Source organism: Globicephala melas, chromosome 15 (assembly GCF_963455315.2).
Source record: "Globicephala melas chromosome 15, mGloMel1.2, whole genome shotgun sequence".
NCBI classification, from domain to species: Eukaryota; Metazoa; Chordata; class Mammalia; order Artiodactyla; family Delphinidae; genus Globicephala; species Globicephala melas.
In genome coordinates this window covers 79,919,264-79,991,352 of record NC_083328.1, presented here as the reverse complement: position 1 = coordinate 79,991,352, position 72,089 = coordinate 79,919,264, and the positions used below count along the sequence as shown (strand labels likewise).

Genomic DNA, 72,089 nt, shown 5'->3' with positions numbered 1-72,089 from the left:
TTAATCTGGGATGATTTAAGTCTGGAGCCACTGGGAACCACAGAATGAACTTGAGGATGAAAGCAGTGCAGTGGAAGGCAGAGCTGACAGGGAGAGAGCAACCAAATCCTGCTGACATCATCGGAGTCCTTGACACAGCCATGCCTGCAGCTGCCACAGGATTGTTCAGTTACGTAATAAACTGTCTTTTCTGCTTAAGCCAGTTTTGAACTGGGGTTTCTGTCACTTACAATTAATAGCAATGCTGAATTCTCTAAGCAAAGAGGGACAGCTTTGTAAAAGTCATATCCTGGAAAATCATTCCAGTATCACTTCATCTTAGATTTGCACTCTCTGCTGAGTTCCCAGGTATTTTCGTTAAGTTCATCAGCCCTGTGGTGTCCCTTGTCAGGAGGTCAAACTGAAAAAGATGCAGAAATCCAATCCAGTAAAATCCACACTAGATAGTTTTTTAACTTGCTGGCAATTCTCTGTGGATCGTTAAATTCCCCAGATAAGAGACTTCTTCACTGATATGTGGATCATGTAAACTAGCCTTGAATACAATTGCTATTTCTGTGGTCTCCAGGCCCCTGCGGCCTCAAGCAGAATTTGTGCTGGTCACGGTAATTACTCTGTTTCTACCTTTGGCTTAACTCCTTAGCACTGGGTGGTCTACCGCACTAAATGCTTTCCGTACAACTGTGTGTGTATGCGCATGCAGATATGCACATATTTTGTTTTCCCTTTTTTCCTTTCCGGACTGACTTGGTGGCAGTCAGAAAGTGTTTTGCCACAGTTGTCAGCACCAGAGTCGGCATTGCTATTCCATTAGTTTGCTCAGGAGGGTCCCTCATTTACAGACGTCTTTGCTGTTTGGGGTCTTGGCAAAACCTAAAAGATAGATGATAAAGATGAATTGCTTTTGTACTGACTTGGGAAATTGTATCATGTTCCAGTACCTATAGAGAGCCACAAGGAAGGTGGGTAGGACTATGCCTTACGTCTGCCTCAAAAGCGGTACCATTTTAGACCAGGAGTTATAGCAGTTGTACGAAACGCTGTGTCCCAGCACAAGCCTGCATTCCTCCTCCATTTTACGTCTCCATATTATGCGGTTGGAAATGATGATCAGGCAAGATGGGATAAATCCTCTTCAGCGCATCTCACACTCCTAACTCTGTTCCCTCCGATCCTTTTGTCGTTTCTTGGTATCTTGTGAGACCTTGTCCATCAGCACTGTGGCAACTTTCTCATGTTTTCATCAGCCCAGCGCGTGTTTTGGCAACAGCATCTCAGTAGACCGCTCTTCCCACACCCCGTCCACGTGGTCCCTGGATGACCCTGTCCCACTACGCTTTAGGGGTGGTCACATGATCAAGTCCTGGCCAATCAGCATATTTGATCCCCCTGGCCATGGTGATTGTTTTAAGGATAGGTGCATGTCCAGAATCGGTCCACTGGAGGTAAATCCAGGACGTCTCTTGAAACCATTGGAAAGGGAATTTACATTTTGATAGCAATGTAGGCGTAGAGTTCCTGTGGGCTGTCTTGCTACCATCAGAAGACACCTGAGAATTAAGCCAGTGCAAAGGGAAGCAGAACTGAGAGATAGAGAGTCTAGGTCCTACTGGCATTGTTCCCTGGGTCTAGCTGTTCCTGAAGTCAGATCATCACCCTAGATTTCTCAGGTAGGTGAGTCAATAAATAACATTTTTTCCCTTAAACTAGTCTGAATTGGATTTCTGTCACTTGTGGCAAAAAGAGCCCTGAGTTATACAAACAATCAGAGAACCGAGCTGTATTTGCTAGGGTCTCTCACCTGTGTCCAGCATCAGTAAGTCAGCAAATGAATTACTCAGGATTACATAGCAGGAACTAGAGGAAATGTGAAAAGCAATTTAACACAACAGGGGTGGGATTATTCCATGAAGGTGGCGCCATTCAATAGGGAAGGCAATTCGGGCAGAGTGCTTTGAATCGCTTGCTTCTAGAGCAGCTGGGATTCTAAGAATAACTGCGGACCTCCGCGTATGCACAGATTCTTCCCAAAGACACCCTAACGCTCAGATTCTCATTGCAAAGCTAGGTAAGTGGATGCCTCATTGATGGGGCTTTCCAGTTCTTTCAGAGTAATTAGAGTGATTTTGTCTGTTGGAGGTATATCTCAAATTGTCCTCAAACAGCCTCCACCAGGGGACTGGGGGCTTGTCTAAGGTAGGGACCACACCTCACTCAACTTTGCCTGCCAGCTGTATTCTCAAGACCATTTACTAATGATTAAGAGCAAGAGCTTGAGAGCTGTAAGAGCCGAGTTCAAGTCCCTCCTTTGTCACTTGTGGGCCATGAAATCTTAGGTAAGTTAGTAAATCGGAGCCTCACTTTCCTTCTCTGTGAGGTGCAGGTGGTATTAGTACCTTCTTCCTGGGTCATGGCAATGACTAAATGCGATGATTTACTCCTTCAGCTGTAGGAGTGATGCATGTAAAGTCCTCAAGCCCTGACTTGCCCCGAGGATGCTCAGTAAATGAACAGAAGAACCTTATTTGATGGCTTTTGGGATCTCACCCACATCTTTGACTTCACCTCTGGCATCTTTTCCATTTTGTCTCAATCTTTTTAGATAATAATAATAATTAATATTAGCATAATAATATGCATTATGATTGGGGGGTGGCTTCTCTTTATTGAATTCCTACTCTTTTCCAGACACTGCAGGGCGATCTTATGGGTTCTGTCTTATCAGGCAAATTGGATAACTGAGAAAACGGAGGCTCAGAGAAGTTAAAGGTTGCTCAAGGTCGTACAGCCAAGCAGTGGCAGAGGTGGGGTTCAATCCCAAGTGGGTCTGATTTGAAAGCCTGTGACTTTTCCATGATGTAAGCTTTATATTCAAAATGTAACCCATCACCTGCAAAATTGTTAGGAATGTATAATAAAATTTTAGGCTCCAACCCAGACCTACTGAATTAGAGTTTGCATTTTAACAAATTTCCTCCCCTTTCCCACAGGGGATTCCTGTGCATGCTAATTTTGTGAAGCACTTTGCTACCCGACCTTTCAACTCTGTGCCAAAATACCAACAAAACATAGAGCATGTCAGTATTGCTTTTCACCATGACATGGGAGTTTGTTGACAATTCCCGATTATTTTCAAATGGCAGTGGGACCACGCTTAAAAACGTGTTTAAAGGCATGGATTTGATGGTTCATCTCCTGTGGGCAACATTTCTTGATCCCCCAAAGCTTCTCTTCTAATTGTTTTCATAAATGAGTTGAGTTACTCTGCGGGGTACTTGTCAAGTACTGTCTGGTTGATGAAGTGGATTGAAAAATGAGATTTTTGACCCATTCCGTGGCTGATCCAGTTCCAACATAGACACGTGGTTTATGGGTGAGAATTCTTAACAGGTTCAGAATTACTTTAATAATGTGAAATTTGAGGCTATCGATTGACTCTAAATCCCCCACATACATAAAAGCTTGTTGTTTGGAAAACTCCATGCCAATTGGAAATGCTCAGATGAAGCAGGGGGAAAAAACCCCTTGATTTATGGGAACTGTTGCTCTTTCCTACTCTCCTATTATTTTTTACTGTTGTAAGTTTTAAAGAGTATTCATGGCTTAAAGCCTCCTTGCACTGCACAGTCTGTCCCTCGAGCTTTTTAGGTGAAAAAAAGAAAAACGATAAATAAAAAGTCACCGTGAAGTATTGCATCTTAACAAAAGCTTCAGTCTGTTAAGGACAAAGCAGTCTTGGTAAAAGGGGGTGAATTTTATATCAAGCTGCCGGGGCGTGACCCCTAGTTCTTCTTACCAGCTCTGTGAACTTAGACAGATGACTTCTCCTTTCCACACCTCTGTCTCCCTAAAAGTAAAAGGAGCCTAATAATATCTCCTGCCTCTTAGGGTTGATGGGAGACCAGAAACTTTATGACATGTGTAAGCACTGAGAGAAGCACTACGTAAGGAGTCAACCTCACGGCTCATCTCACGTTGCCTCACTGTGCATCAGCCTTCTGGATCTGTCTGCTTTCTCTTCCTGCACTTATACATTCCTGAAAGATGACTGTGTCGAATCTCAGGGACTGAAAACCGGTAGCAGCTCCCAAATGTGCCAGCAACATTACAGAGCAGATAGGAGCACTTTAGGTCAGACTGCCTGGGTTCAAATCCGGTCTCTACCACTTATCAGCATGTTTTCCAGCCTCTTGTGCCTGTTCTCTTCGTCTGTACGGGAGAATAACAGTGCTGTGTGATAGGATTGCTGTAAGGATGATCTGAAAACGCATCTGAAGCACGTATAACGCTGCCGTGCATGTAGTCTTCACGCGTTAAATGTCAGCTATCATCCTCATTGCCGGTTTTGTTATTAATTACATCCTTTTGTGAAATTTTGATCACAGCCAGACTCATACCCCTACACTCCATCAATTCTCACTGAATGCAAAGTTAAAACAAACGCCAAAAAAAGTTTACTGGCAAGGACATAAAGATGATAAATGAAAAACAAGGCTTAGGGAACATATCCACATTTTAATATTTTTGTGGATTAATTTTTAGTTAACTTTGTCTGGGGTGGAAAATGGTGCTGATAGCAATAAAAGAAGAAACAGAAAATAATAAATAAATGTCTACCAATCAAAAAGAATGCAATGAAATGTTCCACAAGGTGGTGATGGTGACGGTGCTCACAACACCTTCAAATTGGCATCTTCTGTTACCTGCCTAAACCATATCAGCTGGTACCTGGGAAAACGTCACATAGAAAGAAACACAAAAAGATGGGGGGAAAACCCAATAGCTACAAAATTAAGTCATGTGAAGCCAGTCAACATTATATCTGAAATTCTAAAATTTTAGGAAACAGTTGAACTCAAGATGTATTGCATAATGTAGCGTACTGACAGGTAGCCATAAGCGCTATGACAAAACATAAAACAGGGCAGAAGAATAGACAGTGGTCGGGAAAGAAAGAGTTTTGAATTGAGTGCTCAGGAATAGCCTCTCTGAAAAAATGATATTGAAAGGTAGATGACAAGAAGAAGTGAGGGTATAGATAGCTGGGGAAGATGACCTTCTAGGCACAAGGAATAGCAAGTGCAGGGACTCCCTTGGCGGTCCAGTGGTTAAGACTCGGCGCTTCCACTGCAGGCAGCTCGGCTTCGATCCCTGGTTGGGGAACTAAGATCCCGCATGCCTTGTGACATGACCAAAAGAAAAAAAAAAAAAAGAGCAAGGACAAAGGTCCTGGGGTAGGCTGATGCTTCAAGTGTCTGATGGACATTCTGGAGGCCAGGGTAGCAGCAACAGAGTGAGTGATGGAGTGAGTGTGGGAGAGTGGAAAGAGCATGAACAGTCCAGTAAGTTTTCTTGGAAGCTGCTTTTTCATTAGCAAAATGGGGACAGTGTCACTAGCATGATTCTTACGAGTGATGAAGAGACAGTTTGTGGAGCATGCCCGGTAAAGTTCCTGCAGGGTAGTAGGCACCCCCCAAATTATACCTGAAAACCAAAACAAAATCGAAAAGCCACAGATTCAGCAAGGCCAAGTAGCCAAACCAGTCTCACCATTCAGTTCCTTTGTGTGTATTTCATATTTACTTTGTGCAAAGTGTGTGGTCACAGAGGTGAGTTCATGAGCGCCTTTGTCCTCGAGGAGCTCTCTGTCTAGTGAAGGTGACAGATGGATAGGGGCTTGCCTGGGATAATAAGATTTGGGGTCCATGTGAGGACTGCAAACTTACTGAGGGTCCTCTTTGTTTCACGGGATCCCTTTAATTTCTGGACAGGCCAGTCTTGCAGAAGTTGCCATTGTCATAGGAAACTGAATTCAGGTCTGAATACAATTTGTATTGATTGTTTGATGATTTGATAAATAACCTTTTCATTTTCCTACAAGCAAAGTGGGGAAGGAGCATCTCCCCATACTTCTTTTTCCCAGGTCTATCATGGAATTAGGTAGGAAATTGAGAGGCATTGTAATACGACTCGGTGAATAAACAGGACATTTGAGTGACACCGGAGGAGGTGTCCCTCCTCAAACCAGAGGAGGGAGTGAGCAAAAGACATTCTGCAAAGCAATATTTAGTATTCATGAATTTCTCCAGTGATTGGTTGATGCTCTTAAAAAAACCCAGCACGTGTTACTGAGGCTAGGAAATACATTCAGTTCTTTAAAATAGCATTGCCTGGGAACACACAAGAGATGAAAATGTGCTTTGAAAATAAACATTCTCAGAAGGTGTAAGCATAGAAACCATGTCGTCTCCAGTGTTCTTGAATGTGTAGCCATTGTGGGGATAAGATGAGACCACAAAGCAGTATGGCTGATTTTAAACAAACATCCCAACATTCATACAGGAAAACAAAATGTTTTGTCTACCAGGGTAATCTTTGGGAAAATGGGACATCTACTCTTTGCCTCTCCCATAGGGTGGTGACTGCATTTGGAGAAGAGATGAGCTCTTGGCTCAGGGTGAATGAAACTATCACTTTTAAGTGCATTTTCTGAAGGAAAAGTCTGTAAGTTTTCTAAATTATCAAGGATAATTTTTAAATATGAAGAACCACTAATTTAGAAGCTGACGATTGCCAATGGTGGAATTTTTTTTTTTCCTGTGGATTTGATGTTTGAAAAGATCTGGAAGCCACTTAGGATCTTGTCTGATGACCTGAGTGCCTGGCAGGTATCCCAAACTCCCACATCCCAATGGAATTCTGACCCTCCCAGCCTCACTTGTTCCTCATCTCCATAAAGGGGGAGCCCCATCTTTAGCCCAGTGGTTAAATCTCAAAGTTGAAAACAGGTAAATAGAGTTTTGGGGGGTCTGAGGCTTGTGTAATCTGAGGACACTCCATTTAAAAAAGTATACATATATTTTACTTTTGAGAATGTTAACAGCAAAATGATCACATGCATTTATTGCTAAGACCTCCCCGCCCCCGCCCCCCTCCCTGCCCCAAAGCCTTGGATGTGTCTCTCTGTAAGGAGGGAACTGAGGCTTCATCTCCATGGCTTCATGACAAGTCCACCTCTGCCTGGCCGTGACCCTGGATACTCTCTTTTCTATTCCTAACCCTCAACATCCAATTCTGCCATTCCTATTTCACAAATATCCCTCAAAGGCGTACCCTTCTCTCTGTAGCTACTAGTAAGGTTCTTCTCGTCCAAACTAGGATCATCTCTTGCCTGGATATCCATCAAAGGCTCCTCGCTGGTTTCCTCACGCACATGGCTGTGCTTTGGTTATTTTTCTACAGAGCAGCCAGAGTGCCTGTTTGAAAATGTGAATCCAAGTTTGTCACTCCTCAGCATAAAACTAGTCATTTCTCTGTGCATTTAAGAGATCTTCTTTCACTGCAGTCTAAGTAGGAGCATCCCCAACACTTACTCTCAGCATTGCTGTGTCAGGTTAATTTTCTTTGTAGCATTTGTCACAATGTATAATTCTATATTTATCTAGTTTTTTGCTTGATTACTTATTTACTGTTTGTCTCTCTACTATGTTGTAAGTGTCAAAATGTCAGGGACCGTATCTGTTTTCTTTGAACACATTCTCAATTGAGCATAGCTCTTCACACATAGTAAGTGTTCAATTAAATATGAGTTGACTAAAGGGACTTAACAAGCTGAGTGTGGCCATATTGGTCAAAACCAAGGGATGCCTACAAAAAGAGAGATTTTCCTGGGTGAATGGTTGAACTGAATTGAACTGGACAAACTTTCAAGAATGATTTGACAAATGGTCCCACCATTTGGAGGAAGTGTGCAGCCTTCTACATATGACTGAATGGAAGAAGAAATAACCCAACACACATGCTGATGGGTAGGCAGGTTTTGGTGTGGGTTAAAAGTCAGTTTCACATCTCCACAATCACACCATTCATCATTTGAAGGGTTTTGGAAAGGGATGTAAAACAAGAAACCTGAGACAGGGCCTGTGTGGTGGAATAGGGGAGGGTTTGTGGGGCATGCTGAATTGCAGTTGCGATAAGAATAATATGTAGTGTTTTTGAATGCTAACGATATGATGGGTCCTGGTAAGAGATGGAGCCAGAATTTGACCTGTAACTTCCCATAAATACTTCACTTCCTATAAAGAAATTTACATCAGCTAAGTTAAAAAAATCTCAAGAAATAAGAAGCATGGTTTATTTCGGCTCCTTTCAATTTTTTGAGAAGTTCAGACAAATCTCTCTCCCCAGGGAGGATAGGAACATGTGGCCAATGAACCTAATTTCTAAAGCCTGCAATTTCCCAGTTATCTTCTTGGCACCTTATTACTAACATAAAAATATCATGCTCACCAAAATACTGCTGCTGTCTTATTTCCAATGCGGTTAACAAGAAAAATTGCTGCTATTTTAAGAATTTTCTTATAGTATTTTCAAGAATTGCTGCCTTCCTCTTCAACATACAATTTTCTCGTTATAAACATTCTTTGATTTTTCTTTCTTTCAGACTTTCTTTTTTCTGCTCTTGGAATGACACATCATTGATGGTGATGGTAATGACATAAGCAGATTGTGTCATTGCTTCCAGAAAAAGCACAAAAGGCTAAAACTAAATCAGATATATCCAGGTATACATTAACTTCATAAACTTTGTCAGGGAATAGGGGTCATCTTAACTTAGGATTCGCCATGTGGCCACATCTGCATTCATGCCATTGATCCAAGAAGTCCATGGGCTCTGAAGCATTTTGAGTTTCTTCTAAGATTCTTTTTTTATAAGTGATAGCCTTGTGATTTGGATACAGCTTGATTTTTCATTTGGCTCTCTGAATTGAAAAACTCAAATGGCAACAAGAAAAAAGACAACAAAACAAAAGATCCCTTTTTATTCTGGAACTCCCATTGTTAGAGTTCCCTTATCAAAAGAGAATGAATTTTTTATTTTTGTTCAACTGTAGTAGGTGTCAAGGAAGCCTCAACCCGATAGTCTGGCTTATAGAAAAGTCATGTCAGTTCAATTAACACCTCAAGAGGTTCTCTCAAGAGTATTGTCTCTGTGTTTGTTTTATTGAGGGTCATGGCTAAAGATTGTGTTTAAGGCCATGGGCTGGTTGTGCTAAGTACATACCATAACTTCTGTAGTAAGACTGGCCATCCAACCTAACTTTGATTGGTACTTCTTAGTCATTTTAAGAATTGCCTTTGCTCCTTTATAATTGGCTGATTATACTAATGTGGGTCTGTTTCTGGGTACTCTATTCTGCTTCATTGATCTATGTGTCTGTTTTTTCACCAATAAGACACTCTCTTGATTACTGTAGCTTTGTAGTAAGTCTTGAAATCAGTTAGTATGATTCTTCCAAATTTGTTTTTCATCTTCAGCATTGAATTGGCTAAACTTTTGTCCTTCCATATAAACCTTAGAATCAGTTTTTTTATTATCTATAAAATAGCTGGCTGGGATTTTTATTGGAATTACATTAAGTCTGTAGATCAGGTTGTGGAGAAGTAACATCTTAACAATATTGAATCTTCTAATCTATGAGCATGGCATGTATCTCCATTTGTTTCATTTTTCTTTGACTTTTCACCAGAATTTTGTAATGTTTTACATTTAGATCCTGTTTATATTTGGTTACATGTATCCCTAAGTATTTCATTTATTTTGGGTGCCACTGTAAATGGCATTGTTTTTGTAATTTTAAATTTCAGTTGTTAATTGTTGATATATAAAAAAGAAATTGACCTCTGTGTATTAACCTTGTGACAGGAAGCCTGCTATTTCTGTACTTGCTTATTAGTTCCAGTTTTATTTTTGTGTGTGTGTGTCAATCCTTTCAGATTTTCTACATAGATAAACGTGTAGTTTGTGAATAAAGACAATTTTATTTATTTATTTTCAATCTGTATACCTTGTAGTTCTTTTCTTGCCTTATTGCACTGGCTAGGACTTGTAGTATGATATTGAATAAAAGTGGCAAGAGAGGCCAAATTTGCTTTGTTCTCAATTTTAGGGGACATGCCCACTTTTTCACCATTAAGTATGATTTTAGCATCAGGTGTTTTGTAGCTGTTCTTTAATTTGAATTGAGAAATTGAGACATATCTTCTCTATCCTTAGTTTGCCGAGAGTTTTTATCATGAGTGGTTTGTTGGATTTTGTCAAGTGCTTTCATGGTATCAATATATATGATTTTGTGAGTTTTCTTCTTTAGCCTATTGATGTGGTGGATTGTACTGATTGATTTTCAAATGTTAACCAGCCTTATATATCTTTAATAAACCTCAGTTGTGGGATTCCTTTTATACGTTGTTGAATGTGATTTGCTAATATTTGTTGAGGATTTTGCGTCTATGTACACGAGAGGTATTGCGTCTATGTACACGAGAGGTATTGGTCTATAGTTTTCCTTTCTTATAATTTATTCATCTAGTTTTTATATTAGGTAATTCTGTTCTCATAGAATGAGGTAGGAAATGTTCCCTCTGCTTCTGTTTTCTTGGATAGATTGTGAAGACTTGGTGTCATTTCTCCCTTCATTGTTTACTAGAATTCACCAGTGAAACCATCTGGGCCTGGTGCGTGCTTTCTTAGAATGTTATTAATTTTTTACTCAATTAATAGATGTAGGGTTATTCAGTTTATTGATTTCTCCTTGTGTTAGTATTGGTAGCTTGTACCTTTTAAGGATTTGGTCCATTTTATCTAAATTAACAAATTTGTGGGCAGTTTACAGTTGTTTACAATAGGAAATCATATTTTTACCACATTTAATTTTAGGTTAATGTTCAAATGTGTTTTCTAGTCTATATGCATACCTTTTGTTTTTGAATTTTTACTTCAACTAGTCATCTTGAAAAAGAATATGACTTGAATAAACCCTGATACAGTAGTAGAAGATGAAGAAACTATTCAGCAAAGATACTCAAAATCCAAAGTGGTATGAGTTTGATAAAGAAAATCTCTATTAATATAAAACCCTATATTTGGAAATTAGCTTTTGCCCATAATCTTCTCTGACTTTGTTGTTCTCAGTTAAGATAGAGTAATTCCCCTTCATTTAGAACATTTTTGAAAGAAAAGGCCGTAGAGAAAGTGTTCTGTTAATAACCTAGTTGTTCGACAAGCTGTAAATATAGATTCGATTAGCTACTGTTCTGTATTAATACAGAATACCAATGAAAAATGCAAATAAAGCCAAATGTAAAAGCAGTGCCTTTACTTTCAAATCATCTAGCTTTCGTTTTTGACATCTTTGTAGTTGCACTTTGAACTTTTGTCTTTTCCTTCTTGGGTAACCATTTGTGAAGTTCTCATTTTCGCATAAAATAACTTATCTACTCATCAAAAGATAGCTTAGGCCAGAGAGAATTGGACTTGGTGAAATGTAATATAAAGGCATCTGTTCCTCACTTCTGAGTGCACTGTCATCTCCTGTTCATCCATGCCCAACCCCACTCATGGATCTATAAAGAAAGTTTTAATATACACATGAGGAAGTTTACAAATAATATCAATAAGAAATAATAGTACTTGTTGAATATGTTCAGATGTTGTGACATGCACTATATGTTGCCTTATTTAATACTTACAACAATGTTGAGGTAGGTTTTATATTATTATCTATTTTATAAATTGAGAGAATGAGGACCAGATAGGGTAATTAAATTAGTCATGGTCACACAGCTAGCCAGTTGTTGAATAGAATGATTATTAGTCTTCATAGTTGTGATAGATTACACAAATGACTGTAAACATTCTCCTTCTGTATCCATGACCCTTGCATTGTGACTTTGAAGCTCCTCCCATCATGGAAGCTCCTCCCTGATCTCTGAATCAGAGTTTGCTCTGGGACTTGCGTTGGCTAATAGAATGTGAGGGATTTGGCTACATGCCAGTTTAAGCTTAGGCCTCAAGAGGAATTAAATACTTCCAACTCAGGCTTTTGGACCCCAGCCTCTGCCATGAGAACAAGCCCAAGTTAGCCTGCTGGAAGATAAATATCCATATGGAGAAGAGTCCAGTGGTTCCAGTTAAGGTCATCCTAGACTAGATATGGGTGAGATAGCCCAGCAAAGCAGTGCCATCTACCTAAAGTCCAGCTGATCTCAGAAGTATGAGTGAGCATGGCAGACAGAGACCAGACAAACTTCTCAGCTGATCCTTTGACCAATAGTAAATGCTTGTTTTAAGGCACTGAGATTTGGGGTGGTTTGTTATGCAGCAGTAGCTAACTGATACAACAGGTTTCTTAAGATAATGTTATTAATTAATGGGGAATAAAGGTAAAACAGATCTTATTTCTCAAGATACTTTGACAACTCATCAACAGATAGATGGTTCTATAATGACAATATCCCTGATTGTGCTTTAAAATTTTTTTTACCATCCCCAAATCTTGCATTATATGGTCTTTAGGAAATAAATTATGTGAATGCTATTAGAGCCATGCTTTTGGTAAAATAAAGCCCTTAAGTTGCTTGACTTAATTTTAAGAGTTGTTTTCATTTTAATCAGACCCTTAGGTTTTATATACCTTTTTCAGTTTCTACTTGTTAAATTGAAATAAAACTAAAAGCACTCTTTAAATGAACAGTGAATGTACTTTCTAATCTTTGAATTGCATTCTCAAACCATGGAAGTTTTAATTTCCACTATTTCTTCTAAATTCCTTACAACCAATAGGTAGAAAATCCTACAGACACTCAGAGAATGTTTAGTTGCAAGGAACAGAAGCCCAATCAGATAAGTTTATGGAAAGATGAGTTATTTTAAAGACACAGAGGATACTTACAGAAACCAATTTTAGGGAAGAGCTGGGAAAACAGGCAGTATGTCTGTCTCTCTGTCTTTGCTTTTCTCTCTCACTTGAGATACATGGGCTCCTACCTTTACCATGATCTGCTTAATTCTTCTGTGTCTGCAAACTCCCCTTAGGCCTTTTAAACAGATCCTGTTGTGGACAGGGTGGTGCATCACCCAGACCCCCGCTTCAGGACTGAGGCATTCTTTCTCCAGCAACTGGGAGTGTCTGTGGTTGATGGATCTCAGATGAGTTGCTCTCTGTGTTTCCTTTAGCTAGAGAGAGCATCTTTGCCCTGTTTTTTTGTTTTTGTTTTTTGTTTGTCCTGTTGTCAAGGAGGTGTAAAGATTTGGCTCCCTTTTCTCAAGGTGGGACACTGAATGGGCATCATAACTTCACAGCTTCCAGCAGTGAGTAAGCCTAGAGCAGAAAAAGGCTCTGCAGAGGTCCAGGCTGCAGGACAATTTTCCTGCTGCTTGGGCTACTTGACCTGACAGCCCATATGGCTTTGGAAGCATCTGTGGTGGGGAAAGATGCAAAGTGGAGTTTATAGCAACCTCCAGTAGGAAAATAATAATGCAGAGCCCTAGGTTTCTGGAGCATAGCCATGCTATCTGCAGCAGAGAATTATACACAATTAAAAAAAAAATAGCTCTTGGAATGCTACTGCCCCCGGTAGAGATAGAGTCCCTGACCATGGGATATCAAGTGGTCATGTGGCCAAGGCTACTCATGGTGATCTAGGATCTGTCAGGCCCAGCAGCAACGCATCGTGCAGTGCACGTGGCATATCTGGACTTGGGAAGGAGCAAGGCCAAAGGGCACAAGTAAACTCCATGAGCAGGTGGCCCAGTCCCCCACATCATTCACCAGGGTTGTACCATTGGTTATCCATCAGTTCAGACCTGTGGCCACATGAAGGTTCTCCTGTGACTAGCTGATAAAGGACAAAAGGGACCAGATTTGTTGCATGGACGAGTTAGCTGAGCATGTCGGAGTAGGCTGCTGCACACTCAGGGACGACCCAGAAAGCAGCAGTGAAATCTTCCCAATGGCAGAGCTCTGGACAGTGTGCCCAGATGTACACTGTGGGGAAAGAGATGGGCCCTAAGGATAGAATATGGACTCTTGGGTGGTGAATAATGGTTTAGATGGTTGGCTGGGAGCCCAGAAGCAGAAAGATTGGAAGAATGGGATCAATATGGTTTGGGGAAAGGGCATGTGGGTGAACCGTTGGAGTGGGTGCAAAGTGTGAAGACCCTTGCATTTCATGTTAATGTCCACCAGACAGCAACCACCAGAGGAGAAGCACCAAATAATCACGGAGACAGAATAACTCGGCTGGTTGATGTCAGCCAACATCTGTCATCAACCTCCCGGTGCTGCCACAGTGCATGATGGGATGGTTATGTTGGCAGGGTTGGAAAATATACATGGGCCCAACAGCAAGCTTGGATCATCAAGACTGATGTAGCAGCCACTGCTGCCGGGTGTCTAATCTGCCAGCAACAAAGTGTGTGCTGAGGGAGCACCTGATAAAATGCCTTTCCACGACGAGTCTATCCAGCCATTTGGTGGTCAGTTGATTACATCAGTCCCTTTCCTTCATGGAAGGCACAACATTTCATTTTCACTGGTGTCAACACCTAATCCAGGTATGGCCTTTCCTCTCCTGCTCACAGAGCCTCTGCCAGCAGCACGTCCCAAGGTTTTACAGTATCTGAATACTGTATTCAAGTACAGGATCTTGTATAACATGATGGTGGACCACGTTACAGTAAAGGAGGGCATGGCCAGGGTCACACTGGTCCCATTGCTTTCTGCAGCCCTCAGAGCTGCCTGATAGAGTAAGGAATGGCCTTTTGAAGAAGCAACTGAGCTTGGAGATAACCTGAGAGGATGGGGTGCCATCATCCGGTCTCGGCACATGCCCTGAGTCAAGTCCGTTACATGATGTTTTGTTCCCAATAGGTAGGAAACATGGGTTTTAGAACCAAAGGGTAGAAACATGAGTGGCCCCACTTACCACCGTTCCCAATGACCCACCCCATCCCAGCTACTTTGGGTTCTTCCTGAGAGTGAGTGCCTCCTTGAATTTGGCATTCGGGGCACTTCATTTGCCCCATCCTAGCCCCAGCTCTCCTCCACATATTCACCTCGCTCATATTTTTACTGTCAACTGATTCATGCTCTGTTTTCTAATTCTAAATTCCCAAGATGGTAGGATTGAGGGAGTATAATGTAGCAGCTGTTAGGAGTGAGACACCGGGCTTCCAATCTGAACTTTTCCAGGTACAGATTGTCTGATCTTGGACTTGTTACGTAGCTCTCTAGACCATAGTTAATTTTCTCTAAAATGAAAATAACTGTCTTGCTACTCTCACAGGTTTGCTAAGGGAGGTTCAATGTGGTAGTAAACGTAACGGACTTATCACATTGCCAGGCACAACAAGTACTCAGACATTGTTAGGAATTGTTTTTATTGTTATCGTTATACCACTACAACAATTACTTCTATTTCCAGGAGGATTTCATGAGATTATGTGTACTTGGTACTCAATGGGTGCTTGATAAGTGGTAGTTATTAATTAAACATAGATGCCACTAGAGAGGGTGGCACATTAAACTTATTGGCAATATTGTGTGTTTTACAAAGTTGCTGAGTCAAGGAGCTTCACACACAGATCTGTAGTGTGTCTGCCTCTGTTCCTCTGTCATCGTCATCAAGATAGCTGATATTGTTTGACACATATAAAGTGTGTCAAGCACTTCTCACGTAATTATCTCATTTAATCCTCATGCTGACTCTGGAGGTAGGTACAATGATTATCCCCATTTTACAGATGAGGAAACTGAGGTCACATCTAAAACCTAAGCAGTCTTCCTCCGGTGCCTGTGCGTGTAACCCCTGTGCTATGCTGTCTGTGTTGTCACCGTTGTGAACTCATCACCGTGGATCACTTATTAAGCATTTACCCCAGGCAAAGAGGAGGGGAGGGCCTTTGCATGGCTAGGGCAATATAGAAAGAAGGATAATTTTAAACTAGGTCCAGAGGATGACTATGATGTATCTATATTCTGAATCTTGACAGGAGGCAATTAACCTAGTATTGTGTACAAGACCTTTGCCAAGTTTACATTCATTATAAACTTTCAATCTCAATGTAAACCCTCCATCATTCCACTTTTTATGCAATTTATTTTACAATTTGGCCAAATGAACCTTTCTGTACTTTTGGTGTGGTTTACTTTGTTCTGAAAGAAGAGTGTGTGATGAGAAAGCCACAAAAGTTATTACCAAAAGTAATAAGAAGTAAAAGATAATTATAACTTTATATTAAATCTCTCTGATCCATATTTTATTAGTTGCTAGGTTGCATGAATCAGAGGTGCAGTGATTACCAAGAGTGTTTCTCGTGTTTTGAGGTCCCAGATTTTGACTTTCAATCTGAAAAGCTTTCCAAGCCCGGCGAAGTATAAGTGGTCACCCCAGTGAATTGCTTCAGTCGTCACATGTGGATTGTATAGATTTTGTGTGCCTTAATGAAGTGGCAGAAATGTGCTCTGATAAAATTTCAGAGCGTATTTGGTCTTTGACATATAAATTACTGTTATTTTCTGAAATGCTTTAGGAAAAGTCATTGTGGAGACAAAATGGTTTCAAGTCATAATCTAGAATTTTTCACCTAGTGCCACGTTTCCGTAATTTCCTATTTAGATGTGATCTACAAAGTGCTTAAGCTTGAAGGGACCCATAGACTTTGTAGATAAATTGAGGCTTAGAAATGTGCAGTCCATTTCTGTAATCGTGCAGTCACAGCATCGCATCGATTGATTGATTCACAAATGTTATCGTCTGCTCTACGCCAGGCGCTTGTACTAGGCTGTAGGGTTCAATGTGGAATAAAACAGACCCAACATATTTGACTTCATTGAAATTGCTGACAAGTGGGGGAAATTGAAGCTAAACAAATAATCATACTAATAAGACATGGAATTTCTGTGGGAAATTCCATGATTAAAAAGTACAAGGTTAACATACATATCTACCTAAAGTTGGAGGGTAATGCAAGACATTTTCACTTGAATTTCCCCCAACTGAATTCTAGAGCTGCACTATCCAGTATGGTAGCCACTGGCCACATGTGGCTATTTACATTTAAATTAATTAAAGTGGAATGAAATTTAAAATTCAGTTCCTCAGTTGCGTTAGTCACATTTCAGGTACTCAGCAGCCACTGCTGCCTATAGGACAGTGCAGACCTAGAACATCCCCATCATGGGAGAAAGTTCTCTTGGACAGTGGTGCTTGGAAAATGAATGTGATTTAACCAAGTGATGAGGGAGGTGGTCGTTCTAGGATTAGAGACTATTTTCTGGGAAGTTCCTGTGGTGAGAACGAGTGAGGTCCACTCGGGGACCTGCGGGAAGGCTGTGTATTTCCGCGCAAGGATGGGGAGGGGGTGGGTGTCAGAACCTGCAAAGCCTTTCAGTGGTGGGGAGTCTTTCTTCTACAAACAATAGGAACCGTTGCATGGTTCTAAGCACGAGAGTATTTGGGTTTTAAAACAATCACTTTGTTATACCTGTAACTTATATAATTTTGTACATCAACTATATCTCAATAAAAAAATCACTGTGTTTGTAGTGAGGAGAATGGATTGGAGGCTGCAAGAGTGCAGAGCACATGTGGTACCTGATAGTTGTTAATAAGTATGGGATGGATGTTGACTACATGTCATTTAATGAATAGATGCTCTGATACGAATTATATGGGCTCCAAACCATTCACATCACTGTTTTAATCAGCATTATCAATCAGATTCAATTATGATCAGTATTAATTATAAGTAATATAATCAGCATCATCAGTTGGATTTAATTATCAAATCCCTGAGCTCATCCTTTTCATTCACCACGTTGTCCAGCAACATAGGAGCAACCAACCAATGTTATTATTTTCCTTAGTTTTCCAAAAATTTTAGAAATTATCATATACAGAATCACTTAGCTCCTTACTTCTTATGAGTGGTTGACTAGGATTATCCAAAGCAGGTATTTTGCATATCTCCATTAGTAGTTCACACCATGGAAAATAGGTGCTCTTTTTACTAGTGGAAATAGAATCTTTGATCATATTAGAGAGCCAATTCCAGAAACACTAGAACCAAATCAGAAAACTCATCTTTATACATGCACCCCTATGTTCATAGCAGCACTATTCACAATAACTAAGACGTGGAAACAACCTAAATGGCCATCAACAGATAAAGAAGATGTGGTACATGTATACAATGGAATATTACTCAGCCATAAAAAAGAATGAAGTAATTTTTGCAACAACATGGATGCAACTAGAGGTTATTATACTAAGTGAGGTAAGTCAGAAAGAGAAAGACAAATACCATATGATATCACTTATATGTGGAATCTAAAATATGACACAAATGAACCTGTCTATGAAACAGAAACAGAATCACAGGCATAGAGAACAGACCGGTGGTTGCCAAGGTGGAGGGGAGTGGGCGAGGGATGGAGTGGGAAGTTGGTGTCAGCAGATGTAAGCTATTAAACGTGGAATGGATAAACAAGGTCCTACTGTATAGCACAGAGGACTATATTCAATATCCTATGATAAAACATAATGGAAAAGAATATATATAAAAAACCAATGTATATATATATGTATAACTGAATCACTTTCCTGTACAGCAGTAATTAACACTGTAAATCAACTATACGTCAGTAAATAAATAGATAAATAAATAAGAAAACTCATCTTTAAAATTCTGTTCCTCTAGAACCACTCCTGGTATCAAAATCTCTTACTAGTAGCCAGGGTTCTCCTGAGAATCAGAAAAAAAATATCTATCTATCTATCTATCTGTTTATCTATAGAGAGAGATTGATTTACTGTAAGAATTGGCTCGTGTGGTTATGGAGGCCGAGAAGTCCCATGATCTACCGTGTGCAGCTGGAGCCCCAGGAAAGCAGATGGTGTAATTCAGTCTGAGTCCAGAGGCCTGAGAACCAGTGGGGCAGATGGTGCAAGTCCTGGTCTGATTCCAAAGACCCGACAGTCAGGAGCACCAATGTCCGAAGCAGTTGAAGATCCACGTTCCAGCTCAAGCAGAGAGAAAATTCATCTTTCCTCAGCCTTTTTGCTCCATTCAGGCTCCCAATAGATTGGCTGATGCCCACTGCATTGGTGAGGGAGATTCTCTTTGCTCAGTCCACCAATTCACATGCTAATCTCTTCCAGAAACGTCCTCACAGACACACCCAGAGTGTTTTATAAGCTATCTGGGCATCCCTTAGCCCAGTCAAGTTGGTACATAAAATTAACCATCACAATGCTCTAAAGTGAATTATGTGGGCCCTACACCATTCACACACTTTAATCAGCATTATGATTTGATCATCATTCAAGCATTAATGTTTATTATGTGCCCACCATAATGAGAATACCTCCAGAACATTAATATCATATCTAATCGAGTACCTGGTGGAGGTGAGATTTTACTTCTTTATGAAGTTGGAGAACCAGTTATTAAAAAGGGAGGTGTACTCTTTTTCTAGTGGTGGAGGCCTCACTTCACCTTGGGTCACCCTTTGTATTTTGAGAAACAGTAGAATTGATTCTTTCATTACACGAATGAAAAGCAAGCACTGGGCCATTGTTCTGAGGTGAGGGTTTTATGAAACACATGGATTTCGATTATGTTGGTATCACAGTGTGGAGGTTTACGGGGGAGGTGTTACAGCAATGGGCGTAAGACCACAGGGGCATCTTAAGAGGATGCTGGTGAAGAATTTGACCCCTTTCCTTGTGGTTCAACATTATTGAAACATTTCCCATAAAATCGTGTGGTCTTGAGCCTGGGTGTCAGATGAGGAAGAAAAGCCTCATAAACTCATCATTAGGGAGGAGGGAGTTTGAAACAGTGACCTTGACCAAACCAAAGCCTGAGCTATTGGAGAGGAGGGCAGTGTTTGCAGACAGTATGTGGATGATGCTGAAATTCTTTTTCTCCCTGTGTCTTGGAGGAAATAGCTCTTTGTATCCAAACAGAAGGAACGGATGAATAAAAAGTTAAATTTGGGGGCTTAAACCATTTTCGGCAAGGATTATCCATGGCCACACAAAGAACTATAAGAAAGGAACCCCTTCCTTCACACCTGAAAAATCACCATGAGGATCGACCACAGTGACACCAGCAGCAAGGGATGGAGCAGCGTTTCATCACAGAAGTGGTTCTAGTTACAGAGGCCACAGCCTTGGGCTTTCAGCTATTCAGACTGTCCAGCCCTGGAAGATAGTGAGGGCTATTAAGATGGCCCCTTTTAACTGGACAAGTCCTCCTGGGATTCTTGAACATACCATCAATGAGCTTCCAAGGGAGAGAGAGAAAGACTAGACTTCTTTCTCATCTCAGAATGTGGGAGTTTGAATATTAAATAATATGCAGCCTTGGGACATACAGGTAATGCATATACAATTTACGAAATTATTTGTACACAATTTATCTTATACAGCCCTTACAACAGCTCAGTGAAGTAGGTGGGAGAGATCACGATTCTGTTTTCCATGTGTCAAACGCTGTGCTTCTCCTTGTGGCAGGGAGGGGATACAGACATGAATCAGACGGCCTCACGCATTCCTGGGCCAGCCAAGAAGCCCAAGGGCAAGTCTAACCCAAGTCAGAACGTGCTGAGTGCAGTGAAGGGTGCATGCAGGTTGCTCTCTGTCTTTGGAGGAGGAGAGACGAGCTCTGGCCGAAGGAATCAGGGAAACCACAGGGAGTAAGTCTAGCCCAATATGGCTCCTCTGAGCCAGCACTCAGGTCCCTAAAGCATGTTCTGGGAAGTAAGTGAATGTTGTGCCCCAGTGTGAATTTTCCACTCCTGGGTTTAGTTCTGATCCTCTTGTCACAAAGCTCTTCTCCGCTTGCTGAGGGACTAAATGTGCTGCTCCTTTTCCCATATCGTGCCTGACCTTGTATTGGGGTTGTGCCCTGGGATGCTTCTGCTGTGACCTTGACTGCCTTTGTCAAGGTTGAGTCTGCTTCGAGCTGACTTGCCTCACATCTGTCCTGAGGTGGTCCCTGGAACCTTACACTCTCAGTTCTTTTTTTAAAAAAAAATTGTATTGGAGTGTAGTTGATTTACAATGTTGTATTAGTTCCTGTTGTACAGCAGTGAATCAGTTATACATATACATACATCCCCTCTTTTTAAGATTCTATTCCCATATAGGTCCTTACAGAGTATTGAGTGGAGTTCCCTGTGCTGTACAGTAGGTTCTTATTAGTTATCTATTTTATAGATAGTAGTGTGTATATGTTAATCCCAATCTCCCAATTTATCCCTGCCCCCGCCTTTCCCCCTTGGTAACCATAAGATTGTTTTCTACATCTGTGACTCTATTTCTGTTTTGTAAATAGGTTCATTTGTACCGTTTTTTTAGATTCCACATATAAGCAATATCATATGACATTTGTCTTTCTCTGTCTGACTTCACTCTCAGTTCTTAAGTCCATCTCCAAAGATAACTTTTCCTCCTTGTTTATTCCCTGCCCCTCCTCTCCCCTGCCCCCATCTTGAGGGCAGAGGTCTGGATAATATTAAGTTGGGACCTAATGGACACTTGCATTTTGGAGAAGCAGAGATCTGGCTCAGGCCACTTTTTGTCATGCAGATTTATACCTGGACACTGAACAGCAGCGGGCTGAAGCACCACGGAGTTATCCCTTAAGGGATTTGCAGCTAAAGCGTCAATTTCCAGACTCTATTAGTTAATTCACTCATTCATTCAACACAAAATTATTGAATTCCTCCTGAGCGCTAGGCAATGTGCAGGGTATAGGAATTATCATTCTGAACAAGACAGATCTGATCATAGGTCTTAGGGAGTTTATAAACTATCAGAAAGTAAAACGATTAGTGGTAATTGTGACAATCAACAAGAAAACCAAACCTAGCATGTCTGGGAGGTGAGGGCATTCCGGGACCAGACAAGGGGAGGGGCCCCATAGGAAGTGGCATTTAAGCAATATTGAGGAAATGTAGCAGTGACCCCAGTGTAGGGGTCGAGGTGGGCAAAGGGATCTGTGTGCACATAGGCCCGAGATGGGAAGGGTCATGGTTGGATGTGAAGGGTTACACTCAGCTTCTGTGGCTGGACTTGGAAAGTAGAGAGTCTGGCGGGGCGGTGAGTGGACATCACAGCAAAGGTGAGGACATTGGGTTTTATCTTCCAGGTAATGGGAAGCAAATGAAACATTTTCATCAGGGGAATGATATGGTCAAACTTCAGTTTTTAAAATCTCTCTGGTATCATTTGGGGGGAATGGAAGAGGAGGAACACCCTGGATTCAGGGTCACCAGTCAGAAAGCCTTTCAATACCGAGGTGGGAGATGCTGGTAGCTTAACCAGAGTGATGGCGGTGAAGATGGAGCAAAGGTGGAGGCCTGTTTTCTAGAAGAAATTCTAGGGGACCCTTAGAAGGGTCCCACTCCCACTTCTAGAAAAGGTGAATATTCCATTTCTGCCCACTTTTCATCATAGAATTAGATACTCTGTTGTGGAACTGTAATACGGATGCCTTGTCTAGTTCCGACAAAGGTACAATTTCAGAACTTTCTGACGAAAAGAGAAAAAAGAAAAGGGGACTTCAAGCGCTTGAGAGGGAGTGGTGTTCAAGGTAGGGAAGCGAGTATTGAAAACCCAGGAAGGGGACTGGGGGGGGGTTCCTTCCTGAAAGAGCAAAGAAAGCTTTATGGCACCTTTCTCCTCCGTGTTTCATCTATCAAACAGGAACCCCTTCCCCTGGACCAAAGCAGCTGACTTCTGTACATCCTCTTTATGAAGATATTTTCAACCATTTCCCTTTGGAAAAGGCTATTTCATGTAAATCTGCAGTCCAGAGGATGAGCGTATGCAGGTTTCTTCCAGGACGTGTGGTGTGTGTGTGTGTGTGCGCGCACGTGCGTGCACACAAATGCACACCTGCACACATGCTTGCACACGTTCTCACACAGTACAGATTCAACAGTTTGTGTAGAACTTGAGAATAACTCCTGTGGGTTTTTTTTTCTGTTTGATGTGAGAGTGTTTCCATAGCAATGTGAATAATGAGAACTTGAGTTTTTGAGAGGCTATTTGATGGGGCTTCGGCAAGCCATGTAAAATCACTAATTGCACACGAGTCTGTCTTCTTTGGCATCTGCTTGTTGTAAAGGAAGCTCTTGGGAGGCTGGGTTGACATCTTTGTGTCTCATGTGCGTCTGGAAGCAGAGTTCTTCCTTCCCTTCACCATCTGTGGCTCACCTTCCTCTCTCTGCTGCCCGTGCTGGCCACAGAACAACTGGAGGTTTGGGAAGCAAGAATTTTCTCCTTTGGTCAAAGATTTGGGAAATAAGTGTTCTTTCAGGGCTTGTTATTGATTCCATCTCATCATTTTAATTGTCTTTGTTAAGGATGGTTTTTTCCCAGCTCATTTGGGCTAAAGTCCTCACTTGGTTGTCCTCAAAAGGTCTTGGACCCACACAGCTCTTTCTTGTCACTGCACCAAGTCAGATTGGTTTCTCTGTTAATACTTTTCTTGTAAACTTAAGTGAAGCATCTTCCTGCATAGAGCTGAGAATAGTAAAACGTTAGCAGGGAAATGTTCGTTTCATGTTGATTACCAAAAAGTGTAGAAAATTCATTTGCCCCCATATCCTTTTACTGTTTTCTATTGAAAGCAAAAGACAACTGTGCTACTTTGGAGGTTTTGGTTGGAAGAGGCAGAAGTTCACCCTCATCTACTTTAAATATAAGAAGGATGTATTGGCTCTGTCGAGTGAGTGGCATCTGTGGCCTGTCACCAGGAGCAGAAGTCTGAGCACTTCCGCCCGCTGCATCTTGGTACTGGCTGGAGCAACAGTTTCTTCATGAGAGAGGGACAGAGAAAGATCAGCTTCTGTAATAGCCATCGGGTCCCCCACAGCAGTGGATGCAGGGTCATTGGCTTATACGTACCCTTGTTGTCCTGCAGCAGAAGGACGCTGTCCCCTCCCTGCAGGGAACAGAGGTAGCAGTGGGGTTGGTCCTGTGCCATATGCCACACCCTTAAAGCAGAACAAAAGAGCACATGAGCCTGAAACAGGAAACGATATTCCCACCCAAGACGATAAGCCCAGCACAGGCTGGGAGGACTCCTTATCTCTTGGGAAGGAAGTGTTCCAGGCCCATCCTCATGTGGCCGAGAGAGGGTTCAAAGGCTGTGCACAAGAGATTGCCTTTCCCAGTGGACTCCACTTGGGCCAAGTCCTGATATGGGCGAGGGGGAGGCTTAAGTATGAGTGGGCAGACATTTCATCTGCAGAAAATTTTCATCTCCATCTCTGCTTCTTGCCTAAGCTTCCTTATTTTGGCATCATTCTCTAACACTGCTGTTAAAGAAAACAGCCATCGGCTGGCCTTGATTCCTGCCCACCCAGGTTCCTGACTCAGAAGGCAAGGGCAGGGTCCTTTCTCTTCCGCTTCCAGATATAAAATCCTCATGGAACAACTCTGATTGGTTCTGCTTGGGTGACATGCTCATCTCTGGCTCAACCAGCATGGCCAAGAGCATGGGGCATTATGATTCGCTGGGCCAGGGTCCCAGGCCCACTCCTGGAGAAGGAGAAGGGTATTATGATCAGCATTGGCCCTGTCGGTCGTGACACTGAAGTGGAGGAGTAGCAGCTTTCCAGTGGAGAGGCACGTGCCTGCATGTCAAAACAAGATGCCCACCATGCTAGGCAACCTCACTTTAATCCGAGTGAGGATTAATTCTGCCACCTTCAAAATCAAAAGATACCCATACCAGGCTGAACATTAAACCACTGAGGAAGCCTTAAAATACAGATTCCCAGGACCCCATCCTTACAGTATTTAATTCAATGGGTCTGGGCTTGCCCTCTGTATTGATAACATTTTTAATGCTTTCTTGGTTATCCTGATAAAGATCCTGCTTTGGCAAACACTGGTGAGTACAATTGTAGTAAGATGACAAAGTGTAGACGCTTCAGTGAAAGGTTAAATTGAACCAAGTGTACTTGCAGAAGGCTGTATTTGATTGCACTTAAATTCTCTAAATATCACAGTCTATATTGGTAGATATCATCTGATTCTTTCTACGCTGATGGGGAGGCAGGAGGGGAATCAGGCTTGAGGATGAAGACCAGAACCCTGGCTGAAGGAGGGTACTGTGAAGAAGAGCCCAGAAGTGCAAGGCGCTGGGAGTTAGTGAACATGGGCAGTACATTTTGGCCACCAGCACCTAAACCCCTTTCAGTGTCTGGGGAATTTTACATTCTTTTGAGTCTTGGTGAGAGGATTACCTTGCACTTTAGTAGCTGAAAATGCCAGGAGGATATTGTCCAGCCTCCCTTGCAGCTTAGATGTAGGTCCTACCAATGAGCTATGCCATCCTGAGACTTTGTCTTGTGAGGTTGTGACAATAAACAGCAAGGCCTGTGGTCAAGGTGAGAGCAAGGCATCCTAGTTGGAGTAGGAACATCAGGAGATGATTGGATGCTTCTCCGAGACAGAGGCAATATCTGAGGCTGGAGATGTTGCATGATTCAAACATTTTGATTGGCTGGGTGGGTTTGATCAGGGCCGTATGGGCAGCTGTGGTAGTTTGGAATTAGTATGTGTTATTTCCCATTCAGACCACCCTAGTCCCCAACAATTTTCTGTCTAAATCTATGAGTTAGCTGATTTCCTGTAAAATGTAGAGTTCAAATGGGAAATAAAAACGTTATGGGACTTCCCTGGTGGTCCAGTGGTTAGGACTCCACACTTTCACTGCCAAGGGCGTGGGTTCAGTCCCTGGTCGGGGAACTAAGATCCTGCAAGCCATGTGGCGTGGCCAAAAATAATAATTAAGAAAAAAAAAGCACCACACTTCAAAAAAAAAAAACCACACACAAAACGTTACTATAAAGAAGCCTCTCTGTCACAGGTATCCTGAAATGCTTCTTAAAAGTAAAAACAGAACAAAACCAGACATAATACAAAAACAAAAAAACACCACACACACACACACACAAACAACAAAAATTAAAAAGTAAAGAGGATGCAGGCTGGCAGTTCTGGAGCTATTCGTAGCTTACAGTCATGTTTGGGTAGCCCCCAAACATTTTTGAACTAGTTGCTAGTATCTAAAAGTGGGAGTTTCACCAGAAAATCTGAATTTATCTTTCTACTGAAAAATCAAATATCTGGCATTGTACCGGGTTTACTAGCAGCTGCCTGCTGGAGATGAGGTGTAGATGATCTACCTTTTCAGAGTTACCTCCTGCTGATGTCACCCATTTATGGTCCCTGATTAGCCCCGGTGTCCATCTGGACTCACAGTTGCAAGCAACCAAAGCTGACTGGCTGATTTCAGTAGAAAAGGAATTTATTAAAGTGCATTCAGTGGTTCACAGAATATCTTAGAGAACTGGAGAACTGGGTTGGATCTGATGCAGCCAGGAGTGACACCCTGGCTCATAACTTCTGCTACTGAACTGAGGCCACTGAGACAGGACAGCCATGGCCCCTGAGCACAGACCCTGAGGCACGCTGCACCCGTATCCCCTGCTCTAGGTACGTGATGCTGGCTCTGTTCCAGAACTGCGGCACCAGCAGCCACTTTCCCTAGAAGGGGTTCTGCCAGCTCCCTGCTCCCTCTCACAGACTTCAGATTCAGCGTCTGGGGTGGGTGTGTCTGATTTGCAGAGTTTGGGTCACATGCTTGCACCCTAGCTGCAAGGGAAGCTGAACATGAGTATTTGGTGCTTTCAGCTTCTGTGGTGGGAGACGGACTCTGCTTCATAAGGAGGAAGGGTCCTCAGACAGAGGAAGAGGTTTCTGATGTTGAGTAACCAAAGAGAACAGCAAGTGTCGCCCCCCAGCCCCCCAAAAGCACTTGAGTTTGCTACCATCACCTAGTCCACTCTAAGCCCTAATTATATATTGGTTGAAGGGAGTATAAGACTAAGAACTTGAGACAAAAAATGTAGGAAGAGGGTTAGAAAAGAAGAAAAGCAGAGGATGCATGGAAAGGCGAGAGGGAGAGAGAATGAGATACAGCCACAAGGGGAAAATTCAGAGTGACTCATGCCTTACAAAGCTGCACTCTAAAGTACAGCCCATCTATTTCCTCATTCACTTTGCTGTTCTTATCTCTTTTGCTTTATAAAGACTCTCCAAAGCTCATTCGAAGCCCTGTGAAATTCATTTTTTATGTGTGGTCAGGAAATATTGGACCCGGCCCAGAAGTTGTTCAGCTCAGTCAGTCGCCAAAACGCCAGCTGCCTAATTGATGAGTTGGTCTATCCAAGAGGTAGTTATTTAGCCAACAGACAGATGGCCAAGAAAGTCAAGTTAGTCGGTGTATTGTTTGTCATTCGGGATGCTCACAGCCAGCCGAAATGGCCGGAAGCCAACGGATTCAGAAGCCATAGCCTCTCACTTTGGATTTGTTCCTAGAATCCTGCAGGTACCCAATTAGCAGGCAAAGGGCAGATTTTGCTTCACTGAGCCCACAACCTAGCAAAGAAGAGGCATCATCGTAACCCCAGTGGTGGATAAGAAAATGGCCGAGCTGGTAGCATGGCCAAAAGTGAAGATACAACCCAGCATGAGGAACAGAAAACAAGGCACAGCTGTTGGGTGTCCGGGGAACAGAAGAGCTACGTAACAACACTTTCCCCAGAAACATATCAAATTCCCTGGTACAGAAGGATGGCTTATTACACAGCACGAAGGGTGCATGAGCTTCTTAGAGAAAACATGAGTTAATTTTTGAAACTGTCTAGTGTTGTAGTTGGAAGTACACTCAGAGAAGGTAGCCAGAGTTAGAATCTATGCCACACCGCTTTATTCATTAACTTCAGCAAACATCTAACACTCCTGGACTGTGTGCCGGGAACTGTTGTGGGGAATCAGTTATGATGCGCAAATAGCAGCCCACTTCTGCCCTCATGGAACTTACAGCACAGTAGGGAAGACAGTTTGAGTCACATGACAAGACAATGAATGTAAAATTGCAACTCTGGTGAGCACTGTAAGTGAAAAGCACATAAAGCTATGAGAAGGTCATAAGATGATCTAACCACGTATCTAATTGCATATATATAAACCATATATATTATTTAGTTTATTATATATTTTAATATATATACACATATGTATATATGTGTGTATATATATATCACATATATTACTCCACCTTGAGTTTGTGGTCAATAGCTTTTATAAAAAATTCTGTGATTTGAAATCTGTCTTCTTATGCCATAAGTTTCACTCCTGCTTGCTCTCTACTGATATTAATAATTCTAGGAATACTGTCAGTTTCTCTTCTGAATTTGGTTCAACTGACAAAAAATAGTTCTGAGCGTACCAGAAGCCGTTCACGTTTTTGTTTCAACCTTCTTGTGTGGTCTTAGGGGGGAAAGACCTTTGGACGAGAAGACAGGTGTCCTGCAATCAAATCCATCCCTTTGGCAGCAGCTTCTCAGGCCCTCTCTTTCCTCATCTGTGAAATGGGGGTAATAAGATCCATCTCTCAGAGGAGCGGTGGCAATTAAATGGGAGAAGTTACCAGCAATTGAGGTTTTTCCCTAAACAAAGGAAAAAACCAATGGAGTTGCATTGTATTCCAGGGTTAGATTCTAAAGTTAGTGCACAAGGGAAACATTGCTTAGGATCAAACATACCCTTGAAAATCCTCTTGGAATTCTCACCGTGGTGGCTGACACAGCAGCTGTCAGGGAGCCACCATAGGTAGCTTTTCCTTTAGAGTCAAAACAGATTGCCTGTTCTTCAGCTGAGAGCCAGATGAAGTGGTTGGCTTGCTTTTAGTGGCCATGTTGTAGGAAAATACTTCTCTTTAAACACTAGACTCGCACTCAGCCACGCAATATGCTCATCTGAGAGAGACAGTGGGAGCCGAGACTCTCAGCTGCCTCAGCTGATTCACGCCTCCCATCCCACACTCACTCCGGGCAGGTGCCGTGGAGGGTGATGGAGAGAAGGGTTACCTTGTGGATTAAAGCTGTTTCTCTCTCTCTCCCGCAAATGCACGGTTAAACTCAGGGAAATTAAAAGTGTCTGGGACCCGCCAACTGCCACATAAATAGTTGGACTACCGGCTCCTCAAGAGACCTCTGTCTGGCTCAGGTGTCTTCCCCCCATCCCCACAGGGCTTTCTGGTTGCTCTGTTGCTGTAGTGACTGTTTCTGGCCACCCGTTCTTCACTTTCTGTTACTCTTCAGTTGGGAGAATTGATTTCTGCTAAATGTGTCTTTCAGATCCTCAGTGATGAGATCCAGTGATTAAGGGAATGGGGAAGAAAGAAATAAAATGAAAACCAGCCTCTTTGTCCATTCTCGCAGGAAGCTCACAAACCTGCCTGGTGCCCTAGCTTCACGTAAGAGCCTTTAACCAGGCAGAATTATCGCAGATTAACTCACTTCAGCCTCATCACTCTAGAACTCAGGCACTCACCTGACGGCGATGGCTTGCCCGCAGACTTGGCCTTGCTTATTGTCTCTGCACTGGGTTTCTGGACCTTCGGTCTCTCCCACACTGGGGGAAGCTGCTTTCTCCCTCATTATGACGTCTGTGAGGTTAAGTGGCTGGTGCTCGCAAACAATTGATGGGCCTTGGTCCAGGGTGCTGTGGTGCCCTCTCGCCTTTAGTCGTGGATAGATTCCCAAAATTAATGATAATAGTCGCTACCTTTAATTAATCGCCTCCTGGGTGCCTGATACTGTGCTAAGCGCCCTGTTTACGTTTCCCTGTTCACGTTTCCCTGTTCAATCCCCACCAAGACTCTGGGCTGAGTATTATTTTTATGATTGCAATTTTCCCGCTGAAGGAAGGTCTGTAACTTCTCCCATGGTCGTAAAGCTAGTAGGAGGTGAAGCTGATTCTAAATGCCCTATTTTCAGCCAAAGGGATAATGAACCTGACCGCAGATGGACCCTTGGGGGATGCACCCCACCAGTGGCATCTACAAAGTCAAAGCACCGTCTGCTTCAGATTCACCCAGGTGCTAGTTAAGAAACAGATTCCCAGTTCGTGGGCAGAGCCGTCCTCTCAGATGAGGGCCAGAGAATCTGCATTGGTAATAAGCCTCCCAGCAGATTTTTAAAAAAATTATTTTATTTAATTATTTTATTTTTGGCTGTGTTGGGTCTTCGTTGCTGCGCGTGGGCTTTCTCTAGTTGGCGGCGAGCGGGGGCTACTCTTCATTGCGGTGCACGGGCCTCTCATTGCGGTGGCTTCTCGTGTTGCGGAGCACGGGCTCTAGGCGTACGGGCTTCAGTAGTTGTGGTGGCTCACAGGTTAGTTGCTCCGAGGCATGTGGGATCTTCCCGAACCAGGGCTCGAACCCATGTCCCCTGCATCGGCAGGTGGATTCTCAACCACTGTGCCACCAGGGAAGCCCTCCCAGCAGATTCTTAAGAGTAGAAGCTATTGGTTTGGACTCTACATTCAGATCCTCCTTATGTGTGCAACTGAAACTAACATGGCCAGGCACATACCATGCTGAGTTGAATCTAAAATGTAATCAGCTATTTTGATATGACTCATGAGCTTAACCAGTTGCAATGTAATTTTTTTTCTTAAATGTAGACTGGGAGGCTTTATATGTCTGGGCATCTTCCTAGACGTTGAGTGAGTGATTTTTTAGAGTTGTATCAATATAACAAAAGAAAGGAAATTGCTCTTCAACCAGTGCTGCTTATGAGAAGGAATGTTAGTTCCTTTTCTCTCCAAACTTTAAGTTTAAATTATGAAAAAAAGTCAATGTAGTAGATTTCTATTGGATGGTCTTCCCAGCACCCTCTTCCTTTAAAAAACTGTATTAAATGTGAATCACAAGGTAATACATGATTACTGTGGCCATCCAAATCATAAACAGCTGAAGTAAAATTAACAGTTTCTTTTCCTTTTATTCTGTTTCTCTGCTCTTAACAATTTGCTGTCTAGCTTTTCATAGTTTTCCTTTGCTTTTTCAAACATATCCATATCTCTATACAGTTACAGTCTGTTAACACGGAATCACACATTACAGATGAATCTGTATCTTGTTCCTTTTCACTTCACCACACGTTACTTGTAGCATTTTTTAGGAATTGTACTCTCCTCTGGACCCTGCTCCAATTTTCCACATACCCAGTTGTGGGAATCACTGTGGGTGCACTGCAAGGGGCGGACATGTGATCCCAGATGGGGCAGTGAGTCTCTTCCCTGGGATTTGGGGGCATCCTCTGGGTGGATGGATCTGTTATGTGTAAAATTTGGGAGTGTCAGTTGCCACCGTCTGTCACGTAGGCTTCAGAGAAGGCTAGATTGCAGTGAGCAAAAGAATAATGCAGATATGCCAAAGAGAGAGAAAGATAGAGAGATGGAGATAGATAGATAGAGGAAAGGCAACATTTTGAGTTATCCACAAGGCTTCATTACATTCCCAAAGGTTAGTTTTGCCCTTGGACTCTGTGAGATATGGTCCTTCCAGTAAATCCCCATTGCCTCATTGGCCTCCCTTTCTTGGACCTAAGCATGGATGAAACATTTCACTCCCCCTATCAAAAATAACAAACAACTTAATCAAAAGATGGGCAGAAGACCTAAATAGATATTTCTACAAAGAAGACAAGCAGATGGGCAATAGGCACATGAATAGATGCTCAACATCGCTAATTATTAGAGAAAAGCAAATCAAAACTCCAATGAGGTATCACTGCACACCAGTCAGAAAGGCCATCGTCAAAAAGTCTACAAATAATAAATGCTGGCGAGGATATGGAGAAAAGGGAACCCTCCTACACTGTTGGTGGGAATGTAAATTGGTGCATGCACTATGGAAAGCAGTATGGAGGTTCCTTAAAAAACTAAAAATAAAGTTACCATACGATCCAGCAATCTCACTTCTGGACATATATCTGGAAAAGATGAAAACTCTAATTCGAAAAGATACATGCACCCCAAAGTTCATAGGGCTACTGTTCACAATAGCCAAGACATGGAAGCAGCCTAAACGTCCGTGAGTGGATGGATGAATGGGTAAAGACGAGGTATGTAAATACAATGGAATGTTACTGACCACAGGAGTATTGCTTTCCTATGCAAGACCAGTTCAGATTTTAATTTACTTCTACTAACTTACTTTATGTTGAGCACAAGCACAGAGAAATGAAATTGCTAAAGGTCTAGCAACAAAACTCCTAGCATCAAATGCAATCTGGGAATCTCAGGAAAGTGAAACATTTGGGTCACAATCACAACTAGGTTTTTAAAATAGTACATCTTCAAAAAGAAAGAAAGAAAGAGAGAGAAAGGAAGAAGGAAAGAAAGAGAGACAGAGAGAGAGAGGGAGGGAGGAGGAAGGAAGGAAGGGAGGGAGGGAGAGAGATCTGTGTTGTGGCTGGTATGAAACTTGGACTTGATCCTGTTTCTTTCCTCCTGGGGATGCTGGGCTGGAGTAGGGCTGGGGAGCAGGTGATGCTTCCGTTCCCAAAATGTTAGGAAAACATTTCCCACAGGCAGGGCACTGGATTTGTTAATGTCTTTTGGCAGGAGATGCATGGGCTTATGTGGTATGATTTCTGGGACATTGTTCTAACGAGGATTCTGGATGGCAAGGAACAGTAGTCGGTTCCTAAAACTAGCTCAAGTGAAATCAGTTTTATTACAAGGATGCAGGAGGCTCTCAAGAAACTCAGGGTTGCTGGATGTCTTGTGAGTAGGAGTTAACAAGCTGGAGATATACTATTCACTCCCTCACCCCTTCCATTTCTCAGAAGTGCAGAGAATCGGCCCCAGCCTACAAGTGTGGTCAGTCCTCCTTGTTCTTCCGGCATGCTCCTCTGCTTAAACTTGCACATGGCCCTTAGACGGCCAGTTCAGGAGACTATAGACCTCTCCTCTGCAGGACCCAGTGCTTACTGGAAGCCATATCAGTGTCCCATTCAGATCCTAGAGAGAGAAAATCTAGCAGCCCCACCTTATCTGGCTGAGTCAGGACATATAAGTCACGGATCTCTGGCATCAAATGGATTGACAGCCCTAGAATACAGGGGCTGTCCTTGTTCAATCACCCATGGTGGGAAAGGGAGACAGGACCCTGTGCTTTACCATATCAGATAAGTTCTCTGGGTAGGAGTCAAAAGAAAAAGTGGTGTTCCACATCTTTAGAACACCCTGAATAGGGGAACATCTTTTAGTAAGAAGCCAAGACTTTCATCTCCAGTTACCCAGGAGGCCTGAATGTAAACTTTACCGAGAGAGATTTATTTAAACCAGTTTATACTATAAGGTGAATGACTGATACTGACATTCTATCTGGAGAGCCAGCCATTTCAAAATCAATTATTGAGTCCCTGATATGGTCACTCTGCTGGATTAGGGGGCTAGGAAATGAGTACTTTTGGAGAGGAAAAGAGGAGGGAGGGAAGAAGTTTCTTTAAATCTGAGTTCTTGCAGGAAGAAAAATGCCTAGAGAAGAAAAGGACACAGAGAGAATATATTGGGGTTGGTAGGGAAGACAACTTATTGACAATTTAACAATTCTGTAGTCAACAGAGCTTTTTTCTCAAACTCCTTCCAGCCTGAAATTGAACAGCCCAGGTCTTAGTTACTAAACAGCTGTTTTGGACAAGGAAGGCAAATTACTTACGCAAACCGGGAACCAAACTAGACCCAGCCCCTGTCCTCCAAGGGCAGCATCAAACGAGAAGAAATCTCAGCTGCTGTCCAGGCAGACTGTGGTAGAAGCCGGGAGAGAGTTACAAAGTGCAGCAAGGGTTCAGATGAAAAGCTACCCTAGGCTTGGGGTGGGGGAAATGGTGGCCGTTTTCAGAAGGCACCAGTTCACTCTTTTTGGTTGTAGCTTAGATTAGTGACATTCAACATTGTTACAAATAGCACAGCAGGAGCACCTGGAAATCAGAACTGATACTGGCCCCATTGGAGGAGAATCTGGAGGCCCCTTTGGCTCCAGGCACCAACTCTTTAGTTGCAAGATTATAGGGAGCTAAGGGCTAGGGAAATACCAACCAGTAGGAGTATTTACTATTTTAACAATTGGAGCTGCAGTGCAATGCTTATGGCTCAACACCCAGCCCTTTGGAAGGGCCTTATGAGGGGACAAGCCTGGAGATGCTGGTCTGGCTTCTGTTGTGGAGGGACTTGAATCCATGCTAAGGAGGCTGTTCTTCTTTCAGGAAGGACTAGAAAGCCATCTATCGGGAGACAATGCTCAGTGAACACCCCTTCAGTGAATAATTAGTCAGTACATTTCTAGGAGCTCCGAATGGCTGATGGGGATGCTGTTTTGATTAAAGATGTGGGGCCTGTCCTCTGGCAGCTGGGACACTAAAAGGAATTTGGGAAGGGAGTGACATGACTCCAAAGCATCATAGAACCAGTGGGCTAATGGGACCTTAATTAGTGGAGTCCCTCCCTCTCAGAAAGGGTAAGTGACTTGGCCAAGTTCATGCAGCCCATCAGAGAGACAAGCCTTTCCCTCCCAGCGATGGCTGCGGAAGAGGAAGATAAACCTTGCCAATCAGAGGCCAAGGTGGCAATGGGGTGGCACGGGGGGGTGGAGGGCGGGGTACATCAAGAGGGAGAAAGGTGCGGTATTCTCAGGAGGGGGTTGGCATTTTTTAGGGGGAAGGTTCCGGAGGGCTGATTTTTGCTGCGTTAACTTCCTCTCTCTTTTTCTGGCTTTGCCTGGGTGGATTCGCGGTGTGGGTGGGAAGGCGCACCCTGAAGCTTTTGAGGCTCCTCTTCCCGGAGCGGAGCGGAAGGCCTGAGGCACCTTCTCCCAGCGGCCCCCAGCGGCTTTGGTCCGTCCCAAGGCTTCCCGGAGCTCGCCAGGCCCCAGGGCTTGGGGAGGCAGTCTCTGGGCAAGGCGCGGTCGGGACGGCGGCGTGGGTCCCCAGGTGCCAAGCAGCGCGCCGCGCGAGGCCGCTGCCGCCCATCCAGCTTCGCAGCCGGGGCTGGCAGCGCCGCGCTCCGCTCGGAGGGCGCTCGGCGGCGGAGTCCGGTGCTCGGGAGGGGCGAGGGGAGCCTCAGCCCCCTCCGCCTGCCCAGACCGAGGAGGGAGCGAGCAGGCGCGGAGCTGGCCCAGGCGCAGGGCGGTGGGCGCCTCTCCCTGCGTACAGTATCCCTGCTGCGCGCTCCCCGGGGCTGGGTGGCCGCAGACCTTGGCAGCCAGCAGTGCTGTGCGCCCCGCTTGCCCCGGGGTGCGTTAAGCGCCAGGCAGGAGCTGCTCAGCGGGGGTCACCGGACTCCTTCTTCCCCTTTCCCTGGAGCCGGCGGGTTGAGCTAGAAGCCAACCCCAGCCGGACGTGCGCTCCTATAAATAGCGCGCGTGTGCCCGCCTCGCGCTCTCCCGGCTGCGCGAGGACAGAGAAAGTTGTGCGCAGGGACTCCGGGCGTACGGCCGAGGCAGGAGAGGACCCCACCGGCCGAGCCGCCCTGCATCTGAGAACTGATCCCGCGAATTCGTGCTTTCCGTGCTGGGGATCCGGCTAGCCAATGCGTAGCTGCCGACTTCCGAGAGACACCAAGCTTTGGGGAATTTCTGGCTAAGCGAAATTGAGAGTCGCTAGAGACCTGGCCATGAACACAGCCTCGCGTTCTTCCCAGTCCGGGAAACACCTTCTGCTTCTGTAATTCGTCCCTGCCGCGAGCCAGACACGTACTGGACCGACGCGGGCACCACTCGGCATCCACCGTCCCCGTGGCTTCTCTGAGTCTCCTTCGTTTTTCCTGCTTCGTGGTTCACCCGGGGGTGACTGGGTTTGGGGAATTTATCATTTTCCTCTTTGAGGTGTGAATGTGAGGGTTTGGTGACTTTTAGATGTCTAGGAACAAGGGTGGGTGCAGGGGCCCCAGGCAGGGCTGATTCTTGGGCGGAGGAGGGTGGGGTATAGGGGGTTCTGCATGAGCTCCTTAAAGGACAAAGGTAGCAGAACCAGCGAGAGAGCGCGAGGGGAGACTTTGACTTCAAACCACAGGATTGGAAGTGTGCGCGCCGCCGCCGCCGTTCCCGCAGCGCTGTCGATCTAGCCACGGGCATCTTCCCGAGCTCCGGGGTCCCGGGGTAGGAGGCGACGCGGGTGAGCAGAAGCGCCAGCCGGCTGCCCACGAGGCTCACCATGGGCGCTGGGGGCCGGGCGCTGTCCGTGGTGCCGGCTGTGCTGCTGGCCCTCACTCTGCCCGGGCTGCCCGTCTGGGCGCAGAACGACACGGAGCCCATCGTGCTGGAAGGCAAGTGCCTCGTGGTGTGCGACTCGAACCCGGCCACGGACTCCAAGGGCTCCTCTTCCTCCCCTCTGGGGATCTCGGTCCGGGCGGCTAACTCCAAGGTCGCCTTCTCGGCGGTGCGGAGCACCAACCACGAGCCGTCAGAGATGAGCAACAAGACGCGCATCATTTACTTCGATCAGGTCAGACCCCGAGGGATGCGGGGTGTCAGGAGTCGGGTGGCGGGAGGAGCGATGTCCAGGCAGCTCAGACCCGGGTTGAGCTGCTCTGATTGCGATTTGGGCGATCGTTTCGGCACTCGCCTCCGCAAAGGTTTTGGTCTGAAACTTCTGATATCTCTCCCGCCACCACCCCGCCCCCCATTCCCTCTTGGCCTCCGGAAGAGCTGCTGGGGTGATGGGAAAGAGGCCGGGGGTGTAGAGCCAGGCGTCGAGAGCTCAGCACAAGTTTAACAGCAACAGGTCCATAGGACCTGGCAGGATCCTGGTCCCTGGACCTCGAAATCTCTTGGCCAGGGCTTGGCCCCCTGGCTCAGACTCCTCTGCGGGTGCTGCCGAGGCCATTCTCGGGCACAGTACTCTCTCTGATGCTGTATAAATGATTTGTTTCTCCCAGGTGGAGAAGCGTCTCCCCAAAGAGAGCTCTGGGGGCTCCCCAAAGAGATCTCTGCAGAGATCTCGTGGGTGGCTGGGGAGTGTAGGAAGCTGTGGCCCCGGTCTCATCTCGCCCACCTTTCCGCCGCCGGGATCCCCATATACATTGCATCCCCATATACATTGCAGCTACCGCTGCAGCGGAAAGCCCTTCTCGGCTACTTGGAGAAAAGTTGAGAGAAGGAGAGGAAAAGGAATCGGGCAGCTGCACTGAGCTCCCATAGGGAAGCGCTGGGGAGCCGTTCTCCCTTCCCCTGCTCCGGTCCTTCCAGAGACATGCAAATTAGTGGGGAAAGACAGCCTTGGGGGCTGAGGATAAGGGGGTGGGGGGGGGGAACTGATGAAAGCTGTGGCTTGTTTTTTTTAGCAACCTGGAGCTCTGGGGTTTGGCTGATGAGAAACCCCAGGGTATCAGCTTAGCAAGGAGTCTTAAAACTGAAATCAGACTCCAGGGGTATCATCTCAACGTCAACAGCACCCAGAGTCTTTTAAATTCCAAAGTCGTATGTGTAGTTCACAGTTGTGTGCCGCATGGGCAAGAGCACAGGTTAAGTGGTGCTGCAGGACGTGCCAGGGAAGGGATGCGGTGACATTTCTATTCCTTACTTAATTGTTCCTAAGTAATATACTCTCCAGCTGGCCAAAGACAGAGAATGCCTCTCTGGGACTTCCTATTGAATAGCCATCATCTTAAAAGAATTAAGCAGCCCCTTTGGGGTTTTGGTGCAGTATTTTCCGTCTTGATGTAAATGAAGTCAGCACGACCCCTGGTTTGTGTGTCAATGCATTAATTAAATACTGTGGACATTGCACTATCCTCTGTACAGTGCATTCTTCTCAGTGACCTTTCTGTCAGTTAGAAGAGGAGAAGGGTTTGTTCTTCTGTTCCGGGTGCCCATGCATCTTAGAGACAACAAGACACATTTAGTTATAGATCTCGATGTGCTTGGATGCTCTAATTACAATGTAGAGTCAACATCCAGCCTTATGTGTAGTCAACACTAATCAGCCGGTGCCATTATTGCTAATGAATTATGCTACTTGTATCTGATGCAGGAAGTCCCTGCTAAGTGCCTCAAATTATGTTAAATGTGGTTAAACAAATCTTTGTAAAATCTCTGTTAGGAATTATTGCATAGCTTGTGATTTGTTGTTGAAAGACCATTGATCATTGGGTCAGAGAAAGAAATCTGATGCTTACTTGGAAAAAGGTGTAATCTCAGAATAAAATGCTACACCAACATACATTTTAATTTGGGGGTTGAGCCTGGTACATCTACCTGACCATCACTATAATTCTGGTGCATTACTCACAGGCAATAGTATGTCTTTAGGGAATTATGCAAAGGGCTTAATATTAGCATGAATGTAGCGTTTAAAAGAGATAGTAGCAGATTGCCATTGATATAGGGGAAATGCATCTTTAGAAGGACATCTGATTTTTTTGAATGCCACTTATAGATTTATTTCTTGGAGAGAGATGGAAGAAACCCTAGTTATCTCCTGCCCTCCGCTCCTGCAATACACACACACACATACATTCTCCTGCTCTTTTTCATAGGAAGGGTCATACCTATGTGACATTTAGCTTATGAGGTCACTTATTGAAATTCAGAGCTAATTTCATAACCAGTAGAATCAGGCCGAACATTTCGGAATACAGAGTGCACTGTTGTTTTCTTGGGAACCAGTGCTTTATTTCACTCTTCGTTTTTGCCCCTTGAACTTTAAATAAAGAGCAGGTGATTGATGAGGGAATGGATGACGGATAACACTGGGAGCAGCACAAGAAGGCCACCTGTTTCACCGTCTCTACCCTTTGGCAGCCTGCAAAGGCTGAGTCACTGCCAAAATATTATAATTAAGGCCTGGATGGCATAGGAATGGAACAAATGGCCGTGGGGCTTAGCAGAGGTTTGGCGGAGCCTCAGAGGAGGGCTGGGCATTCAGCTCACTCTGTGTACCAACTGTTCAGTGTCATGGATTATGTCACACGGTGGAGGGAGTGTCCAGACCTCTGTGTGGTGTGTCCGGGAATGACTGCAGAGAGCCCATGGGTGCCAGTTGGCTGGCTTGGACACGTCACCTCTGGACACTGTGAAGGCTCGTAGAGGGTGGGCGCGTAAATATGTGGCAGAAGCCTTTTATTTGACTCTCAAGGTAAAGCTAATATTTATAAGCCTTCACGTGTTTCTAGATGTCTCCAGAGCCATTGGGCCTTGCTGGAATTGAGGCATGACTACAAAGCTGTTACTTTATTTTTTCTTATACCATTTAAAAGACAGAAGAACCTTCCAATATACAAATCCGTTTTCCAAGTCACTAAAGAAAAAGGGATAGAACTCAATGTTTTATTTTCTATGGTTTTAAAAGTTAGTTTTCTTTCTTAAGAAAGAAAGAAAAAAGAAAGGAAAAGAAAAAGGAAGGAGGAAAACTTATTTTACTTACAGAAGAGAATATTGTAATAATTGACTGCTGTTTATTCTTTTTATTTGTAGATCCTAGTAAATGTGGGTAATTTTTTCACCCTGGAGTCTGTCTTTGTAGCACCAAGGAAAGGAATTTACAGTTTCAGTTTTCACGTAATTAAAGTCTACCAGAGCCAAACAATCCAGGTATGTCTTTCGACCTGTTCCCTCCGTACTCTCAGGAGACAGTGTTTATCAGCAGTGGGTTATGTATTTAAGTATTTATCCAAAGATGTGTTTCATTGTAAAAATAAACAACCATCTTTATAGTAGTTTATTTTTAAAACACTTAATTTCCAATAACATCTATTAAGGCATGTGACAAGAAGCATATAGAAGAATAAGCAATTGAACTTACTACCTTAATAACAACTTCACTTAAAAAATATTGCTTAGTGGGCTTCCCTGGTGGTGCAGTGGTTGAGAGTCCACCTGCCGATGCAGGGGACATGGATTCGTGCCCCAGTCCGGGAAGATCCCACATGCCGCGGAGCAGCTGGGCCCGTGAGCCATGACCGCTGAGCCTGCGTGTTGGGAGCCTGTGCTCCGCAACGGGAGAGGCCACAACAGTGAGAGGCCCGCGTACCGCGAAAAAAAAAAATATATATATATTGCTTAGTAAAAATTCAGTGACACAAATCTCTTTATAAGATCTTGATTGCTTTTAATGCATGTGCAAAAATTACCTGAATTTGTAAGAAAAAAACTAGTAAGATTATCAGAGCTTTACAAGTAACTACTAAATAGATAAAACAAATTTGCTGTCATTGTTAAAATTATGAGCTACAGTTAACGACTGAGAATAAATCTATGAAGGAACAGTTATTCAATATACTTTTAAAGAAACAATGTGCTGTGCTTATCCTCTAAGTAGTTTATCCTCAGTTACTCTGATGTTGGTGAATTCTTACCAATTGCAGTTTCACAGTTAATATATTTTGTGTTGTCCTTTCTAAGGAACGGGCTTGAATTTACACTCACGGACAATGATGAAGCTAGTTCCTATAGTATCTAACATGCCAGCACCCAGTAACACCAATACATGTCTATGGAATTCTAGGATAACTTTTTATCATATGTTCAATGTTTGTATTGTATACTATGTCCATGTGAATGATAGATTACACACTCATCTACTACTTTTACATGTCCTAGTGCATGGATAAATTGATAGGTCTCAGATTTAATTTATTCAATATTATTTTTAACATAAAAGGAATGAATATCTAGTAAACAAATTTCCTTCCATGGAAAAGCTTTTCCCAAGCCCCAACATTTAGAAATTTTTGTAATGTTTAACACAGTATAATCAAAATTGTAGTAAGGAGAGAAGGGAATAAATTTGATTTTATTCTTTGTTAATTATCCATCATTAAAATCTTCAGTGGTAGTGGTGATTATTATTTTTAATACACATTTCTTATCAGGGAAAATGAAGAAATCACAACACACATATTCCATAATTTCAACTGATTTTTAGCACTCTGCATGTCTCAGCGGTACAGTAAACCTGCAAGGATGTTAGTAGAACCTTGCGGTACCTGGGTTTCTCAGAGCAAAGGGCACTGGGGCTCTTTTTGCTAATGTACTGGGAAGCCACAGGCTCGCGTCATTGCCAAACACTTGCTACTGAATACGAGAGGTAAATAAAGTATTCAATAGTAGGCTTAAGTTATGTGCTGAAGAGAAGCCAGTTTTCACATGGCTAGGTTGCTCTCCATGGATGGTATTCTTTTGTGAGCATTTAAGGAAATTTCTATGGGAGAAATTAAAAAAATTTTTTTTTAATTAAGAAAGATCAGCTTGGTAAGACCATACTAAGCCTAGCCACCACTATCTGCTAATTTGAAAGGTAAGGGGTATATTTACTGAACATCAGTTATTTTACCAGGTTGGTCATTTTAGACATTATTTTTTACCCCCTGCCCCTCATAGATGCTTTGACTTCCTTTCTTTTTTTTCTTTCTCTCTTTCCTTCTTTCTTTTCTCCTTCCTTTCTTTTCTTCTTTTCTTCCTTCCTTTCTTTCTTTCTTTCTTTCTTTCTTTCTTTCTTTCTTTCTTTCTTTCTTTCTTTCTTTCTTTCTTTCTTTCTTTCCTTCTTTCTTTCTTTCTCTTTTCTTCTCTTTCATCTACAATATTAGTTTCAGGTGTACAACATAGTGAGTCAAGATTTTTATAGATTATATTCCATTTAAAGCTATTATAAAATAATGTCTGTACTTCCCTGTGCTGTGCAATATATCCTTGTAGCCTATTTATTTGATACATAGTGGTTTTTACTTCTTAATTCCCTACCCCTATCTTCCTCTCCCACTGCCCTCCCCTCACTGGTAACCCTAGTTTGTTCTCTGTAACTGTGAGTCTGTTTCTGTTTTGTTTTATTCATTCGTTTTGACTTTAGAGAGAGATTTTCAGTGGTTTTTTTTTTTTTTTTCCCTTGTAGGTTAACCTGATGTTAAATGGAAAACCAGTAATATCTGCCTTCGCCGGGGATAAAGACGTTACACGTGAGGCTGCCACGAATGGGGTCCTGCTCTACCTGGATAAAGAGGATAAGGTTTACCTAAAACTGGAGAAAGGTAACTTGGTTGGAGGCTGGCAGTATTCCACGTTCTCTGGCTTTCTGGTGTTCCCCCTATAGAATTTGATTTCTTCGTGATGTTCATCCGGGTGAGGGGCGGCCCACCCCTGACTTCCTGGAAGATCATTTCCTCATCATTGGATTGATGTCTTTCCTTGGTTTCTCATGGGTAAATATGGATTCCCTGTAAGGATGCTAGGCCTGTCTGAAGCAGTACTGAGCTCCACAGGTTATTTTTGTGCGTGTGCGTTTCAGTGTACTTGGATCGGGACTCACAGCAGTTGATACCCATCTATGCTTAAGCGTAACAGTTCAAAGCTGTCTGCAAGGTTTGTTCTGAATTTAATTTCCTGGAATTACTGAATTCGTTGCAGATGTGGCATTTTATTTAGTTAGTTTTCAAAGACCGGCAACTGGGTCTGAGAATTAGAGAACTGTATAAAAGTTCTGACTTCAATCAACGATTTGTGTGATACTGCCAAAGAATTGTGTGCTGTGTTGATATACTGGTTTCACTTGTTTTTATTGCTTTGGAATTAGTTTTTTTGGTTTTCTTAGGGTAACTGCTGGCTTTGTGTCTTCTCTACAAATAGGGTAATGGCTTGTCTGCAAATTTACTCTATGAGGCCAGCATCAGGACTTCCCTTTAAAAAAAAATGCTTCATAGTTGTATTTTAATTCTATATGTGAAAGAGTCATATTTTCCAAATTATATTTTCTAATAGGAAGAGTAGATCATAAATCTAACAAGGAATAAGTTGCTTACCCGAATTCTAAGTGCTCAATCCTCAAACCTCCGCAAAACAGCTCTCCTCCATGGGAAATCTTACACTTTATTTCTCACTTTAATTAACGTGATTGATAATAACCACTTTTTAAGAACCTAAGGGATTTTTTTTCCCTTAGACATGACCACTTTATTAACTGGAGATGGGATGCCCTTGTTTTTAATTATACCTATTTTTCAAACCTCCTGTTGTGTTTGAAGTATCATCTGGTTTTGCCTTAACTCCTTAAATTGTATAGATTTATCTGTTTAGTTAATACGAAATCCAAATAGCCCAAGCTAAACTTAGTGCAATATCTTATTTTGTCTTTTGTATAGGTCATATGAATTCATAAAATTATTTATGTCTCTGTTATAGAATAAAGGTTAATATATGTTAGTTGAATTGTTTTGTCCTTTCGGATTTGGAAATATATGTTTTACATGATTTATTCTCTCTCTCTCACCAACCCTTCCTCTCTCCCTTCCTCGCTCCTGTCCTTCCTACCTTTCTCTCATTTCTTTGTCTTGGAGTTTAAGAAAAGCTTTCTGAATTTTTAGAGAATGTACTCTGAATTGGCATAGGAAATCTTTACTATATGTTTAATTTGTCCAGATCCAGTGAGCTTGGCAAAAGAGGATCAATGAATTTAGGAAACTCTCCTTTCAGAAGGACTTACTGTTAGGAAGTTAAGTTTTAAAAGCTCCCCTAAAGCATCATGAAGGACTCAGGGAAAGAATGAGTGGTGATGTGTATAAAGACCAATATTTTCAAACTAAAGACTTTGGGGAAAAGTTCTGCCCTTTTCTCAACATTAAAGGACAAACAGAAGATGGCCCATTTCTTTTTAGAAGGAACTATAATTATAGATGTGTCATGTGGAGATTTCCATGCTCAACTTCCTGGTTGGTTGTCAAATAAAACAATTTTGGGAGCCCCCCTTTTGCAGTTTGTGGCATCGAGGAAGCTGTTGCAGGATTCTGTGGGAGGAAACATGCAGGCAGGTCTTCCAGTATAGCTGTGATTAGTCACCAAGTCAAAATACTCATTCATCACAGGAAAACTCTCTGCTCCAAGAAAACGAAACTGAAGGAAATAAGGAGCTTAAACATAGGACCTCCCCGATTCCAAGTGCTTTTGGGGGTTCCTGGTGATCCCGGATTCTGTTATAACAGCCTGATTATCTAGTTAAAATTTTGTTTTAATTCTTTCTTTTCTTTGTTTTTTTTTGGACTTAAGGCTGTTTTCCCCATTCTTTTTGGTTTCTAGAAACCTGGATAGCTGAATGTCTTCTTTTGGTTTTCACTTTTTTAGCAAGTTACTGTTTTGATTCTTAGAATAAACAGCTTCAACCAACATTGCTTAAATTATCTTACAATGTGTTACATGCTTTGCTACGTACTGAGTTCATAGAAGTGGTTACATCTGCCCTTTATAGACCCCCCTAGACAGGAAACACAGCCAGAATCTTCATAAGGAGCAATAGAGGTCGAAAAGTGTGGTTCTACTTCGCCTCTGACTGAGGGTACTGGGCTTTACCAGTCTACCTTTACCATCTAAACCATCTGTCTCCAGAACGATGGTAATCCATTGGTCCCCCAATTGGTTGACCTAATGACCAGAGAGAAGTAATGAAAACAAGGAGAGGTGACAGCATGTGATAGCTGTTCACATTCAGAGCTGTGGAGCTCAAGTTGAATTCTTGTGGTTTTCTTTGGTAGGGAGGGAGGTGGGGTTTCAGAAGTTGGTTTCTAAATAGGTTATTCCGTCCCCTCTAATACAGGCCTACCTTTAATCTGGGTTTCAAATGGCATAGAATCAAAAAGAAATTTTTTTTTTTTGTGGCTTTTGATCTTCTCTGACCTTTCTCGGAAAACAAATTCTCTGTGAATTTGATCCTGAAGTTCTGTGTCATCTTCTCAAACTAAGAAGATGTGTAAGAATCACCAGAGGAATCTTGATAAAATGTAGATTGTAGTGCAGTAGGTCTGGAATGGGACCCGAGCGTGTGCATTTTTTTTTTTTTTTTTTTTTTTGGCGGTACGCGGGCCTCTCACTGTTGTGGCCTCTCCCGTTGTGGAGCACAGGCTCCAGACGCGCAGGCTCAGCGGCCATGGCTCACGGGCCCAGCCGCTCCATGGCATGTGGGATCTTCCCGGATCGGGGCACGAACCCGTGTCCCCTGCATCGGCAGGCGGACTCTCAACCACTGCGCCACCAGGGAAGCCCTGTGTGCATTTTTAACAAGTCCCCAGATGGTCTCAGTGTTGCTGGCCTGGGTATCACACTTTGAATAGAGAGACCTACCATCACACAGTGTGGCCTGTGGACCAGTAGCGTCCATATCATGGGGGCCCGTTAGAAACCCAGGTGGGGTTTAGACTCACCCCAGACCTACCGAGTCAGAATCTATATCTGTGACAAGATCTCCTGCCCCTCCCATCCCCATGGTTCTCAGGCACAGTACAGTTTACGAAGCTCTGTCTTCAAGTAAAACCCACAGACCACCTGCATCAGAATCACCCGTTAGGCTTCCGACAGGTGTAACAAATCCCCCAGGTGGTTCTTACTACCTCAGTATATCCCGGGGCAGGGCGTTTTCTTTGCCGTGACCCCGGAGTCCAAGTACTCTCATTATCCTCCCTATTTTAAACTCGGGGAGCCCAAGGCAGTGAGCACGAGACCTTCATGCAGGTAAGCACGAGACTCTCGCTCTGTGATGAGAAAAGGCTGGAAGGAGTGTTGCCGTTTTGTGCAGAGGAAGGGCTACAGGAAGACTTCACCTCCAGGAAAGACGTGAGAGACCTGGTGTGAAGACGAAGGTAGGTCACCCGCAGAAAGTGGCGCCTTGTGAAGAAAGAAAACCCTTAGTGACAGTCCTTATTTTGTCAGCATTTGTTCTGAAATAAAGATGTAGTTGCATCTTGCTTTTCTTTGTGACTGAAGTGATCCTTCTCCAGGGATTATAGGGTCTCTGTCTAAGTATACTTGGCATTTGGCTTCAGAAGACATTGCTCAACTTAATAAAGTGTGTGTGTGTGTGTGTGTGTGTGTGTGTGTGTGTGTGTGAGAGAGAGAAAGAGAGAGAGAGAGAGAGGGAATGAGAATGGGAGAATATATTCAGAAGGATCCATGATGCCAGCAATTTCCAGTGGACTAGAAAGTACGTTTAAAATTCATTCAAGGGCAGAAGTCTTTCTCAAAAATTTTTAGGTCCAATTGGTGATATTTATAATGAGAAAATATATTGTCATAGGTACTGAACTAAGGAAGTCTTTATTTCCCATGGAGTTACCTTGAGAACATAAATTTTGACCCTCTGGCTTTCCAGGAACTGGAAATTCTGACGGAACCTCAGAGGGCATCAGTCTGCTAGTTCCCTGGGAGGATGAGGAACTCTGACAAATAACTGTTGTGGCTGAGAGTGAAGAGTAGAGAAATGGACCTTGTGTCTCTCCTCTTGGCTTTTTTCTGTTGTTGTGGGTTTTTTTGTTGTTGTTTGCTTGTTTTGGTTGGTTGTGTTGTCGTGTTTCAGCTTGGGTGTCAAGGTACAATCAATAAAGGGAAGAAAGTGCAGGGAAATTAATACAGGCTGAGTCGCTATTTTCACATTTTTACTTTTTTTTCTTCAGGACAGGAGGAAAACATGGTTTAAAATGACCTGTCCATTCAGTGGTTTTCTTTCCTAGCCTTCCGGAGAGAAGGGAGTTAAACAAGCAAGAGCAGGCCTGGGGCCCATTTCCGGGGGCGGGGGAGTGCACTGACCAAGCATTCAGGGAGGCTGAAGATCGTTAAGTTGGAAACAGGTTCTGGTGGGTGTGGAGATGGCTGTCCCACCAGTGAGGATAGGGCTTTATCATCCTGGTTAGGGCGTCGCCACCCAGGAAAGAGGGCTGTTACCATTGGCCAAGGAATTTAAGGAATGCGTCTCCACTGAATACTCAGGTCAGAAAATACCTCTAGCCCCCCGAGTGCTACAACAAGAGTTTTTCTGTATTTTATACTCTGTAGCCCACTGTTTGGACTGGACAGTTATCCTGTTTAGCCAACAGCAATGGCCAATCCGCGTGATTCCACTCTCAGGATGGGGTTAGGGGGATTTGATCATGTTCCGTGTTTGACACAAATGGACCCAGCTTCCTTTGTCAGTTGTGTACGGCTGTTTTCTTCTCAGTTCCTTTGCTATTTGGAAACACATATGCATTCATGAGTGCTTCATTTAAAATAGCTTGGCATTCACTTCGAGTGTGAACATTTTTTTAACACTCAGTGAAAAGGTGTCATGCTTTTTGCTCCCCACATAAAAAAAAACGGAGCAATTCCAGGCATAAGAAGCATTTGGTCAAAGAGGTAATGTACAAGGATAAAAACAAATTCAACCAAAACCTGAGAAAAAGCGAATGATAAAATTCCACTGCTCTCTGACATGACAGTCAAATGGAAAGGAGTAAAATCGATCCTGGTTTCTGTTCAAGTGTTGTGCTTTTCCTTCTCTCTCTCTCTCTCTCAGTGTTGAGCCCAGTTCTCTACAGGTAAAATGATGCTGTTTCATACGCAAAGATTTCAACTCCCCTTCATTAGTGTGACTTTTTGAACCACGAGCAGTGTCGGAAAGTGTGCTAGGTTCTGCCCTTCCGTTTCTTGGCTAGCCTGATTGGAGGAGTAATGCTGCTGGAATAGTCTGGTAACTTCTCTCGGGGGAGAGGAACAGCCCACGTTTCAGTAATTCAAGGAAGCTGTTTCTGGGCCTGGAAGGAAGCCATTTCCAGGCTTGGAAGGAAGCCACGTCCAGCTGTCTCTCCTCGGGACAGGAGGCCTCTGGAGGCTTCAAGATTTAGGAACAACTTCAGAAGCACCTGGGGCTGGTCTCTGGGGAGCTGGGACTTTGCAGTATTTTATAAGTATCCATAAAGGGGACTATGGAATCTATAAGAGCCATTAAAAAGTCCTAGTTTGCAAGATTGCCTTTTCTCTGATTGAATTGGTTGTTTAAAAACTAAAGAAAAAATACCAAGTCCTCCTTTACTACCAGAAGTTGGCACAGTGCCATGGTTGAGGTTGGCAAGAGTCACAAAGTCATCCATGATTTTCTGAGAGTTAGAGGCCAGGTTTGTTAGGAAGGAAATAAGTCAGGAGCCTTCTCTTGGGGTTTGGGCACATCCATTTTTTACTGAATAAACCATCACACACTTACTGTGCCCCTACTGCGTGCCCCATGTTCTGTAAACTTTACCATTCCTACAAGTTGCAAACCTCTTTGTGAATGCTGCTTCACTTTCTGGGTGGAAATCCTGCAATCTGGAAAGCAGAGTGTGGTGTTAGTGTTTACTGAGCCCAGCAATCTGGGAGTTTTGAAACAGTAGCCTGCTGTAAGTGACCTCCTCGTTGCTTTCACCATAATGTTCTTTCAAGGTCAAGCCTTGTTAAAATGATGAATGATACAGGGCTGCCATGTCCAGTTGTGAAGGTTGTACACTGCACTATTCCAGGGGTGTGCCATGTCTGTCATAGACATCATAGAATTATGTGTTTATTTCTGCAATTTTCTAGCAGAAAGCAGTAAACAGTATTCTGACAAGCATATTATGACAACCTTCTGATGGAAGTATCTTTAGTAAACATTCCTTTTCCTACTTTGCACAAAAGTGCCTCAAAGGTTAGTGGTAGCCTGAAGAGAAGAGAGAGGCTTGCGTTCCTAAGTCCTGCCTATCATGTCTTGTTTCTAAAGAATATCTTTGGTTATGAGAAGATGGGGCATGAGGCCTGCGAACTACTGGGTCTGTGTTAGATGGTTCAGCGCCCTTCAACACTCACCTGTTTAGAGCTCAGGTGTCTGGTCCAATTCAGTCTGTGAAACGTCCCCATTGACCCTGGAGCTGAAAGGTGGAGGAAACTTTCTCCCTGAGAGTCAGCCTGCTTCTTGTGAACCAGTAAACACGGCTCCTGAAAAGCTTCACAGGTTGAACATAAATCTATACATTTATGTTTTCAAGGAAGACAATTCTTTAAAAATCTTCTGTAACTCAACTGTATTTCTGCCTCTGAGACCCCCCGCCCCCCCGACACACACACACACACATTTGGACTGGCTGGTAGGGAATTTCTCCTCGGTTTTTCTTTTCGCCAGGCCCCCGCCACGCATCCGGATGGTAGTTCTGAGGTCTGATGAATTGTGGGTGGGGATAGCCTCCTCGGTCACGGGTTCACGTCGATTATGGCTGAGGTGCTGAAAGTCTTACAGGCGATCTGCTTTCTGCCGCATATTTCTCTCGAGGAAATGAGTAAAAAGCAAGCTACCTGCTTGAAAGGCGGGGGAGGGGAAGGGCTGAGCAGGAACATTTCACTTTGTCCAAATAGTCTCCCCCTTCACGGGCTCATGGCCACCCAAGCAGCTGCGTGCTGGTGCAGGCGGTCCCAGCCGTGTTTCAGGTGACTGTGCACCTGTGTCCCTGACTTCCTGACCCATTTCTAAGCTTTGAGACTCACGGCCATGCTTCCTGCCATGTGCACGCCCATCTAGTCTTCCTGCTGAGTCTGGGCTCCCAGAACTGACCTGATGAGGGGTTAAGTCACCTTGGAGAAGCTGCCTTTCCAAAACCAGTTCTTACAGTGCATCCGAAAGGACTTCCTCATAGTCCAAAGGGAACCTAATTTCTGGAAGAATCTGGCTCATGCTAGGCTGGGGAGAATTAGCTTTGTCTTCCCCAGCGGATGTTCGGTCTCTGTCACTTGGATGAAGCTGCCGGGAGGGCTAGAGAGACTTTCCAGGACCTGCTTCCAGCATATTCATGAGCAGTTGTGCTGCCCTGTGGCTTTGAAGGTTCTTGGAAAGTGGGGTGAAGGATCCCCCGCTTCACCCCCATGTGACCTTGGGCAAGTGGGTGGTCCTATCTGCCTTGCCCACGAAGGGGGGTTCAGCACGCTCTTCAGTTGTTCTTGAACTTCCCTGTGCACAAGAACCCCCTGGGATGCGTGTTTAAGATGTTATAATATCGTCCCCCATCCCCAGGATTTCTGGTTCCGTAAGCCTTGCGGAGAACCCAGGAAATCTGCATTGTTGACCAGCATCACAGGGGATTCTGATGCTGGTTGTTTCTGTACTGCCTGTTATTTATTATTTAAATAAAAACGCACACTGAGGCTTTACAAACAATAAAGTGCTGCGCTAATGTGAAGAAGATTGTTCCTGATACTATGATTAGGAATGACCATCCTTGCATTGTCTGTTGTCTTTTCCATGCAGCCACTAAGTTTGAGCCAAATAGATGAGTCTCAGAGTGTGAGGTTGCTCTTTAAATTCCCCACCTGAAAAGTCAAATCTGTTGGAATAATTTTCCTGATGGTTTATTTTTTCCTCCTTCTGTTTTCTGAATTATCAAATCAACGCATGTTTGCTTAAAAAAATTACAAACGATGCTGCCGTGTGTAGGGTGAAAAAAGAAGGATCATTCTCATTCTCCCTGCCAACTCCACAAGCATCTCTGACTTACAGGGACCCATATGATGGGCACTGGAGCCCACACATCTGTTCTGTTTTTCAGTTTCTCCCGGTGACTCGAATAATCAGCTAGATATTAGAGATGCTCTGGAGTGACTTTTCAAATATTGCCATTATTCAGTCCCAAACAAGAAGTTGACTTTAACCCATCTTTCTATTTAAAATTCATGAAAATATCTGCCCCCAATTCCAGATAGGATTCATTAAAAACTCGTCACAGTGCTGTCAACAGAAGCCTCTTGGTGCTGATGCAGTTCCTGATGTGCGGGGACCCGGGAGGGCTGCTTACTTCTGCAGCTTCGGGAGAGCAGCCAGACGCCTTTCTCCCCAGCACCTCTCCGGGTGTGAGTGACAGGAAAGAGGGGCGTCTTGTTAACAGTTCCCAGCCTTCAGCCCCGGAGAACAGACTGAATGGAGATCCTGAGAGAGAGCGCCCAACCTCTCGGCTTCCTACACAGTGGAAACTCGTGTTGAATACGTACAGGCCTTAAACTGCTCTGAGGGTAGCCAGGAAGGCTGCTCCGGGGTGCCAGTGGGTAATGCTGGCAATATGCAGCACTGCTGACTGTGAGGGTGAGTGTCACGGGGCTTCTCCTGGCATGATTCTGGAGATACCTTCTGTGCAACAGACAAAATGAGGCAAACCTCTTGACAGGCAGAGTCCTGCTGTCTCCTGCAGGTTACACTGTCCTACTTTGCTGCCTGTGTGAAGCCTTGAGCTCTGCAAAGCTGTGGCTGAAGAATCGAGATGCTCGGAGAACCCAAAAAAGCATTGAGAACAGCCAAGCCGATCGACTCTTTCTGCAACACTTTCTCATCACAAAAGGAATGCCCGCTCCTAGTAGTGAAGTTTAGAGGATTCAGAGAAGCAACAGCAACAAAAATTCTAGACCCAATCTTGCCACCCAGAGATAGTCCCCATTAATATTGTAGACGTGTGTGTGTGTGTGTGCGCGCGTGCGCGCGCACTCCTGCGCACGCATGCGCGTGTCTGTGTGTGCATTTTTTTTTTTTTTTTTTGTGGTACGCGGGCCTCTCACTGTTGTGGCCTCTCCCGTTGCGGAGCACAGGCTCCGGACACACAGGCTCAGCGGCCATGGCTCACGGGCTCAGACGCTCCGCGGCATGTGGGATCCTCCCGGACCAGGGCACGAACCCATGTCCCCTGCATTGGCAGGCGGACTGTCAACCACTGCGCCACCAGGGAAGCCCTGTGTGTACATTTTTTAAATTTTACTTTTTAAATTTTATTTTTTTTTATTGAAGTATAGTTGATTTACAATGCATTCCTGTTTTTACAAACAAAATTGGTCATTGTCTTCTTTGGGAAAATCTATTCATCTCCTCTGCCCATTTTTTAATTGGGGTGTTTGTTTTTTTGTTGTTGAGTTGTACGAGTTCTTTATGTATTTTGGACATTAACCCTTATCAGATATGTGATTTGCAAATATCTTCTAAATGCTATATGATTTCACTCATGTATGAAATAGAAAAAACAAAACAAACAAACAAATACAGGAACATACCAAACCAAACAGAAACAAATGGGTAGGTAAAGAGAACAGAGTAGTGGTTACCAAAGGGGAAGGGAGGGATTGTGTAAAATGGGTAAAGGAGATCAACTGTATGGTGATGGACACTAAATTTTTGGTGGTGAGCCTGCTATAGGGCATACAGAAGTAGAAATATAATGTACATGTGAAGCTTATGTAATGTTACAAACCATGTTGGAAACTCAATAAGAATAAATTAAAAAAAATTTAAAAACTGTATCTTTTTGGTCTGTAACTTTCTCTTTCTTAGTGTATTAACATATTTCCATTCTTTTTAGTGTAACTTCGCATTTTTTTGTTATTTTGAGGCAATAAAAACTTACAAAATTTGCGCATACAGGACTGAATTCTTTTTTCCTGAACTATTTGAGGGTAAGTGTGTCCCCTTACCCACAGATACTTTAGTACATATTTCTTACAAAAGAGGAAATTCTTCTACATAGCTATGGTACAACCACAAAAATCAGGAAATCAGCTAATAATTCTCAGATTCTGTTGACGTTTCACCAGTTGCCCCAACAGTGTCCCTTATAGTGAACGGATCTAGGTCAAAGTTACATGTTGCATTCTGTTGTCATGTTCCTTCAGACTCCTTTAGTTTAGGACATTGCCTCAGTTTGTGGCTGACTCTTGTGACCTGCACACTTTTGAGAACGACAGTCCAGTGTTTTATTTTGTAGCATGTCCCTCACTTTGGCTTTGTCTGATGTCTCCTCATGATTGGATCAGGTTAAGCATCTTCACTAGAGATATCCCAGAAGTGAAGCTGCCTTGCATCCTAGCAGTTAACACATGATTTAACTTTGTCCCATCACTGATAATGTTCCCTCTGATTGTTAGATTATGGTGGGGTCTACCAGGTTTGTCCACTGTAGTTACTCTTTTCCCCATTGGAATTGAGAGGTATTTTATAGGGAGGAATTTTGAGACTGTGTAAATATCCCATTTATCACTGGACTGTTCGTCTGCCTGTCTGTCTGTTTGTACCTGTATGGACTCCTGGTTTCCTACTTTAGTCATTGGGTTATAATCCACCACTATCATTATTAACTTAAATGCTCAAACTGTCCTTAGTGTGGTCAGAGGGAGCCCTTTCTGTTTGGCTTCATTTTTTTAAAAAACATATTTCTGTCATTCTTTGAGCACATGCTTACATAAAAAGATGTTTCAGCGTCTTGTACTTTTTCTTCCCCAGCACAGGAAACAGCCCTTTCTCCAAAGCTCTGGTTTCTTTTAGTGGATATTGGTACTTAGAAGCCAAAATCTGGGAGCTAGGTTTGCTCATTGCTGGTGTTTCTGTTCCTAAACATTCTCAGTGGACAAACTGGGGAATGTATGTAGGTACAACACACACACGAGTCTATCCATCTGTCCATTCATGTATCTATCAAAATCTATGAGTTTCTTCCAATAACTCTAATTCCAGTCCAACAACACAAGTTCACTTTGATTTTCTCCATTTCCATATTTGTACCTTACTTCTCGGAAAGTGAAAAACCGGGCTCACATCATTCTTAATCTACTTACTGATCAGTCCCCCTGTACAGAACTGATCTTGGTTTCTACCATTTTGCCTCTCCCCCTGCGTGGATGCCCTCCTTACCTCACTGGGGATCCAACATCTCATGCTGCGCTTCCCTCCCCACCTCCCCACACCACTGTGGAAGCCTTCCTCACCCCACCTGGACGCCACACCTGGCATGGGGTCACTTCCCCATTTGAACTCTCTCCTCACCCACTTGGGCTTCAACAACTCAAGGCAGGTTACCCACCCATATGGATGCTTTCCTCACCCTGCTTGGGCATCAATAGTGCACTGGCCCATTACACACACACACACACACACACACACATCTATCTTATATATATGCTTCACAACATTTTTCATTGCATGGTTTATTTATCTACTGACTTACATTTTCTCTTGCCTTTCTCTTTTGAAGGTAACTACCATCACTGAGTGACTTTCTCTTGTCACTGCAACTAGGGACTCAAGAAATACCCATTGATTGACATACGTGAAAGCCATTTGCCCGCCTCCACAGTCATGCTCCTCTCATCAGGTGGCCATTGAGAATGAGGTTGACCATTTAGCATTTGCCGTAGATTTCTTTCTTGTGGCAGTCATTCTTGCTGCCCACAACGTATTTCAGGTTCTTCCCCCTTCCAGGCACATGGGCGGGCCATATGAGAAGTCTGTGGCTAAATGACACGCCAGTAAATTGAGAGCAGAAGTGATGTGTGTCACTTCCATGAAGACACTTTCAAAACCCATGTGCAAACTGCTTTCTTCCCATCTCTTTCCTTTGGTGAACGTGGAAGAACAGACTGAAATACCTTCATAATTCTGAGATCTCAGTCATGATAAACAGAGGCGCCATGCTGACCTGGGCATGTAGTGAGAGAACAAAATAAACACCTTGTAAATTAAGTTTTGTTGTCACTGTTCCATGCCCCAGACTATCCCGACGAAACATTGCTTAGATGGAACAAAATAGATTATGACATCTTACTTCGTGTTAACACTTCACTTCGGCTTTTGCAAGAAATAGTTTGCAGACGAGAAGAGCAGAATTTTGGATTGTGACTTTTGTAGGAGAGAGAAGCAAAAGAGCAAGTGTGAACTGACCCCCAATTTTCTTCAGGCACGAAAGTCATTTTAACTAGGCGATGTCATAAAACCCTACAAAATATACACTAGAGACCTGCTCAGTGAAGACAGGTAATGGACTGAATGACCTGCCAAGCCTCTCGTTTCCTCCTCTAATTTCTGTGATTATCAACATGATGAAGTACAGCCAGTTCATTAAAATCTCTCTTTGAAGGCTGACACAAGGCTCCTCACATGTCTGTGTCTCTCTCTGTGTCTGAGTGATAAATACCTAAATCATCCTTCACAAGGCCTAGCTCAGAGGCCAAACCGTCACACCTCACACTGGGGACTTGTTTGGCCAGCCCTCTGGCTTTGAATCTCGTCTTCTCAGAGTTCTTTAATGTATTTACTCTTTATGTGCCAGACATTTAAAGGACCTGTAGGGGACAGGTGGACACGACCAGGCCTGTCTGATGGTAGGGATGCCTGCTTTAGTAGGGGTGGGGCAGGAAACTTGTGGCTGGATGAGAAACTGCCCCAGGACTGCTCCCTGGGCAGCTGGACAGTGCCATAATGTTCTGTCTTTGAGTATCATACCTTTTCTCCAAAATGAAAGATTCCCATTTTATAATCAATGATTTTCCTCAAGCTTTTTCATCCAACATCTCAGGCAAACTCAGTCAGCAGGGCTGGGTCTTCACCCTTCCCATAGGCTCAGGCATGTATGAGGGGCAGGAATAGCAGAAGCCTGCTTATCAACTTCGATGTGGTCTTGTTAACATTCAGACTCCTACCCATTCGGTCTAGGGTTGGGCCTGAGATTCCACATCACTAATACGGTCCACTAACTGATACAGATGTTGCTGATTCTTGGACCATACTTTGAGTATAAAAGAAATCAGAGGAGATAGTCCCTGCTCTGATGGAGGCCACCATCTTGCAAAGGAGACAAAGAAGAGCCGGAAGATTGGAAATAGACCTGCATACGTGGAAACAGAAATGGAAGTAAACGCTGTTCTAGGCATTTTTACACACTCTCCTAGGAATCACATTTTAAGTAGGGCTTCTCTAACAGTGACATCCCAGCTTGGGTTCTCAGGAAGCGGATGCTGGGACAGTTTGGGGTATAAAGTATTTATGAGAGATCAACATACAGAAAGGAAGGGAGGGGAAGCAGGAGTGGGCAGAAGGAAAAGAAACTGAGATGCAGGCCATTGAAGCTTGGGTTACCCCAGTGGGGAGCTCTGGAGCTATTACCCTCAGAGTGCCCAGCACTGGGCCAAGTGACTAGGCCCTCTACACACTCATGCTACCTGCCCAGATGCGAGGAAGGGTGTGGCCTCCAGCAAGGCCAGGCAGGCCCCGAAGGCATCGGCAGCTGGACTCCGACGCTGACGCATCCCTGCAGCTGAACGGCAGACACTTCCTGAAGGAAGGGTCTGCATGGTGCATTTCTGTATCCACCACGTGAGAACTGGAAGAGTTCAGGCAGAAGTCTTCCCCCGTGATTAGAAACCGAAATATCTGGTGGGTAGCCTTGTGTGGCTGCTTACAGCTGATGAAGATAGTGATTGATAAATCAGTTTCCAAAGTGGGATTTTCCCACAAGACATGGCTCCTCAATCGTGTAGACTTTGGGGGGGATGAAGGCTTCCATTTATTGGTAGTGAGTAGAGGAGGGACCCAGGCAGGCAGACCACTTGGAGAATGAGGCCTCCACCTCTGGGGGATTAATCTGGCTGAAGAGGCAGCGGCCATCATTATGGCTGTAGCATCTTAGCTAGGGAAGACTAGTGGCCTAAATAAAATCCAGAAAAATAAGTGTGTATGTAACGTCTTCACAGAAAGATAATCCAGAGATTATTGATCGTGGTTTTCTGGAGTTTCTTAGAACTTTAGCCAGATAGCATAGACCTAGTTAGTGGTAACCAGTGATTCATTTTGTGCGATTCAACTTCTGTGGGTCCGTTGTTCAGAATTGCTCAGTGAGATGAGAAGGGAAAGGGTTTCCTTTGGAATTTTTTTTTTTTTGGCCATTCTGTGTGACATTTGGGATCTCAGTTCCCCAACCAGGGATTGAACCCACGCCCCCGGCATTGGAAGCATGGAATCTTAACCACTGGACCGCCAGGGAAGTCCCTCCTTTGGACTTTTTTTTTTTTTTTTTTGCGGTATGCGTGCCTCTCACTGTTGTGGCCTCTCCCGTTGCAGAGCACAGGCTCCGGACGCACAGGCCCAGCAGCCGTGGCTCACGGGCCCAGGCGCTCCGCGGCATGTGGGATCTTCCCGGACCGGGGCACGAACCCATGTCCCCTGCATCGGCAGGCGGACTGTCAACCACTGCGCCACCAGGGAAGCCCCCCTCCTTTGGACTTTTAATGCTGGTTGATAGAGCTGTCCACAGAGTGGAGGTCAAGCACCTCATGTTAGGCTACTTATCAACTGACATGGGGGTGATGAACACTTCAGAAGGATCTTAATTTCCAGGTGTATTAGTCACCTATTGCCACATAACAAATTACCCCAAAATTTAGTGGCTTAAAACAACACATGTTTTCTTATCTGACGGTTTCTGCAGGTCAGGAATCTGAGCGCAGCCCACCTGGCTCAGAGTCTCTCAAAGGGGCAATCATATGTCAGCTAAGTCCGAGGTCTCATATGAAGGCTCCACCGGAGAAGAACCCGCTTCTAAGCTCACTCATGTGGTTGTTGGAAGGATTCATTTCCTTGCGGGCTGGTGGACTAAAAGCCTCAGTTCATTACTGGCAGTTGGCTTTAGTTCTCTGCCATGTGGGCCTTGCCAACAAGGAAGCTTGCTTCATCAAAGTGCAGGCTGAGATGGCAGTAGAGAGACAGGCCAGCAAGATGAGAGTCACAGTGTTTTACAGTCTGAAATGACACCCCATCTTTTTTGCCACATTCTGCTCATTAAAAGCAAGATCTGTAGATCCAGTCTGCCCTCAACAGATGAGATTACACAAGAGAATACCGGTAGGTGGGGATTATTGGAGGATATTAATAAAGAAAAAGATAATTGATTCATGCAGAAAAAAAGCTAATAAAAGGAGAGATTTTAGGAAACTGTCTACATTCAAGGTGAACCATCAAAAGAGAATTCTGATGAATTCAAGGATGTTGGTAACTGACATAATAAAAGTGGTCCTGAGGGTTAACCAGTTCTGAGACTCCAGGTCAACAACAAAGGCATCCTTACCCTTTGGGGATGCTGAGTTTGAACATTGAAACTTAAAGGTTTCCAATTGATAACATGTCATTTAATTTACCAGAACCTCACTCAAGGATGGAACTCGGGATGTTTGGAAGAAATATTTTGATAAGCCATTGGCACCAGGGGTTAAACTCAGGGTAGTCAGTGGCTTGTAACCTGCCGTTGGGTCCTTGCTTCTGCAGGTTATTTTGTTTTGATGAAGGCTAGAATGCAGGTTTGGTTGCAGAGAGGAATTGCTCAGTGTCACACCGTGGAGGGAAGTGAGTGCAGTTGCTTGCTGGCAGGGAGAACCACCTGAAGAGGGGCTTTGCTGTGGAGAAGGGGGATTGGGGAGAAGAGTCATTCCAAATGTCTCTGCTTTATAAAATCGTCAGGAAAATTCTCAATTATTCACCAGTGCTTTGTGGAAAAGGAATCCTATGGGGGATGTAAAGAAGAGGATGAGAGGGAAGCTTCTGAGCAATGTTGGATGTTCATAAGATGGAAAGTAGGGGAAATTGAGTGTTTTGCCTCCTATGTTTTCATCTGCCCTTTCATTCAACAAATATATAATGTTATTCACCAACCCGCTGAGTGCTGGGGGTGCAGAGATGGACAAGACCAATATCGTTGAGTTAACAAAAGTATGAATAGACTAAAGGACATGAAGAAAACGTCTCCGGATTCTCTGATAAGTCATGAGCAGAGGAAGACGCGTATCGCTGGGGAAAATATCATTAAGGATCCGTGTGTGTGTGTGTGTGTGTATGTGTATGCATTTGTGTGTATACCTGTGTGCATATAAGTAACTGCAAGAGTTATTTGTGCTGGAAAATGCTTGACCAAGCACCTGAAGTGGCCTATTCTGAAGCCGTAGTTTGGGGGCCCAAGATGAACCCATACAAATGGGTGAGGGCTGTGGAAGGTGCCTTCGGATGTACCCCGTCCTCTGCCCAGAATTCGTGGGTGTTGTTTCCTCGACCTCAGCTGGCAAGTGAGGTAATGAGATGCCTCAGTTCACTGCTGCTGCCTCAAGTGTTTGTACAACCCAGCATTGACTTTTCGCCCCCCTTCTCCAGAAGACCGAAGTCATACATTTTTAATTGGAGTTTTTCAGCCAGAGAACAAACTGGCTTGCTGCCCAACTTATGGGTGAACATGTCGAGAGAGAAACCTTCACCTTCTGTCCTGCTGGCAGCAAATGCAAACAAACGTCTTTTCTCCCTCTCTCAGCTGCTTTCTCTCCTCCACGGGCCGACTCTATTTAAAGCACTGACTCCTTCCCGGATTTGAAGACAAGGGGTAGAAATAGTCAGGCATAGCCTTTGTCTTTCTCTGTCAATTTAGGCTGGGACTGCGGGTAGAACTTCCTGTTTTCCTCTCCTCTACTTCCCAGCTCCTTTCCCCGGCAAATTGAGCTTAAAAGTCTGTTGTTCTTATTCAGTGTATGTGTGTGTGTGTGTGTGTGTGTGTGTGTCTGTGTGTATGTGTGTGTGTGTGTTGGGGGGTGTTAAGGCTCCCCCAAAGCAATAAGCATCATTTAAAACCATAGTTGGCAACCTCTACAATACCCCCATAGGGACAATCTTTATTTGCTTCAGTTTGGTAATTCAATTGTGATAGGTAATGTTGTGCAGTCATAGCAAAAGAGAGAGAAGAAAAAAAAAACAAAAAGGAGGGAGGAAAAAAGCCTGCCAGCAGCTGTCATCTATCTTGTGAAAAGTAAAAAGTGCTTACCCGCGTCCAGATAGTAAATCCTACCTGCTTTATTAAATAAATGTAGTATTTCACTCAGGGAAGGAGCCTTTGGAATATCTGGAAAATCTTGCAGGCTTTGAAATGGAATAAAGATTGATTTATGTGGAGGTTCTCTTGTATGTTTTTCTTTCCCCTGACACAAAGAATGGTAACCGAGACACAAGATTCATTTTAAAAGACCAAGAGAAAGAGTTGGGTATTGGGCATTTGGACGTTTTATTTTTCTTTCTTTAAAAAAGAAGGATCATAGGGTTTATTGGAGAACCAGAAGTGTGTATGGTTTGGGCATTGCGACGTATATCAAGTGTCTGGCTGGAGGCTGTCACATAGTAGGTGTTCAGAATGGTAGCTTTTGTGTCATTAAGGATTTGCATCCATGTTTTTTTTTTTTTTGCATCCATGGTTTTGACTTTGTTTTGTTTTGTGCCTTGCCTTGAACCAAAGGTAATTTAAGTCTGCCCTATTGGTCAGGATCATTTCAACTGCAAATGATAGAAACCCCAAATCAAACTGGTCTAATTAAAAAAAAAAAGTTGGCTCAAGAACTGAAAAGTTCATAGCGTAACGGCATCAGGTATGGCTGGATCCAGGTTCTTAAATAGTAGTAATGGGATTCTTTCTCCATCTCTTGGCTCTAATTGAGTATTATCAGCTTGATCCTAGTAGGCCTCTCTCTTGTGGTGGCCCCAAACAATTTCAGGCATCCATCTTTGCACCTTCACTGGTTCATCCCCTGCAGGGAAAGAGAGCTTCTCCTTTAAGGAGCACCCACAAAGTTTAGGGATTCACTTTAGTTGGATTAGCTGTGCTCATGAACACAGCTTGAACAAATCGTTATGGCTAGTGGGATAGGATGATGTTGACTGGCACAGTTTCCCTCCTCCCAGCTAGAGGGGGGAGTCAGCCCTGCCTAACTTCATGGACTGAGAGTGAGGGAGGGGGGCTGCCCAAGGAAAATGGGGTGTGATTACCCCAAAAGGGAGATGAAAGCAATAGAGATCAACTTCGGTGGCTGAAATAAGTTCTGGAAACTTAACTTCATCTGTCCCCCTTCTTTTGCCACTTTCCACCTTTTCTTTGCTGTTTCTCTTTCTTCGTTTATTTAATAACTATTTGAAGGCTTTCCATATATCAGTTCCCATATTTGTACCAGAAATACAACAGACTATTTCAGAAACTGACATTCCCTCAGTGATTTTATAACTGCATACATGTTAAGTGAATGCTTGTTATACCCACACTTTCACCCCTTTGGGCTGAGCCCAATATTAGGCACAGGTGGAAGAGAGGAAGGGAGAAAAGAATGACTTAAACTTTGCCTCTTGGAAAGGAAATAATGAACATGTAATTTTTTTTCTGGCCGCACTGCGTGGCATGCGGGATCTCAGTTCCTGACCAAGGACCGGACCTGCGTCCCCTGCGCTGGAAGTGTGGAGTCTTAACCACTGGACCTCCAGGGAAGTCCCAATAATCTTGCAGTTAAGAACACTGATGTGCCTGCTGCATATCAGACCTTGTGCTAAGCACATGGTGTGTATTAGTTTTAATTACCACATAGTCCTATGGAGTGGGCACTATTACTGTGCCCATTTCTCAGATGAGGAAGCTGAGGCACACAGAGTGTGAGTTACTTGTACAAATTTACCCAGCTGGTAAGTAATAGTCCGGGATTCCAACTACCCCAACCACCACCCTGTACTATTTTTATGTTGGGGTCACATTATGTGGCCTCAATGTTACAGCACTGAGTGATATGTCATCCCTTCCAAAGTGTGGGACACTGATCCCCACAGAGAAGACCAAGGCCAACATAGGCCAGGCAGGTGACATGTAGATGGGAGGAAGAGTCTGGACACCAGAAAAGCAGGGATCTCTTAGCCTCTATCATTTTCTCCCCCCACCCCCGCCCCGCCGCTAGAGGCATGGCCACAGAGAAATATTTCTCACTGTAATAAAAACAGCGGAACAAGCACCACGATAAATGGAAGTGGACCTTTAACTTTGGCTAGTGATGGAGAGATATTAAGGAGTGCTGTAGACTGGGGCAAACTTGGCCTTCATGCCGTCTCAGTGGAGCAGCTGCCATGTAGGAAGGTGAGATTTCTATTGTCAGAGCATCTTTTTTTTGAGAAATATTAAAAATATGGATTTATTTTTTGATGAAACCCCTTGATTTGTAAATGTTGGTATCTAATTCAAAAAATTCCAAAACTCTTGTGGGACAAATGAAACCTGCCTGTGAGGCTGCCATCTTGAGATTTCTGGACCAGAAACTTCTTAAAGATAGAGTTCTATAACCACATAAATTAGGGACACCATAGGTGCTGCACCTACCCTTGCAGGTTTATAAAATGCACTAGCAACTGCAATGATTTGAGGTGTCCTGAATAAACACACCTTCGATTTGATGTAACTTTGCATTGCTTAAACATTCTAAACCACAGATGCCTCCCTGGCCTCACTGCACCTCTTCAGCATCCTAGGGTCTTGTGTTGTCTGGACCAGTGTCTATTGGTGGCCCCATGTCAGGCTCCAGAGAGGGCACCATTCAGACATGGCCTCCTCTTCCCCAAGTATGATTCCCCCATCCTGCTAGATATCAAGGGATTTCTTTGGTCTTGCAGTTGTCCTGAGGGCATTTGGGGGACATGGCCCCGTGGAGTCCTGACACTCATTTGACACGTGCTCTGGCTACAGTGTTTTCAGCAGCCAGGGCACAGTGTCTCCTGATTGGACAGTCAGCTGGTCCCCGCTGGCGGTGTGATGAGAGCCGCCTCTCGTGGGCTGGTGGCTGCCCAGATCCCATAGCTTCTCTCCATCAGCTTCTTCAGCATTTCCTAGGTGGTGGCTCCACCCTTTGACCTGGCATTCTGGCTTCCTCAGCATCTTCTTTTGGCGTCTCTCTGCTTGCATCACCCCCTTTATCCCTCCACATGAAAGAGCCCCGCCTCTCAGGACTAGAGGCAAGCGGCCAGGTGCTTAGGGCACATGCGTAAGGAGGCTCTCATTCCCAGAGCTGACATGGGGCTTGCACGGCACGAGAGGGAGCTCCTCTTTCAGTTCTCACCCTGCGCACCTCTCTCGCCTCAGCTCCCAGACCCTGTGTCTTTCTTTCCTCTCATAATGGCACTGCAGAGCCCATCAGGAAGGGCTTTGACTACCCATTAAACCTGGACTTCTAATCATTAACAATAAATAGAAAATACCCTAGTCTGATATGTCTCTTCCCTTCAGTTTTCATTCTGTCCCGGAGAAGGAAAGCACTGTGGGCTAAAATTCTTTACTGCGGTTAAAAAACAGATAAAAATTTTCTTTAAATCAAAACATGTGCATTTATATCCTCCTATACTTGCGTTGTAAGTCACTGTTGAAATGGTCGAAAACATAGGATTTGGAGTCACATGCTTGATTGGAATCCCAGCCCAGCCAGTTACTGGCAACATGACTTTGACAAATTAATTGAACCCCCTGACTGTCGGTTTCTCGGTCCGACTGGCTATATTTACTTCATAGAGTTGTCGAGGGGGTCAAATTGAATTCGGTGACGTTCACAGAAAATGGCCGGTAATACAGTCCCTTGAACACAAAGTACCAATAAACAGTCTTTCGACGCAACATGTGTTTGCTGTGAATCCACACATGGCAGGCTTTGCTCTACGTTCTAGAATCACAATTGATGCAAGTGTACATCCAGTCCCCGCCCTGGAGCTGCCCACCGTCTGGTGGGGGGAGAAGAGGGATTAAACGAGCAAGAATAGAGGTGATTAAGTGTCCTGTAAGGGGAAATACTAATGTCCAGGTGGTATAAGGTGGGATCTCCCATCAAGCCTGGAGAGTTGGGGACAGTTTCATGTTTAATCGGATTCTTAAGGTCTCAGCCAGGAGAAGGGGGATGGGAGGAGAAAGATGGGAGGAGGGAATGGTCCAGGCAGAGGGGAGAGGCTGTGATGAGAATCCATGAAACAGTCCTTGTTGGTTTTTGCCACTTGAACCTGTAGCGATGTTTCTTTTTAGTTTCACTTTAAATAAAACTGCTAATCACAGGTGATTTCCAAGTATATCTTCTATTAGGGCCTTTTCAGTGGCACTATTTGACGTGAGGTTTTAGAGAAATGGAGTGACATTAGCATATCTGAGAGAAATTCCTTTGGGAGAGAGTTTGGAAAAGTCATTAATATAACAGAGAGGAAGTAAAAGGCATCACTGAGCAAGTTCCAATTTCAGATCCCCATTTCTCCTAGCATTATTTTGACCTTTCTCTTCTATTTATTTAAAAAAAATTAAATTTTCGACTGAATTCAGTCCTTCACAATGGGGAACTCTATTATTGCTGACCTGAGTCAAAGCATAATTCAGTCTTCGGTCCCTTGTTCTCTGCAAGTTGATGTGATAGAAATGCAGAGCCTGCTTCTGCAGCTTCTGTAGATACTCCAAAGATATGCCCCCATGAGCTCCCAAACACCCCAACTCCAAACTGGAATAGTCAGTTAGTAATTGGTGATTCTCCCCACTTTGAAATAACAATAATGGTATTAACAAGAACTAGCATTTATTGAGTCGATAACCTGCTCTTTGCTTCCAGTCTCTTCTAATCCATTCTCCACTTAGTATGGGGTAAGCTTGACAACAACCCACCTTTACTTCCATGATCTCCCCGCTTAAAACTCTTCAATGGCACCCTATTGCTCTTGGGGCCAAGAATAAATTCTTTAATATGGCACGACAGCCTCCTGAAGACAGCTTTCCTGCGTCATCTTACACTAATCGCTGTGTCCTAGCCACACTTGCCCTCTTTTTGGTCCTAAAATGGGACATGCTCCCGTCTGCCTCAGGGCCTTTGCACATACAATTCCCCTCACTTAGGGTGACCAACTGTCTCCGTTTGCCAGGACTGAAGGGCTTCCCGTGCTGTGAGATTTCCAGTGCTAAAACCAGGGAAGTCTGGACAAAGCAGGATACATTGACCTCCCTACCCGCAAGGAGAACTCTTTCTTCTGTGTTCCCATCTCTCTTCACTCCAGTTAACTCCTGCTCTTCTTTGAGCTCCCAGCTCAAGTGTCACTTCCTCCAGGAAGCCTTTCCTGACTACTTGGGCTAGATTGGAATATGCAGCCTATCAGAACACTATTATTTTCCTCCAAAGCATTTATTTGAGTTTTTCATCTCATGGTCACACAAATAACTTGTAAAATTAAGCTGTGTCTTCTCTGACAAGGGAGAGCTCCAGGAGGATTGGGACAGTCTGAACGGTCCATAACAGTGAGCAAATACAACAGCACAGTGCTTAGTACATGCTTGGTGCTCAATTAGTACAAGTACAGTGAATGGGCCCCTGTTGTGAGCTGGATGCAATGCTGTATACGTTACATAAATTATTTTAATCCCATTTCATCCCTATGGGATAGATTCATCATTCCCATATTGTAGATGTGGGAGGTGAGGCTTAGTGAAGTTAATGATGTTTTTATGGTCACCCAGTGGGAAAGTGGTAGACCCTGGATTTGAACCATGCACTCTGACTCCAGAGCCTGAAGGACGCTTAACAAAAAGCCGCGTGGTTAATGTTGTAATAAAGGCATTGCTTACGTATTTTATGGTGCTGCTGTCTACATTTATGAATGTGTGTGCGTGTGCGCGTGAGTGCAGCACTCCAGCCGCAGCCGCTTCTGGCTTCCTTGCAGGCCCATCGGTGACCTGCCTGGGACCCTGCCCGGGAGGAGCGTTTTGGAAATTACCTCTACTGACCGTGGCTGATGCTGCGTAGGCCAGTGTAGACAAGCCAGCGCACTGTCAAAGGTCCCAAGTTGGGCTTCCCTGGTGGCGCAGTGGTTGAGAGTCTGCCTGCCGATGCAGGGGACACGGGTTCGTGCCCCGGTCCGGGAAGATCCCACATGCCGCGGAGCGGCTGGGCCTGTGAGCCGTGGCCGCTGAACCTGCGCGTCTGGAGCCTGTGCTCCGCAACGGGAGAGGCCACAACAGTGAGAGGCCAGCGTACCGCAAAAAAAAAAAAAAAAAAAAGGTCCCAAGTGGGGGAAGCTCATCTTTTGGGCTCCCTGCTGGTGGACAGCCTTGCCTGGCATTCACCAGCAAACCGTCCATAAGTCTGATGCCAGGTCAGTTAGATGAGCAACAGTGGGACATGACTGTCAGAAGGATCTTAGTTCACTTGTTCCTTCATTCACACAACAGATACTTACGGAGGACCTACTACATGCAGGACGAGGGCTACGGAAATGATAGAAACAAATGAAAATCCCTGCCCTCGTGAAGCTTCTATTCAAGTGGGCTGATGTGGACAGTAAAGAATAAAATGTTTATCTGAGGCCAAGTGCTATGGAAGTGGGAGGGCGGGGGAAGGGGTAGGTTGTGCTGAGTGTCTGGATGGGTGTCTCTGTGTACAGCTTTAATCCATGTGATCAAGGAAGGCCTCTCTGAGAAGATAAAGCATGAGCAAAGGCTTGAAGGTCAGGGAGGGAACCACCTGGGTATTTGGCGGATGAGCTCCCCAGGCAGAGGGAACGGCGAGTGAAAAGACCCTGAGGTGGGGTTAGAAAGACTGAAGACCAGTAAAGAGACAGTGTGGGTGGAGTGGAGAAAGTAGGGCTAGGGTGGGGATAGCAGGAGGTGCAGAGGAGAAGCACCGTCGTGGGTGTGGAGGACCGGACCACCTGACACCTTGCCGGACATTGTCACAATTTTGACCCCTCCTCTGAGGCAGGTGGGAGCTAGGGGTGAATTGGGGGCAGAGGAGAGATTTGATCAGGTACACTTTGAAAGAAATTGATGGTGAGTCTGCGCAGCGGGGCTCGTTACGCAGCTTTAGAATGAATGTGGTAGATTTGTGTGGTGTCGTGTGCCGGTTTGCTTACTTGACTGGCTCATTCATTTTTGAACAGATATTTGTGTGCCCACTATGAGTAAGCCTTGTGCTAGTGGCTGCGGATGAAATGGTAATTGAAGCACATACAGCCCTGATTTCATGGGGCTTAAAGTCTAGAAGAAGAGCCAGATTAAAGATAAGTAAGCATGGGGACTTCCCTGCAGGTCCAGTGGTTAAGACTGCCTTCCAATGCAGGGGGTGCGGGTTCGATCCCTGGTCAGGGAGCTAAGATCCCACATGCCTCGGGGCCAAAAAACCAAAACGTAAAAGAGAAGCAATATTGTAACAAATACAATAGAGACTTTAAAAATGGTCCACATCAAAAAAAAAAAAAAAGATAAGTAGGCACGAAAAACCAACAAACAAAATAATTCCACTTCTAGGTGTGTACCCCAAATAATTGAAAACAAGTATTCATATAAAAACTTAGACATGAATGTTCATAGCAACACTATTTACAATAGCCAAAAGGGTGGAAACAACCCAGTTGTCCATCAAGTGATGAATAGCTAAACAAAATGGGGTATATACATACAATGGAATACTATGCAACAATGTGGATGAACCTTGAAAACATTATGCTAAGTGAAAGAAGCCAGACACAGAAAGCCACATATTGTATGATTCCGTGGATATGAAGTATTTAAAATAAGTAAATCCATAGAGACAGAAAGCAGATTAGTGGTTGCCAGGAGCTGGGGGAAGTGGGGAAAAGGGTGAGATGTCTAATGGCTTTCCTTTTGGGGTGATGAAAATGTTTTGGAACTAGATAGAGGTGGTGGTTGCACAATATTGCGAATGTACTAAATGCCACTGAATTGAACACTTTAAAACGGTTAATTTTATGTTATGTGAATTTTTCCTTTTTAAAAAAAATCTAAGTAAATCACTGTGCCAACATGTATAGATTTTAAGCGCTATGAAGGAAATAAATAAGATGATGCGATAGTAAGACAGATAGGGAGAGTGGCCGGCTCGGCATACAGGGTATGCTGTCATGTGAGAAAAGCGAAGGGAAGAAATTGGTGTTAGTATGTTTCCATTTGTAAACATTCATTTGTATACAAGTGACAAATTTCTGGACAAATAGACCAGAAACGACAGTGGTTGTTTTGGGGGAAGGGAGGTAGGGATCTGAGCTGGGATCAGAGGAGGAAAATTTACTTTTTATTTCTGTGGGTCTCTTTATTTTATTTTCAGAGAATTGTTTATTATGGACAAATATAAACACACACACACACAAATAACAGAGTACCATGAATTGTGATGTAGCAATTGCTCAGCTCAGGCAATATTCGTTCGTTGCCAATCTTGGTTCATCTGTGTCCCCACTAAATCATTTTGAAGCAAATCCCATTTTATTTATATTCAATACATATTCTAGTATGTCTAAGAGGTAAGGATTTGTTTTTAAAATGTTATATATTAAGTGTGATAATAGTGTGTTAACAATAGTTTTACTATTTACTATTTACTAACAATAGTTAACAAATAGTTTTACTTTTTATTATATATATTTAGTTTTACTATTTGATTAAAATTATCTTTTTATATTTAATTGTTTTAAAAGAGAGGTAGGATCCTTTTTGGTTCTTTGGTTCTTTTTTCTGAATGTGATCTGCTAAGAGGTTGAGTGCAGCGATTCATGCATCCCACTGACACGTCAGCCCTGTGATTTAAGAACAGAGGTTTTAGCATCAGCCAGGTTCAAATCTTACCTTTCCTACTTGTTCTCTATCTGACCTTAACTTCTTTGAGTTGTCCTTTCCTCATGTAAAGTAAGTAAAATGAGTATCTGGCTCATTGTGAGAATTAAGTGAAATTTTGCAACAAAGGATGATAGCCTTTAGCATGGTCGTGAGACGTAATACACACTCTGAAAGACTTACTTTGTTTTATAACTGGCTGTCCTGTAATAGTTTAGTTGCAAGTCTGGATTCTGGAGCTCACATCCCTATCTCTTAGCTGGGTAACGTTTTAAAAGGGATCAAATGTGCATATAATGTGTTCAACTCAAAATATGGTAGCTAGAATTATTACTTTATACTTAACGCATAGCAATTTTGTATCACAAAAGGAGCTGCACCCTAGTTCGGGATGGAAGAGCGTCAAGTTCCCCAAAGATGCTGAGGTTCAGTTCCCACAGATAGCACTGTCAGACTGAAAAATAAGGACGCGCATTCACTCTTGAGTGGAATCTATGCTTGAGTTTGTAGTGACAGGAGAGAAGAGAGGGTCAGCCCAACTCCCATAGCATTCTAATCAGCTCCCCTTTCCCTTGGGGGGAAGGGTCAGCTCACGCAGTAAAGTGCGAGGATCTTTGTTTTTTTTGTGGCTTTGGTGTACAAAGGATGAGAAAAGCTATAAGGGCTAAAACTTCTGGAATTCTGTTCATCTGTAAACTTCAGGGAAAAGTTTATCGTTTCCCTTTCTTCAAGTATCATCCCTTTTGTGTCCAGGGATGGGGTTTTCTTGTCAGTTGGGGGATAATAACATTACTCCCCTTTAGGAGCACGTCTTTACGTGAAAAGGTATGTGAAAGCACTTAGCACTGATGCAGAGTACTCATGTAGAAAAATGAGTTGTTGTTATAACCGTCATTGTGATCATGATATGTGCACAGGTGATTGTGACACAAAGCAGAGAGCAATGAGCATCTTATGAAAATACAAATGAGAATCGGGTGGGAGTTTCGAGAAGAAAGGGTTTGCTTCCAACTTGAAAGTGGGCGACAGGGGTCTTGAGAAAAGGAAATTAACAATGATTCTAAGGGGTGGAGGGGATTTCAAATGACCCTTGAATGACAGGAAGTGTTCGGACATGTGAAAATGAGGGGAATGTAGAAGAAACCAGTGCAGTGTGAGCGGAGATATTATGGGGTGTGTGTAAGAAGTTTGGCTTCACTAGAGTGTGGATTCCACGAACAGGGAATGGTAAGAATTAAAGTGGGAATTACAGATCATGACTGAGTCATGGAGGGCCTTGAATGTAAGGCTGAGAGAGAATTTAATCCCTGGGCCAGTGGTTCATAAACTTCTGCCTTGACACACCTGATGGATGGTACTCATATATGTGACTCTCCCCTCTGGGAAGAGCCAGGGCTTTGCACAATCCAGTGTAATTCCATTCCTTCCTCTTCTATTTAAGGGAACCTATCAGAAGGCAAGTGAGTTAGAATGACATTTTCGAGGGATGGATCCCATCTGATTCATTTTGAACAAATTAATCCTTCCCAGCCTTTGAGTTCTAATTATAATTTAGAGGTAGTAGATTATATGATGGTTGAGAAGGTGATCTCAGGGGCCAGATTGCTTGGGTTTGATTCCTGACTCTTCATCTTACTACCGGGATGACCTTGGGCATAATACTTAATCCCTCTGTGCCTTTATGTCCTCATCTGTTGAATGTGGAAAACATATTACCTACGTCACAGGGTTGTTGGGAGGATTAAATGAAGTATCGTCTGTGACATGCTTTACATAGAGTAAGTGCTTTGAAAGTGTTAGGTATTACAGTTTGTAAGTCACTGACGCCTCACGGGTGGTGCATGCCATTGGCTCTCAGCTGTAGGGTGTTGAGCGGAATGATGGCAAGATCAAAGGTGGAGAACGGGCAAGCAGCACAGAACAGAGTAAGAGTGTGGGCTCTGGAGTCAGCCGTGTTTGAACCCTGAATTTATCTCTCACTGGCTATGTGGCCTTGAATGGGCAGAGTAAATTCTCTAAGCCTCAGGCTCTTTCCTTTTCTATAAAATGAATACGGTAATAACAGCACCTGCTTCACAGACTGGTTGTGAGGATTTAGTGAGATGAGGCGTGTGAAGCACCTGTCATAGTCCCTGATGAGTCTGTTAGCTGTCTGCTGCTGTGTAACAAGTGACCACAAACTTTGCCACTTAAAATTAACAACTCACAGTGTCATCTCACAGTTTCTGTAGATACTGCCTACTGGGTTCTCCACAAGGTTGCCATCAAGGTGTCAGCAAGGGCTGGGTTTTCATCCAAAGGCTTGACTGCGGAAAGATACAGTTCCACATTTACATGGCTGTTGGCAGAATCAGTTTCTCACTGGCTGTCGGTTGGAGACCACCTTCAGCTCCTAGCTAATTGCTGGCCCGAGGCCACCCTCAGTGCCTGGACTCATGGACCTCCCTTGAAATGACAACATGCTTCACCAAAGTTATCAAGGGAGATAGTTTCTTCCAAAGTGGGCATTGAATTCTTATTTAATGTAATTGCATAAGTGTCATCACATCATTCTGTCACCGTTGCCATTTCTATTGATTAAAATCAATTCACAGATCTTGCCTGCACACTATGATAAGGATTACACAGGGTTGTGACCCTCAGAAGGTTGGGGTTATGGCAGCCACCTACATAGTACATACCTGATACATTCTTGCCGTAAGAAATGAATTTGGCAAGCAGAAAGCGTCAGGAGGACAGGAGTTCACTCCTTCTATTTTTGTATCCCAAAGCATAACGCCTTTCGTATGGTGGATTTTCATTAAATACCATTTGGATAAATGATAAAAATGTGAATTTCCCAGAATGCTTTCCCTGCCCCAAAAGTAGGCTAGTGCAGTCCAGATGGGGCCATATCAGTCAGTATAGGCTTGGTATTCTGTAGTAACAAAACAACTTCAAAATCTCAGTGGCTTAATAGTGGTTTATTTCTTGTTTATTCTGCATATCGACTGAGGGGTGACCAGGGGGATTTACCTATAGTCTTCATTCAGGGACCCCCTTCTGGTGGCGTAGCCACTATCCGGAATACTGCTAGTAACTATGGCAGAGGAAAAAGGGGAGTTTTGAAGGGTCTTAACCTAGTAAATAAGTAATTGGTTCCAAAGTGCCTCACATTACTTCCATCCAAGTTCATTGGCCAGAAGTAATATCCCATGGGCCCACTCACCCCAGGGAACAAGGTGGTGTAATCATATCTTGCACTCAAGAGGCAGAGAGTCAGGGGTATTTGGTGACCGGCACTATTGACCACCCCAGATGGATAATGAACTGAGAAATCAGAGAACAGTGCTTCTGACTACTTAGAGCTTTGCTTAAGTGGCCTGGACTTTGTCTGACGTTCCACATCAATTCTCCACCCTTCTTCTTTGGTCCTGTGCCCCTGGATGATGACCTTCCCAGAATGCATCACCTGGACTCCCTCTAACCTCTGGTTTCTGGTTAGATTCAGCCGAAGAGTGACCTGTAGGAGTTTGGAGGATGAAAAAGAGGTATTTGGGTTATTTATCTTCCTGGTTTCCTTTCCCCTTCATCTCTGTCCACAGCTCACGTCAGGCAGCACCCCCCACACAGCTAGAGCTTTTGGTGGGTTCTGCTAGCAGCTGCGTTTATATGCCATTTCCCTTCTAAGGTGGCCCAGTCCTACCCTAGTGCCTGGGTGCCTCCCTATCCTCTGTTGCCCCTGAAAACTATGCCCAGAGCTTTGTAAATAATCTCTTCCCTGAACTCTTTTCCGTTACCGCTTTGAATGGGCTGTTCTCACTAGGATCCTGACTAATAACTCTAACTCGTTGCCTTTTGACAACAACAGAATGATGTAAACGCTTCGTGTTTCCTGTGGTTGGTTTTTAGGCATGTGAATTCCTATAGAGTTATATGGAAACTACTCAAAATGATTAGGCTAAAGATATTCCAGAAAACACATTGGCTGGAAGCTATGTCAGTCTCAGACCTCGTTTTTTGGGGAAGATCCTGTTGGACATTCTCCCACCTACGAACTTCTCTGATTGTTCTTATGAGACACCTATTTTCTTGGCACTAAACTCTAAATTCTTAGTGTCTGGATTATGTGTCTAACTTTTCTGGGCTTGAAGTCAGTTGGAAAGAACACAGATGCTTAAAGTGATGTAGTCAATTGCATGAATGGCCCCAGTGCTTCGTTTCTCCCTGGATTCATGCCCTTTGCAGCCACTTTGCAAGTTATTTTCTCTAAAGAAGCAGAATATGTTTCCCTGCCCCAGACCTTGGGTCTGTCTGCATGATTTGCTTTGGCAAACTAAGTGTTAGTGGCCATGGTGCAAAGTCCTGAAAATGCTTCTGTCCTTTCACTGGCCCTC

General features: G+C 43.8%; 1 protein-coding gene across 2 annotated transcripts; it reads left to right on the top strand.

The window, feature by feature from the left end:
* The first annotated feature begins 35,683 nt into the window (after positions 1-35,683).
* Positions 35,684-50,813, top strand: CBLN4 (cerebellin 4 precursor). Of its 2 annotated transcripts, XM_060284701.1 has the most exons (4): positions 35,684-36,230; positions 39,200-39,316; positions 41,613-41,748; positions 50,209-50,813. In XM_060284701.1, exons 1-4 carry the CDS (start codon positions 35,940-35,942, stop codon positions 50,220-50,222), a joined length of 558 nt encoding a protein of 185 aa, XP_060140684.1. In that variant the 5' UTR covers positions 35,684-35,939; the 3' UTR covers positions 50,223-50,813. The 2 variants fall into 2 exon arrangements, with proteins under 2 accessions (XP_060140684.1, XP_030694866.1); XM_030839006.2 differs by lacking the exon at positions 50,209-50,813 and having other exon boundaries at positions 41,613-42,882.
* The last annotated feature ends 21,276 nt before the right edge of the window (positions 50,814-72,089 follow it).

Coding starts and splice junctions, on each gene's coding strand:
- CBLN4 (XM_030839006.2), top strand. CDS start 35,940: ATGGGCGCTGGGGGCCGGGCGCTGTCCGTGGTGCCGGCTGTGCTGCTG. Junction 36,231..39,199: donor GCATCATTTACTTCGATCAG/GTCAGACCCCGA, acceptor TTTTATTTGTAG/ATCCTAGTAAATGTGGGTAA. Junction 39,317..41,612: donor ACCAGAGCCAAACAATCCAG/GTATGTCTTTCG, acceptor TTTCCCTTGTAG/GTTAACCTGATGTTAAATGG.